Source organism: Nomascus leucogenys, chromosome 10, assembly GCF_006542625.1.
Source record: "Nomascus leucogenys isolate Asia chromosome 10, Asia_NLE_v1, whole genome shotgun sequence".
In the NCBI taxonomy this organism is placed as follows: Eukaryota; Metazoa; Chordata; class Mammalia; order Primates; family Hylobatidae; genus Nomascus; species Nomascus leucogenys.
In genome coordinates this window covers 99887342-99957595 of record NC_044390.1, presented here as the reverse complement: position 1 = coordinate 99957595, position 70254 = coordinate 99887342, and the positions used below count along the sequence as shown (strand labels likewise).

At 49.3% G+C, this 70254-nt stretch overlaps 1 protein-coding gene and 1 pseudogene across 9 annotated transcripts; one reads left to right on the top strand and one right to left on the bottom strand.

Moving 5' to 3' along the window:
- Window positions 1-11016: 11016 nt before the first annotated feature.
- Window positions 11017-11520, bottom strand: LOC100606646 (annotated as a pseudogene).
- Window positions 11521-23428: 11908 nt separating this feature from the next.
- Window positions 23429-69949, top strand: CHFR (checkpoint with forkhead and ring finger domains). 9 transcript variants are annotated; one of them, XR_004032103.1, is made up of 19 exons: window positions 23429-23505; window positions 23717-23861; window positions 33902-34001; window positions 38390-38499; window positions 40004-40063; window positions 40948-41163; window positions 47795-47962; window positions 50422-50581; window positions 52118-52272; window positions 52706-52868; window positions 56105-56247; window positions 57931-58050; window positions 60780-60863; window positions 61349-61419; window positions 62602-62689; window positions 65579-65686; window positions 66774-66846; window positions 68574-69510; window positions 69613-69949. XR_004032103.1 is itself a non-coding variant. In XM_030821750.1 (18 exons), exons 2-18 carry the CDS (start codon window positions 23729-23731, stop codon window positions 68614-68616), a joined length of 1959 nt encoding a protein of 652 aa, XP_030677610.1. In that variant the 5' UTR covers window positions 23429-23505; window positions 23717-23728; the 3' UTR covers window positions 68617-69947. The 9 variants fall into 9 exon arrangements, 6 of the variants coding, with proteins under 6 accessions (XP_030677610.1, XP_030677609.1, XP_030677607.1 ...); XR_004032102.1 differs by having other exon boundaries at window positions 68574-69561; XR_004032101.1 differs by having other exon boundaries at window positions 68574-69357; window positions 69409-69947.
- Window positions 69950-70254: the final 305 nt, after the last annotated feature.

The window sequence follows — 70254 nt, the reverse complement described above, 5'->3', positions numbered from 1 at the left end:
GAGGTAGAGAATTGCTTGAACCTGGAGGCCGAGGTTGCAGTGAGCCAAGATCACGCCATTGCACTCCAGCCTGGGCAACAGAGCGAGACTCAGTCTAAAAAAAAAAAAAAAATAGTGACACCATCAAATATTGAGGGTACATAGAAGCTGTATCACTAATACATTACCAGTGGGAGTGGAAAATGGTACAGCAATTCTAGAAAACAGTTTGGCAGTTTCTTATGAATTAAACATCAAATTACCATATAACCTAGCAATTGCATTTTTGGGGATTTATCCCAGATAAATATATTTTCTCACCAAAACCTGTACACAGATGTTAATATCAGTTTATTTGAACAGCCAAAAACTGAGAATAAGGTGAATGGTTAAATTGTGGCACAAACATATGGAATGCTATTCAGGAAAATAAATGGACTACTGATATAGACAACAACTTGGATTAATCTCTAGAGAAATACACCAAATGCAAGAAATCAGTCCCATAAGGTTGCATATTGTATTATTCCATTTATATAACATTTCTGAAATCATAACATTTTTAATGGAGGACAGATTCTTGTGTTGCCAAGGTTTAGGAATGGGGGTAGAATGGTGGGAAGGGGGTAACTGTTGTTATAAAAGATCTGTATGTTGAAAACGTCAAAACGCTTATGACAGATAAGGGAAATCCAAATCCTAAATAAATGGAAATACGTATCATATTTATGGTTTGGAACAATAAATACTAGAATGTCAGTTCTCTCTAGATTTACCTATAAATTTATTGCGATCCCAGTAGAAATTCCAGCAGGAGGTTTTGTAGACATTAACAAGTTAATCAAATTTATTTGGAAAAGCAGAAGAAACTAGAATAGCCAAAGCATCTTTTGTCAAAGAGGAACAAAGCTGGAAGACTCGCACTCCCTGACTTCGAAACTTACTGTAAAGATACAGCAATCTAAACGTTGTGTCAGAGAAAGGATAAACACATAGATCATGGACCATAATTGAGAACACATAAATAGACCCTCGTGTATATGGTCAATTGATTTTTGACAAAGTTGCGAGGGCAAATCAATGAAAATAGTGGTTTAAAAAAATGGTGCTGCAACAATTGAAAATCAATATACAAAACAAATGAACCTCAATCCATAACTCATCCCATATTCAAACTTAATAGATGAAGATTTAAATGTAAAACCTTCACTTAACAAAAAGTCTAGACATTGCACAACAGCAAAGATAGAGTTTATCACTAATAAACCCTCAATGAAGGAACTTCCAAAGATTGCCATCAGAGAAAATAGTGGGTGAAGCCAGCAGGTAATACATGTGAACCTAAACTAGTATTGGCTATGTAAACTAACAATAATAATGTTATGTTAGTGGTTATGCAACAAAAATAATGCAGAACTAAAACAGTGAGTAACATGGTATATGTTCAGGATGATCAGAGATAAAAATGTTGGGACGCTGGGTGCAGTGGCTCACGCCTGTAATCCCAGCACTTTGGGAGGCTGAGGCAGGTGGATTACAAGGTCAGGAGTTCAAGACCAGCCTGGCCAAGAGACCAGCCTGGCCAATATAGTGAAACCCCGTCTCTACTAAAAATACAAAAATTAGCTGGGCGTGGTGGCGGGTGCCTGTAGTCCCAGCTACTCGGGAGGCTGAGGCAGGGAATGGCGTGAACCCAGGAGGCGGAGCTTGCAGTGAGCCGAGATCGCGCCACTGCACTCCAGCCTGGGCGACAGAGCGAGACTCTGTCTCAAAAAAAAAAAAAAAAAAGGGATGGCGGAACTCCTTGTTCTTTCCAATTAATTTTTCTGTAAACCCAACACGCTCTAAACAAAAATAAAATATATTAATTTTTTTAATGCAACTAAACAAGGGCCATGAAAAAGAAAATATTGGGTGGGCGCAGTGGCTCATGCCTGTAATCCCAGCACTTTGGGAGGCTAAGGCAGGAGGCTCGCTTGAGACCAGTCTGGGCAATAGAGTGAGACCTCGTCTCTATAAAAAATTTAAAAATTAGCTGAGCGTGGTGACACGCACCTGTAGTCCCAGCTACTCGGGAGGCTGAAGTGGGAGGATTGCCTGAGCCCAGGAGGCAGAGGTTGCAATGAGATTGTGGCCCTGCACTCCAGCCTGGGTGACAGAAAGAGACCCTGTCTCCAAAAAAGAAAAAAAATTACAGGTTGGTCTTACTCACGGATATATATTTTTAAATCCTGGTGAAGGATAAGTGAGCTTTTCTCAGGGAAGCAGGTGGGAGAGAGGGGAATCACTTTGGGAGTGGCCTCCCACTAGTGACCTCACAGACCCCCTCACTGACCCGGCAGACCCCACATCACTGATACATAAGACCCCAGATGACGAGGCCTGCACATCTCCTGTGACGGACAGCTGAGACCCCGCACCACTGCCCGGACCCAGCCCTGGCCCAACGGGGCTCGCACCTCCAACGCCCCCGTCCGCATGTTCCGAGCCCGCCGTCCCATCGCAAACATCCGGGGGCCGCCACTGCGCCTAACGACCGCCCATCTCTGACGCCTCGGGTCGGCGTTTGAATTTTAACCCAAGAAAAGAGTAAAAGTGAAGCGGAAATCAACGCAGAAGTGGTGCTGCCGCCTCTGAGCTTCCTGACAGGCGTCAGAGCCGGGCTCCTCTCCCGCGGCAGCCGCCGGGCTCGCTTCGGTGCGCTCAGCTTCTCGCGGGGATAAGCGTCTGGGCGGGGACGGCCCGAGGCGGGGGTGTGGCGAGGCTGGAGAACGCTGAAAGCTGGTGGGCTTGGGAAGGCAAACGACGCTCCGAAATTTGGCTCCCAGGTAATACGTTCCCGCCCTTCACGGCGGCTCAGTCAGCGCTGCTGGGTTCCACCCCTCCTGTGCGATGCTCAGGGACAGGTTTCTTAGTGACAGCCCCCTCACTATTCCCATTGGCCAGGACGGCCAAGGCCCACACAGCCGTTGGCTAAAATTGTTGTCTGTTTCAGGCACGTTGGCGAATTCCCCGCCTCTACGTTGCCGGGAGATAGCATGTTGCCTAGCAGCGTGCGGCTGCCGTTGCCGTTGGACGCGCTCTCCGCCCCGCCCCGCCCCGCTGGGACCCGTCGGGGTCTGCGCCTCAGCTGGGCAGGGCGGGCTGCGGCCCGCAGTCTTCGGCGTGCGCCTGGGAGAAGGGGCCCTCGCGTGGGAGGAGCGCGTCTGCGAAGGAGGCGCCGGCGCGGGCGAGACCCGGAGCCGCGTAGTCGCTGCGCAGTGCGTCGTGTGGGGCGATCGACCCCGGCCCGGGCTTCCCTGCTCGTTTTCGTCCGGGCAGGCGTCTTGGTTCCCGTTCCAGGCCACCCCATCCTTGGTCGCTGCTTCATCCAGCGCTTGGGGCATTTGTGTCGTTGGCGTTGTTTTCCTCTTAACTACAAACTTTAAATGTGTTCATCGACTCGTGACGGCGAGTTTAGCAGACTTTCATTCCCAGAAGACGTGTCACACGATCTGTATATTTTTCATACAGAAATTGACGGACGTCGTTATTTCTAAATTTCCACAGGGGCTGGTTCATCCCGCGGCTTTACCTAGAGAAAAGCGTCTGAGGCCGGGCGCGGCGGCTCCCGCCTGTAATCCCAACACTTTGGGAGGCCGAGGCGGGCGGATCACGAGGTCAGGAGTTCGAGACCAGCCTGGCCAACATGATGAAACCTCGTCTCTACTAAAAATACAAAAAAATAGCCGGGGGTGGCGGCGCGTGCCTGTAATCCCAGCTACTCAGCAGGCTGAGGCAGGAGAATCGCTTGAATCCGAGATGGTGCCACTGCACTCCAGCGTGGGCCTTAAAGCGAGACTCCATCTCAAAAAATAATAATAAAAAACATGGACACTGGGAGGGGAACATCACACACCAGGGCCTGTCGGGGATGGGGGGCCAGGGGAGGGATAGCATCAGGAGAAATACGTAATGTAGATAACGGGTTGATGGGTGCAGCAAACCACCATGGCACGTGTATACCTATGTAACAAACCTGCACGTTCTGCACATGTACCCCAGAACTTAAAGTATAATTTAAAAAAGAAGCGTTTGAGCGTTTCTCAGGGACGGCGGGTGGCAGCCAGGACGGGCTGGGGCGGTGGAGAGCGGGGCGGGAAACGACGCGTGCGCCTCCTGCACTGGCTTCTGTGAAAGGAGGGACTGATTGGAGATCACTGCTGAAAAGCGGACTACGCGTCAGTGAATAATTAACTCAGTGAAATATGAGCGGCCGGGCGCGGTGGCTCACGCTTGTAATCCCAGCACTTTGGGAGGCCGAGGCGGGCGGATCACAAGGTCAGGAGATCGAGACCACGGTGAAACCCTGTCTCTACTAAAAATACAAAAAAAAATTAGCCGGGCGTGGTGGCGGGCGCCTGTAGTCCCAGCTACTTGGAGAGGCTGAGGCAGGAGAATGGCGTGAACCCGGGAGGCGGAGCTTGCAGTGAGCCGAGATCGCGCCACTGCACTCCAGCCTGGGCGACAGAGCGAGACTCCGTCTCAAAAAAAAAAAAAAAAAAAAAAAAAAGAAATATGAGCTTCTACATTCAAAACCATTTGTCTATGCTTTAAAGAAATTGTCTCACCATGGTGTCGTATTTCTCTGAATCCTATGTTGCTTTTGCTTTGTAATCTGAATTGTCTGTCACTGCCCCAGTCTCAGTTTTTTGTTTTGTTTAACTGTTTGATATTCATAGAAATGTCTCTACATGGGACCCTTTAACGGAGAGAGTAATCTGTTATAGCAAGTATTTCCTGAGTAGTTTTACTGATCCTACATTTTTAGCAGGTCAATGTTTTCCTGGTTAGTTTTATGATTTTATCTCAATTTTTACCAGTTTGTAACTAGAACTGGAGTATTAATGACAAGGTATATACTTGTAAGTAAATATTCTATTTATTAGAAGAATAAATCATCCTGACAGTCAACAAATAATCTTTTAAAAATTTTTCATTGATTTATTGATTTATTTATTAGAGGGAGAGTCTCTGTTGCCTCATCTGGAGTGCAGTGGTGCCATCATAGCTCACTTTAGCCTCGAACTCCTGGCCTCAAGTGGTCCTCCCGCCTTAGCCTCCCAAGTAGCTGAGACTACAGGCACGAGCCACTGCGTCAGGCTGATTTTTGTATTTTTATTAGAGATAAGGTCTGCCTAGGTTGCCCAGGCTGGTCTCAATCGCCTGGGTTCAAGCCATCCTCCTGCCTCAGCCTCCCAGAGTGCTGGGATTAGAGGCACGAGCCACCACACTCGGCAGTAATAACAATCTTTTTAATGGATCCACTCAAACAAAATAGAACCTACTCAATTAAAATTTCCTGTCTATCCTCAAATAATATTAAAAACCATCCTATCTTAATATGAATTACCCTAAAATCTATTATTGGCAAATATAAGTTTTCAGTACATCAGTGAATGCTGAAGTTTGGTATATTGGGGAAACTGGCTTTTGAAATATATTTTTTAATTGATTGTAGATAGCATTGTGTTTTCAGAAGCTGTGATGGAAGTGGTATTCTACACCAGACGACTGCTGATACAATACACATCTCTATAGAATCTACTTATTATAAGGACCACTTCATGTATTATCATTATGAAAATCACGATCTGCGAAAATAGGAAGCAAATTAAAGCTAGAAATGTATGTGATTTAATCTCTCTCTTTTGGCTGGCCTCAATTCTGCAGCTTCCTAACACGTTTGAAGCAGGGATCCTTGCCTGTGATTGTATTATTAATACATTCTATGTAAGCTTAGTTTAAATGATATTGTTCCAGCCAGGCGTGGTGGCACCTATAGTAACAGCTACTCGGGAGGCTGAGCTGGAAGGATCCCTTGATCCCAGGAATTCGAGGCTGCAGTGAGATATAATGGTGCCAGTGCACTCCAGCCTGGGTGATAGCAACACCCTGAAAAAAAATTAAAAATAAGATAAAATGATATTGTTCATGTGAAAGAATGCCCATTCTTTTGCAAAGATCGTTCTCTTTTGGTAGCTTTTAAAAGTTTTGGATTTGGAAGTTGAGTTCTTCAAGTTCATTATTATTCAGGGTTGTATTTACAATTCTAGGTTTAGAAACAGTTTGTCAACATCTACGAAATTAATTGTGGGATTTTTGTCGGAGCGGCACCAACTCTACAGTTGGGAAGAATTGACATCTTAGCAATATTGTGACTACAAGAATGAAAAAGGAGTATGCTCCGTTTATGTTTTCCTTTTTTTTTCTCTTTCTCTCTCTTTTCCGTCCCTCCTTTCCTTCCTTCCTTCCCTCCCTCCCTCCCTTAAGATAGCGTCTCCCTCTGTTCCCCCGGCTGGAGTGCAGTGGACCCATCATGGGTCACTGCAGCCTCCCTCTCCAGGGCTCAAGCCGTCCTTCCATCTCAGCCTCCCGAGTAGCTGGGACTACAGCCGCACACCACCAAGCCAGTCTAATTTTTGTATTTTTAGTAACGACAGGGCTTGGCCATATTTCCCAGGCTCCTCTGGACTCCTGACCTCAGGCGAGCCCTCTGTACTCCGGGCCTCCCAGAGTGCTGGGATTACAGGTGTGAGCCACTGCGCCGGCCTACGTTTTCTTTTAATAGTGTTTCATAGTTTTCTGGATACAGATGGTTTCATATTTTGTTAGATCAAGGATTTCTTGGATTTGTTGTATCCAAGGATTTCTTTTTGTTGTTTTATTGCGAATGGTAGTCTTTTAAAGTTTTCCAGTTTCAACTGACTTTAATATATTGGCTTTGTACTTTTGCTTCTTCTTACCTCCCCCACTCCTATCAAGCCACAGAAGAGGAGGCTCCCCCGCACTTTTGATCTCCAAAATTATGGTTTAGAAGAGATGGTTCAGAAAAGAGCGGGGAGGTGCGCTTCTTCCGCTGATGGGGAGGGCTGAGCTCCTGCGCTGCCCCTGGTGGCCGGCAGGGTACGCCCAACCCTACGATTGTGGCTCGTTGCGCGCATGCGCATTCCGCCCGCGGCGTCGCCACAGGGTGAGGGAGCCTGGCTTCCTCAGAAGCCACCCAGGAGCCCCTGCTTGGGTATGACTTGAGGCCGCGTCCTTGGTGAGGAAAAGCTTCCCAGAGGAACTCTGCCGGGGAATCTCTAGAGTCATTTTCCTTTTTAAAAAATGTTTTTATAGGCCGGGCGCCGTGGCTCTCGCCTGTAATCCCAGCACTTTGGGAGGCCGAGGTGGGTGGATCATGAGGTCAGGAGATCGAGACCATCTCGGCCAACAGGGTGAAACCCCGTCTCTACTAAAAATACAAAAATTAGCCAGGCGTGATGCTGCGTGCCTGTAGTACCAGCTACTCAGGAGGCTGAGGCAGGAGAATTGCATGAACCTGGGCGGCGGAGGTTGCAGTGAGCCGAGATCGCGCCACTGCACTCCAGCCTGGGCAACTTGAGCAAGACTCCATCTCTAAATAAATAGCGTTCTTTCGTTTTTTGTTTTTTGTTTTTTTTTTCCTGAGACGGAGTCTGTTTCTGTCGCCCAGGCTGGAGGTGGTTTCGGCTCACTGCAACCGCCGCCTCCTGGGTTCAAGCGATTCTCCTGCCTCAGCCTCCAGGGTAGCTGGGATTACAGGCTCCCGCCACCACGCCTGGCTAATTTTTGTATTTTTAGTAGAGATGGGGTTTCACCATCTTAGCCAGGCCGGTCTTGAACTCCTGACCTTGTGATCCATCCGCCTCGGCCTCCCAAAGTGCTCAGATTACAGGCGTGAGCCACCGCACCCCGCCATGTGCCGCATTTTCTTTTCTTTTCTTTTTTTTTGAGACGGAGTCTCGCTCTGTTGCCCAGGCTGGAGTGCAGTGGCGTGATCTCAGCTCACTGCAAGCTCTGCCTCCCGGGTCCACGCCATTCTCCTGCCTCAGCCTCCCGAGTAGCTAGGACTACAGGCACCCGCCACCACGCCCACCTAATTTTTTGTATTTTTAGTAGAGACGGGGTTTCACCATGTTAGCCAGGATGGTCTCGATCTCCTGACCTCGTGATCCGCCCACCTCGGCCTCCCAAAGTGCTGGGATTACAGGCGCCGCATTTTCTTATCCATTCATCTGTTGATGGACATTTAGGTTGCTTCCAAATCTTGGCTGTTGTGAACAGTGCTGCGGCAAACATGGCAGTGCAGACATCTCTTAGACATACTGATTCCCTTTCCGGTATCTAGCCATCAGGGATTGCTGGAGCTTGTGGTAGCTCAATTTTTAGTTTTTTGAGGAACCTCCAAACTGTTCTCCGTAGTGGTTGTACTAATTTACATTCCCTCCAACCATGTACGAGGGTTCCCTTTTCTCTACGTCCACCAGAGGCACTTTCCTTAAATTCGTAAGCAGAGATTCCCTCATGTTCTGGAATGTTCCCATGCGTTATTCTTTACTTTCTCTGGAAATCATTTAATGAGATCTGTTTTAGGCATTTCCCTTCACAGAGGAGTTGGCAGCGGGAAACAGAGAGCACCTGGTGTTTCCTTAACCAGGATCATTCTGGGAGGAAATCCATGTAAGTCCAGAGAAGGGCGTGGCCCAGGTGAGGCTTGCAGGGAACAGTGTTGGTGCCTACAGCTTGGGGAGTCTGGGAGAAGGAAAATGAGCACTCCTGAGGATATGCTTTATTCATTTCTTCATGTCTTATTTTCCCTACAGGGTTAAAGTAGTTGTAAAGAAGAAAGTTTTGCAAAGTACATGTATTAAAACTCAAAACATTAGGCCGGGTGCGGTGGCTCATGCCTGTAATCCCAGCATTTTGGGAGGCCGAGGTGGGCAGATCACAAGGTCATTAGATCGGGACCATCCTGGCTAACACGGTGAAACCCCGTCCCTACTAAAAATACAAAAATTAGCCGGGCCTGGTGGCACGCACCTGTAGTCCCAGCTACTCGGGAGGTTGAGGCAGGAGAATCGCTTGAACCCAGGAGGCAGAGGTTGCAGTCAGCCGAGATTGCGCCATTGCACTCCAGCCTGGGCAACAGAGCGAGACTGTCTCAAAATAAAATAAAATAAAATAAAAAATAAAACTCAAAACATTATTTCCACTTAAAATAGCTCATATCGGCTGGGTACAGTGGCTCATGCCAGTAATCCCAGCACTTTGGGAGGACAAGGCAGGCAGATCACCTGAGGTCAGGAGTTCAAGACCAGCCTGGCCAACATGGTGAAACCCAGTCTCTACTAAAAATACAGAAATTAGCCGGGTGTAGTGGTGCATGCCTGTAATCCCAGCTACTCAGGAGGCTGAGACAGGAGAGTTGCTTGAACCTGGGAGGCGGAGGAGGTTGCAGTGAGCCGAGATCACGCCACTGCACTCCAGCCTGGGCAACAGAGCAAGATTCCATCTCAAAAAAAAAAAAAAAAAAAAAAAAAAAGGGCTGGGCGTGGTGGCTCATGCCTGTAATCCCAGCACTTTGGGAGGCCAAGGCAGGCAGATCACCTGAGGTCAGGAGTTCAAGCCCAGCCTGGCCAACTTGGAGAAACCCTGTCTCTACTAAAAATATAAAATTAACTGGGTGTGGTGGCACATGCCTGTAATCTGAGCTACTGGGGATGCTAAGGCAGGAGAATTGCTTGAACCGGGGAGGCGGAGGTTGTGGTGAGCCGAGATCGAGCCACTGCACTCCAGCCTGGGCAACAATAGCAAAACTGTGCCTCAAAAAAAAAGGAAAGAAAATGTAAAATGTAATTTTACTTTTCTGGTTTTAATAGAAGCAAATTCCTCAGTAATCTTTTATTTACTTATTTTTTTTTTTTGAGACAGAGTCTCTCTCTCTGTACCCAGGCTGGAGTGCAGTGGCCGATCTCGGCTCACTGCAGCCTGCGCCTCCCGGGTTCGAGCAATTCTCCTGCTTCAGCCTCCCGAGTAGCTGGGACTACAGGGGCGCACTGCCACATCTGGCTAATTTTTGTATTTTTTAGTAGAGACAAGGTTTCATCAGGTCGGGCAGGATGGTCTTGATCTCCTGACCTTGTGATCTGCCCGTCTCAGCCTCCCAAAGTGCTGGGATTACAGGCATGAGCCACCGCGCCCAGCCCATCAGTAATCTTTTAAAAATGTACTTATTATCTCATCTCATTTTCACTTAAGAGAATTTCCATGTTTGATAATTTTTTATTACTCACTGACAATCTCAAAAGGTTTTTTGTGGCCAGGCGTGGTGGCTCACGCCTGTAATCCCAGCACTTTGGGAGGCCGAGACTAGCGGATCACCTGAGGTCGGGAGTTGGAGACCATCCTGGCCAAGATGGCAAAACCCCATCTCTACTAAATATACAAAAATTAGTCGGGCCTGGTGGCAGGTGCCTGTAATCTCAGGTACTCGGGAGGCTGAGGTGGGAGAATTGCTTGAACCCTGGAGGCAGAGGTTGCAGTGAGCCGAGATCGTGCCACTGCACTCCAGCCTAGGCGACAGAGTGAGACTCTGTCTCAAAAATAAATAAATACATACATACATACATACATAAAAGGGTTTTTTTGTTTGTTTTTTGAGACAGGGTCTCACTCTGTTGCCCAGGCTGGAGTCCAGTGGTGCGATCATGGCTCATTGCAGCCTCCACCTCCCGGGCTCAAGCAATCCTCCCACCTTAGCCTCCTACCTTAGCCTCCCCAGTACAGGTGTGCGTCACCATGCCCGGCTAGTTTTTTGTATTTTTGGTGGAGACAGGGTTTCACCATGTTGGCCAGGCTGGTCTTGAACTCCTGAGCTCAGGCAATCCACCTACCTTGGCTTCCCAAAGTGATGGGATGACAGGCTTGAACTCCCAGCCAGCTGCTAGTTTTGAGTGGGGCCCAGAACAAGTGAAGGCTCTGCAGCAGGTGCAGGCTGTTGTTCAAGCTGCTCTGCCACTTGGTCACATGACCCAGCAGATCCAATGGTGCTTGACATGTCAGTGGCAGAGAGCGATGCTGGGTGGTGCCTTGGCAGGCCCGCATAGGAGAATCACAATGTAGACTTTTAGGATTTTGGTGCAAAGCCCTGACATTGTCTGCAGATAATTACTCTTATTATTATTATTATTATTTGTACTAATGTTTTATAACAATAGAGAGTAGCTGAAAATACTACATGCTAACACAGACAATATGATACACAACCTCGGGGGACAAGTTGGCAGGGAGCACGTGGCAGAGGCCACAGGTTTAGACTAAGAGCCTTTTGATGGACTGCTGAATGGATTGGATCTGCTGTTTCAGCTGTGAGCCTTCTTTGATGGTGACAGAACATGCCATGACAGGCCTGGAGACCCCACAGGCTCTCCCCAGGGCCTGCTTGGAGTGCACAAATATGAAGGGCACGTGCTTGTCTTCACACAGCAGTGGAGGTGCAGAATGATCTCCAGTGGCTCGGTGTCTGCAGCCATCACGATGAACTCAGAGATGCCCCTGTTAAGGGTTTTGATGGCCTCGTTGGCTCTTTTCTGAAGCTGCTTGTAGTTACACCACTAGCGAACGAATTCCGGTGGTTTCTTGGTGAGGTGGAACATCGGCGAGGGGCTAGGCCTTCAGATTCACATTGGCCTCAGCCATGGCTGTGGTTCCATGGGCTCAGCACTCCTAGGGCAGCGCAGCCGAGGTCTGAGAAGCACTCAGCTCCACCCGTACTCTTCTTTTGACAACCAGCTTTTGGCTTGCTACTGGACGGTATTAGGGACTGAATAATTAACCATGGCCCACCAAATTACTGCATGACCTGAGCTGCTCATCACAAACTCAGTGTTATCTGACCCACCAAGCCATAAAGTGAGGCATACAGAGTAGTACTCCATCATCATGCAATGACGGTGCAAAACTCACAGAATGAGCGGACTCACAGAATGCCTTATTCACCATTGTGGTGTTAGAGAAACCTCTGTTTACCAGGCCTCTGGTTTAATAAAACATGACCAGAGTGACTCTATCTTAAGGTAAGTAGCTAGGCACTCACAAGACACCTGTAAGGTTTCTATGGTCTGAAAATAGCCACATTCTAAGCTGACCACCAGTTACAATTGCAGAAATATTTATGGTCATACAGGACATCTCCCACCAAGCCTGCAGAATGTCCAGATGTCCTAAGAGTGCAACCCACTTTACTCAGACCGAACCTTAATGAGCAGGCTTAGGTTGAAGGATTAATGGTCACTGATAGCAACAATAGCCCTACCTTTAGTGAGCACATCTGCACATTCCAGGTTTAATTGTAGCTCCTTGAGAGTTTCTTTTTTTTTTTTTTTTTTTTTTTTGAGACGGAGTCTCGCTCTGTCGCCCAGGCTGGAGTGCAGTGGTGCGATCTCGGCTCACTGCAAGCTCCACCTCCCGGGTTCACGCCATTCTCCTGCCTCAGCCTCTCCGAGTAGCTGGGACTACAGGCGCCCACCACCACGCCTGGCTAATTTTTTTGTATTTTTAGTAGAGACGGGGTTTCACCGTGGTCTCGATCTCCTGACCTCGTGATCCGCCCGCCTCGGCCTTCCAAAGTGCTGGGATTACAAGCGTGAGCCACTGCGCCCGGCGGAGAGTTTCTTGTACAGCGTCCCTCCTCCTGCTTTCTGAGGATGCCTTACTCTGTAACAGAATAGATTCTGATAAACTTGCTTCTTTCGCTGTGCTCAGTGACTCACCTCAAATTCTTTCCTGTGTAAGATCTAAGAACCCTTTCTTGGAGCCTCTTTTTCCTGTAACAATGGCATTGCTTCTGATCAAAGAACCCACTATACAGTAAATGAGGTATACCGTGGGCCCATGCTCATGGTATTCATCGGTCATGCTGTGTTCTCCGTCATCCTACTGATTTTGGTTCTGTTTTTCTGGTGGAACTCAGACTGAGACAAACATATAGTGAAAGGTAAGTCTTCATTACCCCCTTGACTTGAAGTCCATGTTTCAGAGGAAGCCACTGCCGTTTCCTTGTGTATCCTTCTAGAGATATTTTCATTTTCATAAACATATTTGCATGTACACGTTATCAATTAAGAGTCAAGCTCTACAAAATTTGAAGAGGTTTATTCTGAGCCAAAAGTGAGTGATCACGGCCCACGGCACAGTCCCAAGAGGTCTAAGACCCTGTGCCCATGGTGGTGGGGCTACAGCTTGGTTTTATACTTTTTTTTTTAAGACAGAGTCTCACTCTGTTACCCAGGCTGGAGTGCAGTGGCGCAATCTCGGCTCACTGCAACCTCTGCCTCCCGGGTTCAAGCAATTCTCTGCCTCAGCCTCCTGAGTAGCTGAGATTACAGGCACCTGCCAACACGCCCGACTAATTTTTTTTTGTATTTTTAGTAGAGAAGGGGTTTCACCATCTTGGCCAGGTTGGTCTTGAACTCCTGACCTCGTGATCTTTCACTCGCATCGGTGTGAAGAGAACACCAAACAGGCTTCGTGTGAGCAACAAAGCTTTTTAATCACCTGAGTGCAGGCGGGCTGAGTCTGAAAAGAGGGTAAGCAAAGGGGAGATGGGGTGGGGCTGTTTTATAGGATTTGAGTAAGTAAAGGAAAATTACAGTCAAAGGGAGTTGTTCTCTGGCAGGCAGGGGTGGGGGGTCACAAGGTGCTCAGTGGGGGAGCTTTTTGAGCCAGGATGAGCCAGGAGAAGGAATTTCACAAGACAATGTCATCAGTTAAGGCAAGGACTGGCCATTTTCACTTCTTTTGTAGTGGAATGTCATCAGTTAAGGCAGAAACAGGCCATTTTCACTTCTTTTGTGATTCTTCAGTTAATTCAGGTCATCTGGGCATATATGTGCAGGTCACAGGGGATGCGATGGCTTAGCTTGGACCCAGAGGCCTGACATTCCTGCCTTCTTATATTAATAAGAAAAATAACATAAAATGGTATTGAAGTGTTGGGGCAGCGAAAAAAATTTTTTTGGGGGGCGGTGGCACGGAGAGATAATGGGCGATGTTTCTCAGGGCTGCTTCCAGCGAGATTAGGGGTGGTGTGGGAACCTAGAATGTGAGAGGTCAGGTTGAAGGAGGATTTTGTGGTAAGGGGTGATATTGTGAGATTGTTAGAAGGAGCATTTGTCATATAGAATGATTGGTGATGGCCCGGATACGGTTTTGGATGAATTGAGAAACTAAACAGAAGATACAAAGTCTGAATAAAAGAAGGAGAAAAATAGGTATTAAAGGACTAAGAACTGGGAGGACCTAGGACATCCAATTAGAGAAGCCCAAGGGAGTTCAGCGTAATTACTTGCTTGGTTGGCAAGTTTTTGGGCTCTATCCTTGAGTTTTTTTATGTTGTCATACACCAGGCCAGATTAATTTAGGTAAAAACAACACTCTTCATTTAAAAATATACAGAGTCCTCCTTTTTCAGCTTTGAGTAAGTCAAGGCCTCAGAGGCTTTGGAGGACAGCTAAAGAGTCACCTTGAGCCTGGAGGACTGATAAAGTTTGTGATATGTCTGTGATGCTAGCAGAGAAGTCATTAGAGAGGCTACGGAAGGTCATGACAGAGGTTGAAATGCCTGCTATCCCAGTACTGAGAGCAATAGTGGTGGCAGAAAGTCTTTTTTTTTTTTTTTTTTTTGAGTCAGAGTCTGGCTCTGTCCCCCAGGCTGGAGTGCAGTGGCACCATCTCGGCTCACTGCAAGCTCCGCCTCCCGGGTTCACACCATTCTCCTGCCTCAGCCTCCCGAGTAGCTGGGACTACAGGCGCCCGCCACCACGCCCAGCTAACTTTTTTTGTATTTTTAGTAGAGATGGGGTTTCACTATGTTGGTCAGGATGGTCTCGAACTCCTGACCTCGTGATCCGCCCACCTCGGCCTCCCCAAGTGCTGGAATTACAGGCGTGAGGCACCGCGGCCGGCCGGAGGCAGAGTCTTAAACCGACCATCAAGGGAATTAGTGGAATAACTCTTTTTTGTCGTGTCGGTGTCATGAGGGGAACAAGGAGCTTTTTGGTCCTATTTGCAAATTGAATTTTGGGAGTAAGGAAAACTAATGTGCATGTGCCTGTCCAATTAGCAGGTAGACACATGTAGGTAGAGGATCCACAGAGGAAGAAGAGACCTTGTGCGAGGCAAAACTGGAGATGCAAAGTAAAAAGATGAGAAGGAGTGCTGAAAGGGGTGTCTTGTACCTAGACTCCTAGGGATCCAGCTAGGGCGGCAGCCATCAGAGGTTGTAATGGGGACTGGTGGGGTAACTGCATAAAGGGGGACATTCGATTTTCATGGTGTATGAGAAAACCTTGAGTGTCTACCAGCAACCTTTCATGATGGGGTAACTGCGTAGAGGGGGAGGTTCAATTTTCATGGTGTGTGAGAAAACATCGAGTGTCTACCAGCAACCTTTCACGATGGGGTCACTGCGTAGAGGGGGACATTCGATTTTCATGGTGTTTGAGAAAACATCGAGTGTCTACCAGCAACCTTTCATGATGGGGTCACTGCGTAGAGGGGGACGTTTGATTTTCATGGTGCATGAGAAAACATCGAGTATCTACCAGCAACCTTTCTTGATGGGTCACTGCATAGAGGGGGACGTTCGATTTTCATGGTGCATGAGAAAACATCGAGTGTCTACCAGCAACCTTTCATGATGGGTCACTGCATAGAGGGGGATGTTCGATTTTCATGGTGTATGAGAAAACATCGAGTGTCTACCAGTAACCTTTCATGATGGGGTCACTGCATAGAGGGGGACGTTCGATTTTCTTTTTCTTTTTTTTTTTTTTTGAGACAGAGTCTCACTCTTTCGCCCAGGCCGGAGTGCAGTGGCGCTATCTCTGCTCACTGCAAGCTTCTCCTCCTGAATTCACGCCATTCTCCTGCCTCAGCCTCCCGAGTAGCTGGGACTACAGGAGCCCGCCACCACGTCAGGCTAAATTTTTGTATTTTTAGTAGAGACGGGGTTTCACCATGTTAGCCAGGATGGTCTCAATCTCCTGACCTCGTGATCCGCCCGCCTCGGCCTCCCAAAGTGCTGGGATTACAGGCATGAGCCACCGCGCCCGGCCTGGGACGTTCGATTTTCATGGTGTATGAGAAAACATCAAGTGTCTACCAGCAACCTTTCATGATGGGGTCACTGAGTAGAGGGGGACGTTCGATTTTCATGGCGTGTGAGAAAACATCGAGTGTCTACGAGCAACCTTTCACTGTTATTTACGGGGCTGGTTATAAGTAAACAAGAAGAGGGCCTGGGAGGAGAGTCTGATGAGCAAAGGGAAGGTAGCCAAGGATGGAGAGAAATACAGGGTAAATGTCTTCTTAAGCAATAATTACTGCTAATATTTTTAAGTTTGTCAGTATTGATAGAGGGCTTATCTGTAATATGGAGCTGAAAGGCTTCAATTGTTTCAGTGATGTGTGTAGTTAGGCTTTGGAGATGAAGAGTAAAGGAACATCGAGAAGGTAAAGGTTACCTAGGGGAATTTCAGTGGGTCTTTGCTGAGAGATACATAAAGGAGCGGCCTTGAGCAGAGTTTTGATTAAAGAGGCATAATGATGGAGGACCTTTGCGTAGTGAGGAAACCTCTTTCAGCCTATATAACAACATGGTGGTGCAGAATATGGAAGGCATATCTGGGGTCAGTGTAAATATTGACATGTAGTCCTTTTGCAAGAGTGAGGCTGCCGGGCATGGTGGCTCACGCCTGTAATCCCAGCACTTTGGGAGGCTGAGACGGGCAGATCACCTGAGGTCGGGAGTTCAAGACCAGCCTGATCAACATGGAGAAACCCTGTCTCTACTAAAAATACAAAATTAGCCGGGCGTGGTGGTGCATATGCCTGCCATCCCAGCTACTCGGGAGGCTGAGGCAGGAGAATTGCTTGAACCCAGGAGGCAGAGGTTGCCATGAGCCGAGATTGTACCATTGCACTCCAGCCTGGGCAACAAGAGCGAAACTCTGTCTCAAAAAAAAAAAAAAAAAAAAAAAAAAAAGAGTGAGGGCCCGAATTAAGGCAACTAGTTCGGCTTGCTGAGAGGTAGTGGATGGGGGCAGAGCGGTAGCCTCAATGATAGATGTGGAAGATATTATAGCATACCCTGCCTTTGCTGATGAGTGGCAACTAGACCTGGTGGAATTGCCATCAATAAACCAAATGCAATCAGGGTGAAGAACAGGAAAGAAGGAAATATGGGGAAATGGGGTGAATGTCAGGTGGATCAGAGAGATACAGTCATGAGGGTCAGGTGTGGTATCCAGAATAATGTGGGAGGCCAGAATGAAGTCCGGGCCAGGAGCAATGGTAATTGTGGGAGACTAAACAAAGAGTGAGTATAGCTGAAGGAGCTGGGGAGCAGAAAGTATATGCATCAGGTGTGAGGAAGAAAATAGATTTTGGAAGTTATGTGAGCTGTACAGAGTGAGTTGAGCATAGTTTGTGATTTTTGAGGGCCTCTAAAAGTATTAGGGCGGCGGCAGCTGCTGCATGGAGACATGATGGCCAGCCCAAAACAGTAAAGTCAAGTTGTTTGGACAAAAAGGCTACAGGACACGATCCCAGTCTTTCTGTAAGAATTCTGACAGTGCAGCCCTACACTTCAGCTGTGTGTAATGAAAAGGGTTGGGATGAGTCAGGGAGAGCTAGTGGGGCAGTCTCTAAAGCTGTCTTTAAGCAAAGGAAAGGAGAGTGGGGAAAGGATTTAGGATCTATGGGGTCAGCTAGGTTTCCTTTTGTGAGTTTATATAATGATTTTGTTAGAATGGCAAAATCACGTATCCAAAGTTGAACGTATCTAACCATGCCTAGGAAGGAAAGGAGTTGTTGTTTTGTGGATGCTGTTGGGGTTTGAGATATCAGTTGGACACGATCAGCAGGGAGAGCATGCGTGTTTTTATGAAGAATTATGGCAAGGTAGGTAACAGATGAAGAAATTTGAGCTTTGGAGGGGGATACCTGATATCCTTTGGAGAATAAATGTTGAAGGAGCAGGAGGGTGTCTTGTTGAGAAGATTCAAAGGAGGTGCTACAAAGAAGAAGGTCATCAATATATTGAATAAGGTGAGAAGCAGAAGGGAGGAAAGAAAGTAAATCATGAGAAAGAGCTTGGCTGAAGTAATGAGGGCTGTCCCTGAAACCTTGTGGCAGCACAGCCCAGGTAAGCTGCCAGGACTGATGGGTGTCAGGGTCAGTCCAGGTAAAAGCAAAGAGAGGCTGGGACGAGGGGTGCAGCAGAATAGTGAAAAAAGCATCTTTAAGATCAAGAATGGAATAGTGAGTTGTAGAGGAAGGTATTGAGGACAAAAGAGTGTATGGGTTGGGCACCACGGGGTGGCTAGGCAAAAGAATTTGGTTGATAAGGCACAGATCCTGAACTAACCTGTAAGACTTGTCTGGTTTTTGGACAGGTAAAATGGGGGAATTGTAAGGAGAGTTTATAGGTTTTAGAAGCCCATGCTGTAGCAGGCGAGTGATAACAGACTTTAATCCTTTTAAAGTGTGCCGCGGGATGGGATATTGGCATTGAGCGGGGTAAGGGTGATTAGGTTTTAAGGGGATAGTAATGGGCATGTGATCGGTTGCCAGGGAGGGAGTAGTGGTGTCCTTTATTTGTGGGTTAAGGTAGGGGGATACAAGAGGAGGATGCAAAAGAGGCTTTGGGTTGGGAAGAAGGGCGGCAATGAGATGTGGCTATAGTCCAGGAATCGTCAGGAAAGCAGATAATTTGGTTAAAATGTCTCGGCCTAATAAGGGAACTGGGCAGGTGGGGATAACTAAAAAAGAGTGCATAAAAGAATGTTGTCCAAGTTGGCACCAGAGTGGGGGAGTTTTAAGGGGTTTTGAAGATTGGATGTCAATACCCACAACAGTTATGGAAGCAAGGGAAGCAGGCCCTTGAAAAGAACGTAATGTGGAGAGGGTAGCCCCCGTATCGATTAAACAGGCGATGGACTTACCCACCACTGTGAGAGTTACCCAAAGCTCGGTGTCCATGATGGTCCAGGGGGCTTCCAAGGCGATCAGGCAGCATCTAAGCCAAGCAGATCTGGGAAGGAGTCAGTCAGAGAGTCTTGGGCTAGAGCTTTAGGGGCTCTAGGAGTGGCTGCCAGGAGAGCTGGGCAGTCTGATTTCCAGTGGGTCCCTGCACAGATGGGACATGGCTTGGGAGGAATCCCAGGCTGTGGGCATTCCTTGGCTCAGTGGCCAGATTTCTGGCACTTGAAGCAAGATCCTGATGGAGGAAGTCTTGTAGGAATGCTTGACTGCTGCAACTTAGGCATGTGTGGCTTAGGCATTTTGAAGTTCTCGTGTGCTGGAGGTGCAGCTGGGTTTTGTCTCACAGCAGAGGCAAGTAATTGTAACTCAGAAATGCATTGCCATCTGGCTGCCTCCTCCCTATTATTGTACACCTTGAAGGTGAGGTTGATTCATTCCTGTTGTGGGGTTTGAGGGCCAGATTCTAATTTTTGAAGTTTTTTCCTAATGTTAGGAGCGGATTGGGTGATAAAATGCATATTAAGAATAAGGCGGCCTTCTGGCCCCTCTGGGTCTAGGGTGGTAAATCGTCTGAGGGTTGCCCTAAGCGGGCCATGAACTGGGCTGGGTTTTCGTCTTTACCTTGAGTAGTTTCTTTAAGCTTGTCATAATTAACAGCTTTGTAAGCTGCCTTTTTAAGCCCTTCAACTAGGCAGGAAATCATGTAATCTTGCCTAGCTATACCTGGGGAATCTGCCTGATAGTTCCATTGGGGATCCTCTTGGGGAACTGCTTTAATGCCCTCCTGGAGGTCTAGCTCGTGAAGCTGGCAGTTATTAGCGTGAGATAGGGCTAGAGAAAAAACTCTTTCCCGTTCATCTGGGGAGAGGGTAGAAGTCAGGATGACATTTAAGTCACTCCAGGTTAAACTGTAGGACAGAGTTAGATATTGGAATTCCTGTATATATTTAGTGGGGTCTGAAGAGAAACAGCCTAAATGCTGACTGATCTGAGAGAGGTCTGATAGAGAAAAAGGTACATGTATCCTGACTATGCCTTCAGCTCCAGCCACCTCTCTAAGAGTAAATTGTTGGGCAGGTGGGGAAGAGCTAGTCAAGGAACTAAACTGTAAGCTGGAATGGGTGTGAGGAGGGGAGGTGACAGAAAGATTATAGGGTGGAGGAGCAGAGGCTGAGGAAGAATTAGGACTTAGCTTGGCCTGGCGACGAGCAGCCTGGGGAGGAGGGGAAAGGTCAGATGTGTCTGTAGAAAAGGAAGACTGGAAAGACTCAGTGACACTTGGGGTTGGGACTGAGGGGACAGGTGGGAGGGAAAGAAGGAGGATTTGGGAGGAATTGCATTGGGAACAGAGACTAGGGAGGGAACGAAGTGTGGAAAAATGCCTGGATGTAAAGCCCCTCAGACCATTTGCCTATTTTTTGACAAAAATTATTTAGGTCTTATAGGATGGAGAAGTCGAAAGTGCCGTTTTCTGGCTATTTAGAGCCATTGTCAAGTTTGTTTTGGGGCCAAGCAGTGTTGCAGAAGAAAACAAGGTGTTTAGGTTTTAGGTCAGGTGTGAGTTGAAGACGTTTTAAGTTTTTGAGAACACAGGCTAACAGAGAAGAGGGAGGAATGGAGGGTGGAAGTTTGCCCATAGTGAAGGAGGCAAGCCCAGAGAAGAGAGAGTAGAGACATGTAGAGAAGGGGGTGGGGGGTGCTTGCCCCCCAGGAAAGTGGAGAAAGGGTAGAGACATGGAGAGAAGGGGTCGGGGGGTTCTTGCCCCCCCAAAAAACGTTACTTGCCACTAAGGGTGAAGGACAAAGGCAGGCGTCCCTGCGTGGTCAGACACCTCTGAAACATGGGTGAATAATCAGGCAGGTGTCCCTGTGCGTTTAAACACCAAGGGAAGACTGTCTTCCCGAGTCTGTGACTGGCGCTGGAGTTTTGGGTTCACAGATAAAATGCATCTCCTTTGTCTCTACCAGAAAAGGAAAGGAACTGAAATTAAGAGTAGGGAGAGATTGAAGTGTGGCACCAAGATTGAAAGGAGAAAGAGTTTGAGGGATAGTGAGAGAGGTTGGAGAAGAGAGTAAAGAGAGGCTGCTTACCGGATTTAAAATTGGTGAGATGTTCCTTGGGCTGGTTGGTCTGAGGACCTGAGGTTGTAGGTGGATCTTTCTCATGGAGCAAAGAGTAGGACAGGAGATTGATCTCCCAAGGGAGGTCCCCCGATCCGAGTCAGGGCACCAAATTTCACTCACGTCCGTGTGAAGAGACCACCAAACAGGCTTTGTGTGAGCAATAAAGCTTTTCAATCACCGGGGTGCAGGCGGGCTGAGTCCAAAAAGAGAGTCAGCAAAGGGGAGATAGGGGTGGGGGGGCCGTTTTATAAGATTTAAGTAAGTAAAGGAAAATTACAGTCAAAGGGGTGTTGTTCTCTGGCAGGCAGGGGTGGGGGTCATAAGGTGCTCAATGAGGGAGCTTTTTGAGCCAGGAGAAGGAATTTCACAAGGTAATGTCATCAGTTAAGGCAAGAACCGGCCATTTTCACTTTTTTTGTGGTGGAATGTCATCAGTTAAGGCAGGAACAGGCCATTTTCACTTCTTTTGTGATTCTTCGGTTACTTCAGGCCATCTAGGCATATATATACGTGCAGGTCACAGGGGATACGATGGCTTAGCTTAGGTTCAGACGCCTGACATGATCCACCTGCCTCAGTCTCCCAAACTGCTGGGATTACAGGCATGAGCCACTGCGCCTGGCCGATTTTACACATTTTAGGGAGAAAGTTCATGGATGGATTCAAAGATTTTCTGATTGGCACTTGGTTGAGTTATTATCTAAAGACCTGGAATCAATAGAAAGGAGTGTCTGGGTTAAGCTAAAGGAGACCAAGGTTCTATTTTGTTATTATTATTTTCGACAGGGTCTCTGTTGCCCAGGCTGGATTGCAGTGGCACAATCTGTGGTTTCCCGCAGCCTTGTCCTCCTGGGCTCAAGCAATCTGCCCACCTCAGCCTCCTGAGTAGCTGGGACTATAGGTATGTACTGTCATCCCGCCCAGCTAAGACAGGGTCTCTGCAAGTTGCCCAGGATGGTCTGGAACTCCTGGGCTCAAGCAATCCACCCACCTGGGCCTCCCAAAGTGCTGGGATTACAGGTTTGAGCACCACCACCCTGGCCATTCTTATGCAGATGTAGCTCCAGGCAGCACGCTTCAGAGAATAGATGGTAAACGTTTCTTATCAGAGTTAAAAAGGTGTCAGACTCTTACATTCTCTCCCGGATCAGGAAAAGATGTGGAAAAGGAAGGAGATTCTCTACAAAATAGATTTCCCCCAAGAGACAGTTTTGCAGGGCTATGTAAAACTATGTTAAATAAATACATGTCAGGGTAAAATACTTCTTTTTCTTCCAGGGCCTGCTATTTGTCATGTGATGTATCTTAATGCTACAGTCTGGTCAGCCTTAAGGTGTGTTTTAATGTCGACGCTGGTCAATTATACCTGAATTCCAAAGGGAGGACAGTATAATGGGACATGTCCAAACCCTGCTTCCCATCAGGGACTGAACTGGTTTTTCAGGTTAACTTTGGCATTGAGAGAATCAGTTCATTCAGTTGGTTGGGGGGGCTTACAATTTTATTTTTGGTGTGCAAGATGTAGATAACTATGCCTATACCTATATATACAAGTGTTTATATATGTATATTTGTGTGTATATATGGTTTGTTTTACACAAATGGATGCCTACTTTATTTATTTTGGTAGCGATGAGGTCTCAGTCTAATCTCGAACTCCTGGGCTCAAGAGATCCTCCTGCCTAGGCCTCCCAAAGCACTTAGATTACATGCGTAAATCACTGCGCCCGGCCCTGCTTCACCCTCTTAAAGCCGCACTTGGGGGCTCCCCATCAGTGCAGACAGTGGCGCGTTCCTCCAAACCGCACAGACTCCCCCTGCGTGGACGCGTCTCGCCTCTTTACTCCACTTCCGCGGACCTTTCACTTTCAGGGAATACCCTCTGGCGCCGTTCTCTGCAGCACACACGTGAACGCCGCGGGATTCCAAGAAGTGGGATACTGAGGTAAAAGGTACGCGCGTTCAGAACAGGAAGACCCCGCAAAACGCCCGCCAAGACGTGGCCCCGCGTCCGCCCCGCCCACAACGCAGCCGCTCCCACTCGCGGAGCGCGCCTTGTGCCTCAGACTTCGGGTCTGTGTGATCCGCTGTGTACAACTGTACCCGAAAGGGTCCCCACGTGCACTATCTCGTGACAACTAAGGTGGACCGTCTTCTACTCCTAGGAGTCATCCCCAGGTTAGCGGGGCTTTCCGAATCCCTGGGGCTTCCAATCCGGAAGTTCCGCGTCCCTTCTGCCCCAACATAACATGGCGCCGACCGCAGCCACTTCCGTGATCCGCAGGCGACGAAGTCGCCCGGCCAGGATCAAAGATGGCCGAGCGCCCCCCACGCGCCCACTCTCGCTGGCCACTCCCGGCTCCGCTCTAGCTGCCGCTCTTAGTGAGCGCCGCGGCCAGCCAATCGCGGGGCGCAGAGGCCTCTGGCCCCGCCCCGCGGATCAGCTGAGGCAGTCGCAATGTCTCTTGACAGCGGCGGCGGCGCAGCCGGTTCCGGGTTCGACGCGGGGCGGGGGTAAGCGCGGCTGGCGAAAGCGCGGCTGGCGAAGGGGCTGCGGCGGGCGGCGAAGGGGGACCTGGTTGCGGCCGTGGGAGGGGACGTCCGGGCCGGGCCGCGGGGCTGCGTAGGCGCAGGCGGCCGGGCCGGGGCCCGCGGGGTGGGGCGGGCGCCGAGTCTCGGCCTCTGAGGTCGGGAGTCTCCACGGGCGTTTCCGGGGTCTCCGCAGATGTGAATCCCGATGGAGCGGCCTGAGGAAGGCAAGCAGTCGCCGCCGCCGCAGCCCTGGGGACGGCTCCTGCGTCTGGGCGCGGAGGAGGGCGAGCCGCACGTCCTCCTGAGGAAGCGGGAGTGGACCATCGGGCGGAGACGAGGTGCGGGGCTGAGGCCGGGGCCGGGGGCCGGGGGCCTGGGGCCGGGGCCGGGCAGAGCCACCGGGTTGCGGGCGGGCCACAGGGGCGGCGGTGCAGTGTGCGCTCCAGATTTTTCCGTGGAGTGAAATCTCATGTAAGAACTGGTATTTATTCCACTCTTGCACATGATTCATGCACATCATTTAGCCCTCGTTACAACTTTATAAATTAGTTGTGTTAATATACTCTCCAGAATGCAATATTGTCACGTTCGTTGCCGTACAGAGTATCTTTTCCGACTGTAATGGAACAAAATTAAAAATAATAGAAGGAAAAGTGGAAAATTCACAGATATGTGGACATTAAACACCACACTCTTAAAGCAACCGGTGGGTCAAATAAGTCTTTACAAGGTGAACTTTAAAAATGTTTTGAGACAAATGAAACAAAAATAGAATACACCAAAAGGTATTTAGGATGCAGCCAAGACAGTACTCAGAGGGAAATTTATAGCTGTAGTGCTTAGATTAAAAAAGATCTCAAGTCCCAGCCCCTAGAATATTTATTTATTTATTTAATAAACCTGGAAAGGTAAGAACTTGACCAAAGTCATACAACTGGTGAGAAGAAGTTCCCTCAGCCTCCACATTCACTGCCTCCAGTCTCCCAAGTGACCATCTGGTAGTTTGATTTCCCCTGAAGCCTTTGTATGGGGAGAGAAATGCACTGGTCCTGTCAACAAAAATGTTTAGTTTGTCTGAAAATTAATAAATTAGCTCAGCCGTTATACTCTAAAAAGGAGCGAGGATGGGAAATAGTTGCTGTTTGGAAGCAAATTTTTTTTTGGTTAGTTTCACCCCTTATAATGTGCTTGCACCTGTTTTTTTGTCTTTTTGGTTGTTTTTTTGAGGTAGAGGCTTGCTCTGTGGCCCAGGCTGGGGTGCAGTGGTGTGATCTCAGCTCACTGCACCCTCTGCCTCCAGGTTCAAGTGATTCTCCCGCCTCAGCCTCTGGAGTAGCTGGGACTACAGGCATGCGCCACCATGCCTGGCTAATTTTTGTATTTTTAGTAGAGACGAGCTTTTGCCATATTGCCCAGGCTGGTCTTGAACAACTGAGCTAAAGTGATTCACCTGCTTCGGCCTGCGAAAGTGCTGGGATTACAGGTGTGACTGTGTCTGACCTGGTTTTGTTTTTTGGGGTGTTTTGGTAGTCTTACATTCCAGTATCAAGTCCAAGTTTATTTTACAACTTTGAAAGTATTTAGATATCATTATAACATATCAAAATTATTCCTTTAAGACAAGAGAAAGTATTTGAAGTTTTTTCCCTTTGTCTTTACTTGATAGACTAGGAGGTTTGGTGAAGAGCAGAGGCCCTAGAGACAAATTATGTGGGTTCCCAACCTGTCAACACATAACTCTGGGCTAACAACATCTTTCTGCACCTATGTACCTACTTCACAGAGTTGCTCTGAGGAATTAATGAGATCATACGCAAACTGCTTAGAAGGAACTTCAGAGTTAGCACTTAGCATTAGCCATTGTTATTGTAACATGTTATACATGTTATTACATGTTAGGACATTACATGTTAAGACAAGGAGCGAAAATATGTCACTGAGTTTATCTTTTAATGGGAATGATTTTAGTGAATTTATAAATAATAATGTTGCCAGCAAAAACTTTAGGATTATTGTATTAGTTTGTTCATACTACCATAGCAAAATACTACATTCTGGGTGGCTTAAGCAACAGAAATTTATTTATTTACTTATTTTTTGAGATGGAGTCTCACTCTGTCGCCCAGGCTGGAGTGCAGTGGTGCGATCTCTGCCCACTGCAAGCTCCACCTCCCAGGTTCTCGCCATTCTCCTGCCTCAGCCTCCCGAGTAGCTGGGACTACTACCGCCCGCCACCACGCCCCGCTAATCTTTTGTATTTTTTTTTTTTTTTTTTTTGAGACGGAGTCTCGCTCTGTCACCCAGGCTGGAGTGCAGTGGCGCGATCTCGGCTCACTGCAAGTTCCGCCTCCTGGGTTCACGCCATTCTCCTGCCTCAGCCTCTCCGACTAGCTGGGACTACAGGCGCCCGCCAGCACGCCCGGCTAATTTTTTGTATTTTTTAGTAGAGACGGGGTTTCACCGTGGTCTCGATCTCCTGACCTCGTGATCCGCCCGCCTCGGCCTCCGAAAGTGCTGGGATTACAAGCGTGAGCCACCGCGCCCAGCCATCTTTTGTATTTTTAGTAGAGATGGGGTTTCACCATGTTAGCCAGGATGGTCTCAATCTCCTGACCTCGTGATCTGCCTGCCTCAGCCTCCCAAAGTGCTGGGATTACAGGCGTGAGCTATCGCACCCGGCCAGAAATTTATTTATTTTATTTTATTTATTTATTTATTTATTTTTTTTTGAGACGGAGTCTCGCTCTGTCACCCAGGCTGGAGTGCGGTGGCGCAATATCAGCTCAATGCAAGCTCTGCCTCCCGGGTTCACGCCATTCTCCTGCCTCAGCCTCCCGAGTAGCTGGGACTACAGGCATGTACCACCTCACCTGGCTTATTTTTTTCTATTTTAGTAGAGATGGGGTTTCACTGTGTTGCCCAGGCTGGTCTCGAACTCCTGAGCTCCAGCAATCTGTCTGCCTTGACCTCCCAAAGTGCTAGGATTACAGGCGTGAGCCACTGTGCCTGGCCAGAAATTTATTTTCATGGTTTGGGAGGCTGGGAAGTCCAAGATCAAGGTGTTGGCAGATTGGGTTCCTGGTGAGGGCTCTCTTCTTGGCTTGCAGGTGGCCACTTTCTTGCTGTGTCCTCACATGGCAGAGAGGGAGGACTCTGTTCTCTCTCTGCCTCCTCTTAAGAGGGCACCAGCCCTGTGACATCTGATTCCCACCCAGTGACCTCATTTAACATTTATCAGCTCACAGGCCCGATTTCCAAATATAGTCACATTGGGGATTAGGACTTAAATATATGAATTTTAGGGGGGTACAGACACTCAGTTACAAACAGTTCCTAACAGTTGTAGAACTTGATTATCTTATTTATTTTATATATATGTATATATATATTTTTTGAGACAGAGTTTTGCTCTTACTGCCCAGGCTGTAGTGCAGTGGCACCATCTTGGCTCAACCTCCACCTCCCGGGTTCAAGCAGTTCTCCTGCCTCAACCTCCTGAGTAGCTGGGATTACAAGTATGTGCCACCACTCTCAGCTAATTTTTGTATTTTTAGTAGAGACGGGGTTTCTCCATGTTCGTCAGGCTGGTCTTGAACTCCTGACCTCAGGTGATCCACCCGCCTCGGCCTCCCAAAGTGCTGGGATTACAGGCGTGAGCCACTGTGCCCGGCCTGATTTATTTATTTTTTGAGACAGAGTCTTACTCTGTCTCCCAGGCTGGAGTGCAGTGGTGTGATCTTGGCTCACTACAACCTGCATCTTCCAGGTTAAAGTGATTCTCCTGCCTGAGCCTCCAGACTAGCTGAGATTACAGGCGTGTGCCACCACACCTGGCTAGTTTTTTTTTGGTATTTTTAGTAGAGATGAGGTTTCACCATGTTGGTCAGGCTGGTCTTGAACTCCTGGCCTCAAATCAAATGATCCACCTGCCTTGGCCTCCCAAAGTGTTGGGATTACGGGCATGAGCCACCTCGCCCAGCCAGAACTTCATTATTTTAAAGTAATGATGTGCCTGCCATATACAAGGCATTATTTGGGGGAAAAGGGAAAGCCTAAGTAACGTGTAGGAAGGGGTGCAACAACCTTGTCTTCCCAAAGAGCTCTTTATCCTTTTTTTTTTTTTTTTTTTTTTTTGAGACGCAGTCTTGCTCTGTCGCCCAGGGTGGAGTGCAGTGGCCCGATCTCGGCTCACTGCAAGCTCTGCCTCTTGGGTTCATACCATTCTCCTGCCTCAACCTCCTGAGTAGCTGGGACTACAGGCGCCTGCCACCACGCCCGACTAATTTTTTTTGTATTTTTAGTAGAGACAGGGTTTCACCATGTTAGCCAGGATGGTCTTGATCTCCTGACCTCATGATCCACCTGCCTGGCCTCCCAAAGTGCTGGGATTACAGGCGTGAGCCACCACGCCCAGCCTTGTTTTTTTTTTGAGACGGAGTTTTGCTCTTGTTTCCCAGGCTGGAGTGCGATGACGTGATCTCAGCTCACTGCGACCTCCGTCTCCTGGGTTCAAGTGATTCTCCTGCCTCAGCATCCGGAGTAGCTGGGATTACAGGCACTCGCTACCACGCCTGGCTAATTTTTGTATCTTGTAGAGACAGGGTTTCATCATGTTGGCTCGGCTAGTCTCGAACTCCTGACCTCAGGTGGTCCTCCTGCCTGGGCCTCCCAAAGTGCTGGGATTACAGGCGTCATCCACCACGCCCAGCCAAGAGCTCTTTATTGTAAGAAAGTGGCAGAAATGTACATCAACTGCTTGAAAGATTTAACCCACCAAGTGTCAAGCACAGCAAATGCTGTGAATAGAACTTTAGCACAAAGCATCTTGGTTCCAGATTAGAATACTGATACTCAGGCCAGGCACGGTGGCTCATGCCTGTAATCCCAGCAGTTTGGGAGGCCAAAGCAGGAGGATCTCTTGACCCTATGAGTTTGAGACCAGCCAGGGCAACATAGACCCTGTATCTACAAAAAATTTAAAAATTAGCTGAGCGTGGTGGCGCATATTGGTAGTGTCAGCTACTCAGGAGGCTGAAGTGGGAGGATCACTTGAGCCTGGGAGTTCAAGGCTGCAATGAGCTGTGATTGCTCCACTGTACCACAGCTGGGGTAACTGAGCAAGACCTTGTCTCAAAGAAAAAAAAAAACCTGATGTTCTGGCATGGAGAAACCTCTGTTACAAACCGGCTCTGGCGACATCGTGCCTTGCACTGGTTTTGGGGCTTGAAGGAGACTATCCTGGCAGTTACGCTCAATGGAATGGGAAGAGCTTGACCACAGCTGATATTTGCCTTGGATACAGTACTTCCAATAGTCTAGAATGTTTGCACATATAAGATTTTTAATATCCGGTTTCATGGCAGTATCATTTACTTGTAGTAAAATTCACCTTTTTTGGAGTTCAGTGTTCCATGAGTTTTGGGAAATGTACTCACCAGTGCAGTCAAGATGTAGAACATGTTCGTTACCCTGAAAGGTCCCCCTGAGTCCTGGCTCCTGGCAGCCACTGATCTGGTTTCTTTGCCTTCTGCTGCTTCCAGCATGTCGTGACATGGGGTCACAGGGTGTCTGCCGTCATCTTCTGCGCCTGGCTTCTTTCCCTGGCACGCACCTTGTTGCATGGATCAGCAGTTTGCTCCTTTCTGTTACCGGGTAGTATTCTGTGGTTTGGATGCACCACGGTTTGTTAGTTTACAACCAGTGGATGGACATTTATACTGCTTCCTGTTTTTGTAAGAAAGCTAATATAAACATAAGTGTGCAGTCTTTGTAGGGACGTACATTTTTCTGTTAGCTAAATAACTATGAATGGAATTGCTGGGCCACGCGGCCAGTGTCTGTTTAACTTGGTGAGAAACTGCTGCATTGTTTCCCATGTGCTTGTCCATTTTGCAGTCCCACAGCAGAGTACGAGAGTTCCAGGTTTTCCACTTCCCCTTTGGCCACTCCTAGGTGGTCAGTCTTTTTTTTTTTTTTGAGACAGAGTCTCGCCCTGTCGCCAGGCTGGATTTGCAGTGGCGTGATCTCAGCTCACTGCACCCTCCGCCTCCCAGGTTCAAGCCATTCTCCTGCCTCAGCCTCCTGAGTAGCTGGGACTACAGGCACGTGCCACCATGCCTGGCTAATTTTTTTGTATCTTCAGTAGAGACGAGGTTTCACCGTGTTGGCCAGTATGGTCTCGATCTCTTGACTGTGTGATCCGCCCGCCTCGGCCTCCCAAAGTGCTGGGATTACAGGCGTGAGCCACCGTGTCTGGCCCGTGGTCAGTCTTTATTTTCAGCCAATTCTTATTTGATGTGTAGTGGTATTTCATGGTTTTAATTTGCATTTCTCTGAAGATTAATGATGTTGAGCATTTTGTCATGTGCTTAATTTGCCATCCATATCTCTTCTTTGATAAAGTGTTTAAATTGTTTTAAGTTGCATTGTTTACTTTCTATTTATTGAGTTATCAGAGTTCTCTATACATTCTGGATATAAGATCTTTGTCAGATACGTATTTTACAAATATTTCCACCAGTCCATAGCTTGTCTTTTCATCTTTTTAAACAGTATCTTTTGAAGAACAGATTTTTACTTTTTTTTTTTTTTTTTGAGATGGAGTCTTGCTCTGTCGCCAGGCTGGAGTGCAGTGGCGCGATCTCAGCTCACTGCAACCTCCGCCTCCCATGTTCAAGCGATTCTCCCACTTCAGCCTCTCAAGTAGCTGGGATTACAGGTGCATGCTACCATGCCCAGCTATTTTTTTCTATTTTTAGTCGAGATGGGGTCTCATCATGTTGGCCAGGCCGATCTTGAACTCCTGGTCTGAAGTGATCCACCCGCCTTGGCCTCCCAAAGTGATGAGATTACAGGTGTGAGCCACTGCCCTCAGCCTTACTTTTTTTTTTTGAGCCAGAGTCTCGCTCTGTCACCCAGGCTGGAGTGCAGTGGCGTGATCTCGGCTCACTGTAACCTTCGCCTCCTGGGTACCCGCCATTCTCCTGCCTCAGCCTCCCATGTAGCTGGGATTATAGGCGCCTGCCACCATGCCTGGCTAATTTTTGTATTTTTAGTAGAGACTGGGTTTCACCATGTTGGTCAGGCTGGTCTTGAACTCCTGACCTTGTGATCCGCCCGCCTTGGCCTCCCAAAGTGCTGAGATTACAGGTGTGAGCCACCACACCTGGCCCAGAATGACTTTTTTTTTGTTTTTTTTTGAGTTGGAGTCTTGCGCTGTCGCCCAGGCTGGAGTGCAGTGGCACCATCTCGGCTCGCTGCAAGCTCTGCCTCCCGGGTTCACGCCATTCTCCTGCCTCAGCCTCCCGAGTAGCTGGGACTACAGGCGCCCACCATCATGCCCAGCTAATTTTTTGTAGTTTTGGTAGAGATGGGGTTTCACCATGTTAGCCAGGATGGTCTCGATCTCCTGACCTTGTGATCCGCCCCCCTCGGCCTCCCAAAGTGCTGAGATTACAGGCATGAGCCACGGTGCCTGGCCCAGATTTTACTTTTGACGAACCTCAGCTTATTATTATTATTTTTTCCTGGTTTGTGCTTTTTGTGTCCTTTCTGTGAAGTCCATGCAAGACCCAACGGCACTAAGATTTTTGCCTGTCTTTTCCACTGGAAGTTTCATAGTTTTAGATTTTACATTTGTCTCTGGCCATCCTTACACGGCCACAATACTGTATTGATTACTATAGCATGATGGTAAGTCAGTTAAGTAACATGAGTCTTCCAGCTTCATTCTTTTTCAAAATTGCTTTGGTTTTCCTTCAGTTTTTTTCTGTGAACTTTAGAATCAGCTTGTCAGTGTCTACAAGCCCTCTGGGATTTTGACTGGAATTGCATTGAATGTATGAAACAATCTGGAGGACAGCTGGCATTTTAACAATATAGAGTCTTCTCTATAGATTCACACACCCATAGGTCAGTGATGGGAGCAAGGCTCAGGCTAAAGCAGATTCAGGGTGTCTTTCTATGTGGAACATTTAGGAAAAGTACATTTGCATGGCCACTGTCTCCTGACCAAACCCTTTGCTTTTTTGTCTTATAGTATCTTTATGTATCTTTATAGATTATTATAGACAGTAATGATTAATGATAAGATATTAAAAAGCCTTTGTTCTTTTGATTTAAGGAGAGGGCAAGTATTGAGGATTTTCCCTCTTGCATTTAATGAAGATAGAATTATTGTATTCAGGGCCGGGCGGTGGTGGCTCACGCCTGTAATCCCAGCACTTTGGGAAGCTGAGGTGGGCACATCACGAGGTCAAGAGATCGAGACCATCCTGGCCAACATTGTGAAACCTCATCTCTACTAAAAATACAAAAATTAACTGGCCCTGGTGGTGTGCACCTGTAATCCCAGCTACTCAGGAGGCTGAGGCAGGAGAATCACTTGAACCCGGGAGGCAGAGGTTGCAGTGAGCCGAGATCGCGCCACTGCACTCCAGCCTGGGCGACAGAGAGAGACTCCATCTCAAAAAAAAATAAAAGAAAGAAAACCCCAAAGTGTCAGAATTATTGTATTCAGCTATAGATGCATCCCTGTATATAAGATGCAGTTTCTTATACGTGTACAAATGCTTATCGCAGGCCAGGCGTGGTGGCTCACGCCTGTAATCCCAGCACTTTGGGAGGCCAAGGCAGGCTGATTATGAGGTCAGGAGTTCAAGACCAGCATGGTGAAACCCTGTCTGTACTAAAAATACAAAAAATTAGCTGGGCATGGTGGCGCATGCCTGTAGTCCCAGCTGCTCAGGAGGCTGAGGCAGGAGAATGGCTTGAACTCGGGAGGTGGAGGTTGCCGTGAGCCAAGATGGTGCCACTGCACTCCAGCCTGGGCGACAGTGCGAGACTCCATCTCAAAAAAAAAAAACAAAACAGACAAACAAAAAAAACCCAAATGCCTATGGCAGTTGGCTCAGTCACTTTTTCTGTGACTGTCGCTTCAATTTTATGTTGATTTATGAAACCTAAGTTTACACAGAAAATAAATTAAGGACTAAATTAAGATACTGAAGAATTACTTAAGCCCCTGAGTTTTTTTTCTTTCTTTCTTTTTTTTTTTTTTTTTTTTTTTGAGACAGAGTCTTGCTCTGTCGCCCAGGCTGGAGTGCAGTGGCGCGATATCGGCTCACTGCAAGCTCCGCCTCCCGGGCTCTTGCCATTCTCCTGCCTCAGCCTCCTGAGTAGCTAGGATTACAGGCACCTGCCACCACGCCCGGCTAATTTTTTGTATTTTTAGTAGAGACAGGGTTTCACCATGTTAGCCAGGATGGTCTCAATCTCCTGACCTCATGATCTGCCTGCCTCAGCCTCCCAAAGTGCTAGGATTACAGGCATGAGTCACCGCACCTGGCCCCACACCTGGCTAATTTTTTGTATTTTTAGTAGAGATGGGGTTTCACTGTGTTAGCCGGATGGTCTCGATCTCCTGACCTCGTGATCCACCCGCCTTGGTGTGAGCCACCTGGCCTAGCCAAGCCCCTGAGTTTTTTTAAAGTTCTAATAATACTCATCAGGTTAGCTGTGTATGCAAGCATATTGTAAAATTGCTTTTTTTTTTTCCAGTTGGAGTCTAGCTCTGTCGCCAAGACTGGAGTGCAGTGGCGTGATCTCGGCTCACTGCAACCTCTGCCTCCTGGGTTCATGCGATTCTTCTGCCTCAGCCTCCCAAGTAGCTGGGATTACAGACAACCGCCACCACACCCAGCTAATTTTTGTATATTTAGTAGATATGGGGTTTCACTGTGTTGGGCAGGCTGGTCTCGAACTCCTGACCTCGTGATCCATTCACCTCAGCCTCCCAAAGTGCTGGGATTACAAGCCTGAGCCACTGCACCCGGGTGTAAAATTGCCATTTAAGACGCTGTGCGTAACTGGAGGTATTGATGGGTGTCTTTGAGAAGATGGGGATTCAGAAAGGTTCAGGACGGGCCGGGCGCAGTGGCTCACGCCTGTAATCCCAGCACTTTGGGAGGCCAAGGTGGGCAGATCACAAGGTCAAAAGATCGAGACCATCCTGGCTAACATGGTGAAACCCCATATCTACTAAAAATACAAAAAATTAGCCAGGCATGGTAGCAGGCACCTGTAGTCCCAGCTACTCAGGAGGCTGAGGCAGGAGAATGGCGTGAACCTGGGAGGTGGAGCTTGCAGTGAGCCGAGATGGTGCCACTGCCCTCCAGCCTGGGCGACAGAGCGAGACTCCATCTCAAAAAAAAAAAAAAAAAAAAAAAAAATTTCTTTATGTCTTTCTTGGTTAAGTGTTTTTTTTACATATGTACAGTGGGGATCCTGAGTTGGAACCACATAGTTTGGTAAACAAAGGGCAGTAGTGTTCACAGTTACCACGATCATATCCTGTGTCGTCCCACCCTCTCTTTTTTAGGTTGCGACCTTTCATTCCCCAGCAATAAACTGGTCTCTGGAGATCACTGTAGAATTATAGTGGATGAAAAATCAGGTCAGGTGACACTGGAAGATACCAGGTGAGTACGTTCTGAGCTTCTTTTGGTGTTTCTTCTTGTAGCTTAAGAAGCCTGACTTCGTGCTATGTGCTGTGTGCCATGGCTGAGGAGGAGAAGAAATGCTGTCTTTAGTGTGATAACAGCGGCTCATTTTTATAACAGCACAGTCATGTGTCCCTTAGCAACAGGAATCCAGTCTGAGAAATGTGTCGTTAGACAATTTGATCATCTTGCAAACATCATGGAGTATACTTAAACAAACCTAGATGGTGTAGCCTACTGCATACCTAGGCTATATGGTATAGCCGATTGCTCCTAGGCTATCAACCTATACAGCGTGCTACTGTACTGAATGCTATAGGCAGTTGTAACACGATGGTAAGAGTATTTATCGAAACACAGAAAAGGTGCAGTAAAAATATGATATTTTAATTATTTTAATCTCATGGGACTACTATCGTATATGCGTCTGTTGAAAAAATCATTATTATCAGGCCGGGCACGATGGCTCACACCTGTAATCCCAGCACTTTGGGAGGCTGAGGCAGGTGGATCACCTGAGGTCAGGAGCTCAAGCCCGGCCTGGCCAACATGGAGAAACCCCGTCTCTATTAAAAATATAAAAATTAGCCAGGCGTGGTGGCGTGCGCCTGTAATCCCAGCTACTCGGGAGGCTGAGACAGGAGAATCACTTGAACCCGGGAGTTGGAGTTTGCGGTGAGCTGAGATGGCGCCACTGCACTCCAGCCTGGAAAATGAGTGAAACTCCGTCTCAAAACAAAACAGAGCAAAAGTTACTATCTGGGGCATGACTGTAGTTAATTAGGCTCCCAAGGTATTAGAAGATGTATTTCCTGGTTTCCAGGATGGGACCCTTAGTGACACTTTGGTGTCTGTGACCCTTCTTGAGTGTATTCAAATTAAGTATGTCTCAGAAATAAGACTTAAAAGATGCTGGTAATTTTTGGTTCTTGCAAGCCTATTCAAGTTTGATTTCTTTCCCTCAAATCAAAAAATCATTTTTTAAAACTAATAAATTCTCATTCTTGTACAACTTAAGTACAGATTGAGTATCTGAAATGATTGAGACTAGACTGTTTAGATTTTGGATTGTTTCAGATTTTAGAATATTTTCATTATACTTACCAGTTGAGCATGTCTGATTCAAAATTCTGAAATGCTCCAGTGAGTATTTTTTTGAGTGTCTTGTTGGTGCTCAAAAAGTTTTGGATTTCACATTTCTGATTAGGGACATTCAGCTTAGGGATATTCAACTTAGAAAGTGGAAAGCTTTCCAAAATCCTATTCATACATTAAAAATGCATATGTTGGTATATATATTTTGCATAAATGCAATTACGCTACACATACTGTTGTAGCATCAGCTTTTTTCTTTCTTTCTTTTTTTTTTGAGATGGAGTTTCGCTCTGTTGCAGGCTGAAGTACAGTGGTGTGATCTTGGCTCACTGCAACCTCCGACTCCCAGGTTCCAGCGATTCTCCTGCCCCAGCCTCCCATGTAGCCGGCATCGTAGGCACACACTACCAAGCCCAACTATTCTTTTGTATTTTTAGTAGACACGGGATTTCACCATGTTGGCCAGGCTGGTCTCGAACTCCTGATCTCAGGTGATCCGCCTGCCTCAACCTCCCAAAGTGCTGGGATTACAGGCGTGAGCCACCACGCCCGGCCAGCTTTTTTCACTTATGGTGTTTTATGGAGCGCTTCACATGTCACTGTGTCTACATCCAGCACATCTTTTCGTTATCTTAAGATAGTTTCTTTGTCACTTCCCTTATTGGTGGACATTTATTGTTTTGACTTTTTCTTACTATAAATAACACTGCAGTGACTCTTTCCCAAACTCTGCCTTCATGTCTGTTTTCTTGGGATGATTTCTCGGAAGGGAAGTCTGTGTCAGTGTTACTGAGAATGTGCCTATTCCTTTTTTTCTCTTTTTTGAGACGGAGTCTCGCTCTGTGGCTCAGGCTGAAGTGCTGTTGGTGCGATCTCAGCTCACTGCAACCTCCACCACCCGGGTTCAAGCGATTCTCCTGCCTCAGCCTCCTGAGTTGCTGGGATTACAGGTGCCCGCCACCACGCCCAGCTCAGATGGGGTTTCACAATGCTGGCCAGGCTGGACTTGAGCTCCTGGTCTCAGGTGATCCACCTGCCTCAGCCTCCCCAAGTGCTGGGATTGCAAGTGTGAGCCCCTGCACCCAGCCAGAATGTGCGTCTTTTAAATCTGCTGCAAGTGGCAGGTGGTCTTCTAGCAGTATGTTGAGTGTGTGCTGTTCTCACCGCAGGATTTTTTTTTGTTTGGTAAAGATCAGGCTCTGTGAGATTCTTTGGTAACTGATAGTTTCAGGGATAGAAGACTAGGAAGTAGGTTTTAATAGGAAGAACTGATGCCCCTTTTCCTGGTCTAATAGGTATCAGATTAAGTTCTCTATTTCTTGGCACAATGGGAAAGGCAGGGTGCTGGTCCCTAGCTGTCCCGCTTGTTCGGGGGCCTGGCTTCCCCATGCTGGGTGCTGGTCCCGGGCCTTCCCTCCTGTTCCAGGGCCTGGCTTCCCCGTGCTGGGTGCTGGTCCCGGGCCTTCCCGCCTACATCAGGGCCTGGCTTCCTCACGCTGGGTGCTGGTCCTGGGCCTCCCTGCCTGTTCCAGGGCCTGGCTTCCCTGTGCTGGGTGCTGGTCCTGGGCCTCCCTGCCTGCTTCAGGGCCTGGCTTCCCTGTGCTGACTGTGTGGTGGTGTTACTTTCTTATGGCTGTTGTAATTTACCACAAGCTTAATGGATTTAAAAAACACAAATTTGCTGTCTTACTATAGTTATGGAGGTCCAAAGTCCAGTATGGGTCTGATGGGGCTAAAATCCAGGTCTGAACAGGGCTGATTTCTTCTGGAGGCTCCAGGGGAGAATTTGTTCTCTGCCTTTTCCAGGTTCCAGAGGTGCCACGTTCCCTGGCAGAGGTGGGCTGGAGGGGAGGGGGGCTCAGGCAGAAGGAACCACGTGTGTAGGGGCCCCCGAGCATGAGCAGGGCCGTGTGGTCGGAGCGTGTGGTGAGCGGCAAAGTCACACAAGGGAGCTTGGGCTTTAGCCTGAGAGCAGTGAGGAGTCATCAAACGGGTGTAAGCAGAGGAGTGAAATAATCGGATTTTTGTTTGGAAAGAGCAGGAGGATGAGTGATGACTGCAGTCGCCCCTCGGCATCTGGGGGGACTGGCTCCAGCGCCCCTGCATGCACCCAAGTCTGTGCACACCCCAGCCCCGTAGCCAGCCCTGCGGAGCAGGAGGACACAGAAAGTCAGTCCAGCATATGTGTGGGGTTCACTCCCTCTCATTGAGAAAAACCCGTGTATAAGTGCATCTGCGCAGCTCAAAACCGCATCTTCCAGGGTCAGCTCTGTGTTGTAACAGCAGAACTGAGGCACACACAGCCACTGCCTGGTTTCGGAGGTTTTACGGGGAGACGGCCGTGGCAGTTCATTTGCTTACTGTCTGCATTTGCCTTCCTGCCACAGACGGCAGAGCTGAACAGTGACAGTGGTGACCGCAAAACCTACACTGTTTACCCTCTGTTTACTGAAATTGTTTGCCACTCCCATACCTCAGCAAACCGTGGTGGTCACTCAGATGTGAGTTCTGTCCACTGCTGGGCCCTCGGGAGTGAAGCTGCAGAGCTGAGGCCTGTGTGGTTTCAGTTGTTTTGCTCGGTTGCCATTTTGTGTGTCAGGTATGCTGTGCTCTTGGATCTTCGTCACCTGACCAACGCCTGATTTGCTGTCAAGTCTGTGCTCAGAAGTCCCCAGGAGGCACTTCCTGCCCCATCAACTTAGCCTTCTCCTGTCTGTCCCTGGGTCAGCAGCATCTGCATTGGCCTCTCCCCGGGCAGAGTGCCTCAAGGGGCTTGGCAGCCAGACCACAGGCTCTGAGTGCAGGGCCCAGCATTTAGTCTGCTTCTGCCCAGAGCCAGGCTCTTGGGAGGGATCAGTACTCATTGGAGGCATGAGCTCACCGGGGTTGTGATGGCTGCAGGGAACGGAACTGTGGATAGCTCAAGTCCAGCTCAGGGGAGGCTGGAGGTGGAAGCACCACGCTGCAGACGAGGCCTCCGGGTCCACTAGGAGGCAAACGGGAGAGAACCCAGCCCTGCAGCAGCAGAGCTGCCAAGCACGTGAGGAGGTGTGGTGGCTGGTTAGGCTGTCAGTCAGGGAGAATTGGGCGAGCCATTTCTCGAGAGAATGGTGAGGGGTGCGTGGATGTGTGCATCGTTACATATTTACACTGTTCCTATGAGTATTTCCAGAATGGTCATATTGAGCTGCTTTGCTAATGGTGCTAGAAAAAAAATTTTGTAACTCCAAGTTATTTTAAGTAGAATAAATTGTGTTTTTGTTTTTTTACAGCACCAATGGAACAGTGATTAACAAGCTGAAAGTTGTTAAGAAGCAGACATGCCCTTTACAGACTGGGGATGTCATCTACTTGGTGTACAGGAAGAATGAACCGGAACACAGTAAGAGAGAGGAAGGCTTGCCAGGGTCAGACCTACACGGGGGTGCACGTGAGGGCGCGCTCTGAACGTTCCTCCTGGCTACATCCCTTCCCATAGGAATGTTCCTCCTGGCCACACCCCCTTTCTTGCTCACATGGGTTCCTGCTGTGAATAGTGTCTGTTGAGGAGTGGGAGTGTCGACTTTGCAGCCTGAGCCCAGCCATTCCTCAGGAATACTACCATGGCCATGAGCAGCCAGTCCCAAAATGGCAACCAAGGAGAAACTAATGGGGATGGTTTGGGTTCTACAGGAGAAGAACTTGAGTTATGGGGAATAAAACCTAGGACCAGTGGTCTGGAGGCCATTGATGTTTCTGCTTTTGGAGACCTTACAAGAAACATCAAAGGTTAGACTGGATTCCAGTAAGTTTTTTCAGCTCCAGAAGTCTGCGTTTTTGTTTTGTAGAAGAACGGTATAGGACAAGGAAAGTTATGGGAGTCCTTTGAAGGTCACCCCTGAAATATTTTTTTTTTTTTTTTTTTTGAGATGGAGTTTCACTCTTGTGTCCAGGCTGAAGTGTAATGGCGCAGTCTCAGCTCACCGTGATCTCCACCTGCTGGGTTCAAGCTATTCTGCCCCAGCCTCCCGAGTAGCTGGGATTATAGGCGCCCACCATCACGCCCGGCTCATTTTTGTATTTTTAGTAGAGATGGGGTTTTGCCATGCTGGACAGGCTGGTCTCAAACTCCCGACCTCAGGTGATCCACCCACCTCAGCCTCCCAAAGTGCTGGGATTACAGGCATGAGCCAGTGCACCTGGCCAATACTTACTTATTTAATATTTTTTTTGAGACAGAGTCTTACTCTGCTCTGTTGCCTAGGCTGGAGTGCAGTGGTGTGATCTCAGCTCACTGCAACCTCCACCTCCTGGTTTCAAGCGATTCTCCTGCCTCAGCCTCCCAGGTAGCTGGGATTACAGATGCATGCCACCACACCCAGCTTAATTTTTGTATTTTTAGTAGAGACAGGGTTTCGCCATGTTGGCCAGGCTGGTCTCGAACTCGGGACCTCAGGTAATCCGCCCACCTTGGCCTCCCAGAGTGCTGGGATTACAGGCAAGAGCCACTGCACCTGGTCACCCCTGAAATACCTAAAGACCATAGTGGTGAGGGAGAATGGGGCAAATATGTCTTAGGCATCTTCAGCATAAACTTAACCAGCCCCTGGCCACACAGAAGGATCTCGTATCTGCTCCTTTGTGTAGTTTGAAATTATAAGTGAGGCATAGATTCTTCACCTTCTTCTGCCTCCTGATGCCATTTTTTGCCGAGGCTTATTTCTTTTCAGTTGGTAGAGATGTTTTAGATGACTTGTTTTGAAATCTCTTAAACTGATGAATTTGTTATTAGCTGATGAGTCAAAATAATCAACAAAAAACAAATGGACTGGAGAACAGAAGAGAAAAATGAGTTCTCAATTTGCACAGAGGCCACCGCTTTTCTGATTTGATTGATTTTCTTTTAGACGTGGCATACCTCTATGAATCTTTAAATGAAAAGCAAGGCATGACACAAGAATCCTTTGGTAAGTAAGAGTATAGCAAAGAAGTGGATGCATATTAGGAGCTGTAGCATTCCTTTTTTTTTTTTTTTTTTTTTTTTTTGAGATGGAGTCTTGCTCTGTTGCCCAGGCTGGAGTGCAGTGGTGCGATCTCAGCTCACTGCAGCCTCAGCCTCCCGGGTTCAAGCAGTTCCCCTGCCTCAGCCTCCCGTTTTTTTTTTTTTGAGACAGAGTTTTGCTCTTGTTGCTCAGCCTGGAGCGCAGTGGCGCGATCTCGGCTCACTGCAACCTCCACCTGCCGGGTTCGAGAGATTCTCCTGCCTCAGCCTCCCAAGTAGCTGGGATTACAGGTTGCACCATCATGCCTGGCTAATTTTTTTTTTTTTTTTTTTTTTGAGATGGAGTTGTGCTCTGTCGCCCAGGCTGGAGTGCAGTGGCGTGATCTCGGCTCACTGCAACCTCCGCCTCCCGGGTGCACGCCATTCTCCTGCCTCAGCCTCCCAAGTAGCTGGGACTACAGGCAGTTGCTACCATGCCCGGCTAATTTTTTGTATTTTTAGTAGAGATGGGGTTTCACCGTGTTAGCCAGGTTGGCCTCGATCTTCTGGCCTTGTGATCCACCTGCCTCAGCCTCCCAAAGTGCTGGGATTACAGGCATGAGCCACTGCGCCCGGCATGCCTGGCTAATTTTTATATTTTTAGCAGAGACGGGGTTTCACCATGTTGGTCAGGCTGGTCTCGAACTCCTGACCTCAGGTAATACACCTGCCTCGGCTTCCCAAAGTGCTGGGATTACAGGCCTGAACCACCGTGCCTGGCCTTGGGGCTGTTGCATTCTTAAGAGCGTTTCAGTCCCTAGAGTGCTTGAGCCTGGGTGTGTGCTGCTTCTGCTCCTTTTTGGGTTACAGAAGCTAACAAGGAAAATGTGTTCCATGGAACCAAAGATACCTCAGGTGCAGGTGCAGGGCGAGGGGCCAATCCCTGGGTCCCTCCGTCGTCGCCCGCCACTCAGGTGTGCTTTGAGGAACCACAGCCATCAACGTCGACGTCAGACGTCTTCCCCACAGCCTCGGCCTCTTCCACGGAGCCTCCTCCTGCAGGGCGAGAGCGTTCCTCCAGTTGTGGTGAGGTCATATCTCATGAGGTCTTGGTGCTGGTTGCATAGTTTTTGTTCACTGCTCTTTACCTGTGTTGTTACAGAGACAGATAAACGACCGAGGACTGACATGAGGTTCTCAGTAAGATTTCTGTAGGAGTCAATATCGAGTATGTTGTTCCCTTCACTTCCCAAGAGAAGTGAAGATCAGGGACTCTAGTACCATGGTGTATTTTGCAGTTTCATTGAGATTATAATTCACATACCATAAAAGTCATCCAGCTAAAGTGTACATTTCAGTCGATTTTAGTACATCACAAGGTGTGGGACCATCACCACTTATTAACACCAAAAGGAAACTGGTGCCCACCAGCAGTCACTCCGCATGTCCCCTTCCCCTCGGCCCCACCAGCAGTCACTCCCCATGTCCCCTTCCCCTCAGCCCCACCAGCGGTCACTCCCCATGTCCCCTTCCCCTCAGCCCCACCAGCAGTCACTCCGTGTGTCCCCTTCCCCTCGGCCCCACCAGCGGTCACTCCCCATGTCCCCTTCCCCTCGGCCCCACCAGCAGCCACTCCCCATGTCCCCTTCCCCTCGGTCCCACCAGCGGTCACTCCCCATGTCCCCTTCCCCTCGGCCCCACCAGTGGTCACTCCCCATGTCCCCTTCCCCTCGGCCCCAGCAGTCACTCCCCATGTCCCCTTCCCCTCAGCCCCACCAGCAGTCACTCCCCATGTCCCCTTCCCCTCGGCCCCAGCAGTCACTCCCCATGTCCCCTTCCCCTCAGCCCCACCAGCGGTCACTCCCCATGTCCCCTTCCCCTCGGCCCCACCAGCGGTCACTCCCCATGTCCCCTTCCCCTCGGCCCCAGCAGTCACTCCCCATGTCCCCTTCCCTCGGCCCCACCAGCGGTCACTCCCCATGTCCCCTTCCCCTCGGCCCCACCAGCGGTCACTCCCCATGTCCCCTTCCCCTCGGCCCCACCAGCAGTCACTCCCCATGTCCCCTTCCCCCCAGCCCCTGGCAGCTGCGTGTGCTTTTGGCCTCTGGATTTTTCTGTTCTAGACACTTCACAGACGGAATCATGCGTGCTCTTGTGACAGGGCTCTTTTTTGTTGTTGTTGAGACGGAGTCTCGCTCTGTCACCCGGGCTGGAGTGCAGTGGTGCGATCTCGGCTCACTGCAAGCTCCGCCTCCCAGGTTCACGCCATTCTCCTGCCTCAGCCTCTCGAGTTGCTCTCCCAGAAGACTGCTCCCTCCCTCTCATGGGCCAGCCTGGCTGCTCTGCTATAGGCTCCTTTGGAAGAGCCCAGCTCCTCAGCAGCAGAGTGCTCTTTGTTTTCTGTTTTTTTGAGACAGAGTCTTGCTCTGTTGCCCAGGCTGGAGTGCAGTGGCGCAATCTCGGCTCACTGCAACCTCCGCCTTCAGGGTTCAAGTGATTCTCCTGCCTCAGCCTCCTGAGTAGCTGGGATCACAGGCGCGTGTCACGACGCCCAGAAAATTTTTGTATTTTTAGTAGAGACGTTGTTGGCCAGACTGGTCACCAGCAGCAGTGTTCTAAAAGCATACCTCAGTCTGATGGATGACATCCCAGCCATCTGAAGAGTAACATCCAGATGTATTGTAACATTCCAGTGTGTTGTAACATTCTGGTGTGTTGTAACATTCCGTCGTGTTGTAACATTTGGTGTTACACAGTGTGTCGGTATGTTGTAACATTGTGGTGTGTTGTAACATTCCCGGTGTGTTGTAACGTTCCAGTGTGTTATTCCAGTGTGTTATAACATTCCAGCGTGTTGGTGTGTTGTAACATTCCCGGTGTGTTGTAACGTTCCTGTGTGTTATAACATTCGGTGTGTTGTAACATTCTGGTGTGTTGTAACATTTGGTGTGTTGTAACATTCCGGTGTGTTAACATCCCGGTGTGTTGTCACATTTGGTGTGTGGTAACATTCCGATGTGATTTCAGGACTTACCTGGGGGGACTTCTCAGGTGCTAATTGGGGACACTAAGTTGCAGGCAAGACTGTGGAGAGTCAGTGCTATGTAGTTTCCACCTGTTACTTCTGGAGATAAGAGGAACAGCGGAGACCAAACCCGTGACAGACAGTTTCTACTAGCCTGTCTCCTATAGACTAAAAACCCCGGCGTCTCAAAGCCTGTTTGATTTACCTTTGTTTTAACATCATAACCTTAAATTTATGAGTGAAGGAAAATAACACTTCAAGATGGAAACATCTCAGCACTGGACACGGTGGGTCACGCCTGTAATCCCAGCACTTTGGGAGGCTAAGGTGGGCAGATCCCTTGAGCCCAGGAGTTCGAGACCAGCTTGGGTAACATGGTGAAACCCTATCTTTACAAAAAATACAATACAAAAATACAAAAATTAGCCGGGTGTGGTGGTGCATGCCTGTAATCCCAGCTACTTGGAAGGCTGAGGAGGGAGGATTGCTTGAGCCTGGGAGGCGGAGGTTACAATGAGCTGAGATTGCACCACTGCACTCCAGCCTTGGCAACAAAGCCAGAGCCCATCTCAAAAAAAAAAAAAAGACCTGTAATCCCAGCACTTTGGGAAGCCAAGACAGGCGAATCACTTGAGGTCAGGAGCTTGAGACCAGCCTGGCCAACATGGTGAAACCCCGTCTCTACTGAAAATACAAAAATAATCCGGGCATGGTGGCAGGCGCCTGTAGTCCCAGCTACTCGGGAAGCTGAGACAGGAGGTTCACCTGACACAGGAGGATCACCTGAGGCTGGGAGGCGGAGGTTGCAGTGAGCTGAGATCGTGTCACTGCACTCCAGCCTGGGCGACAGTTAGACCAGGTCTCAAAAAAAAAAAAGAAAAAAGAAAAGAAAACATGCCAGATTTGAATAGCCACCTGAATGTTGGAGTTTTACCAGCTCTCTTGGCCTGTGTACCCTTCATCGTATCTTCCAGGTTCCTTAAAACCTGCCCTTGGGCACAGCCGGGATGTGCACTGGCTCTTCGCAGCTAGATCCAGCATGCACTGACTCTCCCTGTGCAGGGATAGCCCCAGAGGAATAGAGGTGGTGTTCCAGCCACTCCAGTGTGGCCCACAGAGTTTCAAGTGCAGCAAGCACAGATAAGATGCAGGGTTACTAGTATTTTAGATTGAGTGCAGATTTTGAACTGTCTGCCTAGATGAACTATATCATGTCCCTAGGGCCAAGTCCCATGTGCATTTTGTGGATATTAGACCCTCTTCAGAAATGAAACACAAAACAGCTCTGGCCTGTAAAGAAAACAAACTTCACCAGTAAAATTGTTTCCTGTTCCTATCCGCCAATGTGCATAGTACAGTGTGTAGTCTGGGTAATAAGGTTTTCATAATTTTTTGATAATGTCCTACTCAAAAAGGGCACCGTATTTATATATTACTTATGTAATTAAAAAAAAAAAATTCTTCTGGCCGGGTGTGGTGGCTCATGCCTGTAATCCCAGCACTTTGGGAGGCCAGGGTGGGTGGATCGCCTGAGGTCGGGAGTTCAAGACGAGCCTGGCCAACATGGAAAAACCCCATCTCTACTAAAAATACAAAAAGTAGCTCAGTGTGGTAGCGGGCACCTGTAATCCCAGCTACTTGGGAGGCTGAGGCGTGAGAATCTCTTGAACCCAGGAGGTGGAGGTTGCAGTGAGCCAAGATCCTGCCACCGCACTCCAGCCTGGGTAACAGCGCAAGACTCTGTCTCAAAAAGAAAATAAAAATAATAATAAATAAAAATTCTTCTATCTCTATGCCTAAGTGTATGCATACTAACAAAATAATTATAGTTACTGCTTATTGAGCAGCTACTAAATGTGAGGCAGTGTGCCAGGTACATTTTGTAAGTGATAAGATGGTGCTCCTCTCCACGTTGGGGGGTGTCACAGATGCGCCATTGTTACCCCTTCATTCCGGGGATGAGATGCCTGTCTGAGCACGGGGCCCTGGAGATGATGACGTGGGTGAGTGCCAGCTGGGGGCCAGCTCACAGGCTGCCTCTTTCCTTCTGTTCTTATATGAGGTGGTTTGTCCCCAAAACTATTCTGTTTTCTTTCAGCTGCTGTAAGCCAGTTTCTTGTTTTTTGTTTTTTTTTTTCAAATAATAACACTTACATTTGAATACTGTAAGCTAGATATGTATTATGCTGTAATATGATAAACTAAGTCTTTAGTAAGATATAGGTTATTCACACCTGTAATCCTTATTCACACATGTAATTCCAGCACTTGGGGAGGCCGAGGTGGGTGGATTGTTTGGGCTCAAGAGTTTGAGACCAGCCTGGGTAAAATGGCAAGACCCTGTCTCCACCAAAAATACAAAAAAAAATTTAGCTGCGCATGGTGGTGCACACCTGTAGTCCCAGATACTAAGGAGGCAGAGGTGGGAGGATCGCTTAAGCCCAGGAGGCAGAGGTTGCAGTGAGTGGCAATCTCGCCACTGCATTCCAGCCTGGGTGAAGAGTGAGACCCCCTCTCAAAAAAAAGATAGAGGTGATTAGAAAGTCTGCCTGTTTTTCTGCCAGGGTCATTCCTGTTGTTACGACTCTGGCTTCTTGCTCCTGGAGGTAGCGCTCTCCCTACAAGTCACTGCGCTGTCTCCTTCCCATTATCACACCTCTTGTAAAATAGTTCACACGCAGCACCATCTCCACCCGTTGGAAGCTGTGCATCCCTCCACTGAAGCATCTGTGCTTTACACAGACCTCTGTTTTATTTGTTTGTTTGTTTTGTTTTATTTTTTTTTTTTGAGACAGAGTTTTGCTCTTACTGCCCAGGCTGGAGTGCTGCAATGGCGCGAACTTCGCTCACTGCAACCTTTGCCTCTTGGCTTCAAGCAATTCTCCTGCCTCAGCCTCCCGAGTAGCTGGGTTACAGGCATGTGCCACCACACCCGGCCAATTTTGTATTTTTAGTAGAAATGGGGTTTCACTATGTTGGTCAGGCTGGTCTTGAACTCCCGACCTCAGATGATCCACCCACCTTGGCCTCCTGAAGTGCTGGGATTACAGGCATGAGCCACTGCGCCTGGCATTTTTTTTTTTTTTTTTTAAGAAATGAGGTCAGGCTGGGCACGGTGGCTCATGCCTGTAATCCCAGCACTTTGGGAGGCTGAGGCGGGTGGATCATGAGGTCAGGAGATCAAGACCATCCTGGCTAACATGGTGAAACCCCGTCTCTACTAAAAATACAAAAAATTAGCTGGGTGTGGTGGCAAGCGCCTATAGTCCCAGCTACTCAGGAGGCTGAGGCAGGAGAATGGCGTGAACCAGGGAGGCAGAGCTTGCAGTGAGCCGAGATCAAGCCACTGCACTCTAGCCTGGGTGACAGAGCAAGACTCCGTCTCAAAAAAAAAAAAAGAAAAGAAAAAGAAAACAAAAGAAATGAGGTCTTGGCCAGGTGCGGTGGCTCACGCCTTTAATCCCAGCACTTTGGGAGGCTGAGGCAGGCGGATCATGAGGTCAGGAGATCGAGACCATCCTGGCTAACATGGTGAAACCCCGTCTCTACTAAAAATACAAAAAAATTAGCCAGGTGTGGTGGCGGCGCCTGTAGTCCCAGCTACTCGGGCGGCTGAGGCAGGAGAATGGCGTGAACCCAGGAGGCGGAGCTTGCAGTGAGCCGAGATCATGCCACTGCACTCCAGCCTGGGCGACAGAACAAGAATCCGTCTCAAAAAAAAAAAAAAAAAAAAAATGAGGTCTTGCTCTGTTGCGCAGGTTGGGAGAGTGGTGTGGTCATAGCTCACTAGCTTCGAACCCCTGGGCTCAAGTGATCCACCCACCTCAGCCTCCTGAGTAGCTGGGACCATACGCTCGTACTGTCACGCCTAGTTAATTTTTTTTTCTTTTTTGTATTTTTTGTAGAGATGGGGTCTTGCTGTGTTGCCCAGGCTGGTCTAAAACTCTTGGGATCAAGTGATCCTCCCACCTTGGCCTCCCAAAGTATTGTGATTACAGGCGTGAGCCCCATACCTGGCCTCAGACTTCTATTTTTTATTTTTATTTTTTTTTCCCCAGAGGGAGTTTCGCTCTTGTTGCCCATGCTAGAGTGCAGTGGCATGATCTTGGCTCACTGCAGCCTCCGCCTCCCGGGTTCAAGCAATTTTTCTGCCTCAGCGTCTTGGGTAGCTGCGACTACATGCGCTCGCCACCACGCCTAATTTTTTTGTATTTTTAGTAGAGATGGGGTTTCACCATGTTGGCCAGGCTGGTCTCGACCTCCTGACCTCAGGTGATCCACTTGCTTCGGCCTCCCAAAGTGCTGGGATTATGGGTGTGAGCCACCGCACCCAGCCCTAAGCTCTATTTTAACAAGTTTATGACACGGTGTGTATCATATGACCACAGGTATGTGGATTTGCCCTGCGTTAGACTTGGTGCTCGAGGGCTAGGCCTGGTCACAGACATCTCCGCATTTATTTCTCTGCGAATGCGCTTCTTGCCCCCAGCTCCACCCCACATAGAGATGGGCACAAATAGAGTTAAGATGTGAGTTGAGTGAGTACACACTCCTGGTAAGCCACTTGTCATTCCTAGACTGTGACGTCTCAGGTTGCCAGCTGCACTGGGCTCCAGTCAGTGACGCCTTACAGGCATGGTTCTCTCCTGAGCTGGATGGATCAGCACCTGTCTTGTTTGATTCCTCTCACAGGGTCTGGGGGTGGTGGCATCTCCCCTAAAGGAAGTGGTCCCTCTGTGGCAAGTGATGAAGTCTCCAGCTTTGCCTCAGCTCTCCCAGACAGAAAGACTGCATCCTTTTCGTCATTGGAACCCCAGGATCGGGAGGATTTGGAGCCCGTGAAGAAGAAAATGAGAGGAGGTTAGTATCTGGTTGTGTGCATCCTCTGTCCTCTTGTGTGCTCCTGCGAAGTGCGGGGGCCGCTGCCACGCTCCGTGCTGTGGGGTATTGCTTCCTGCAGGGGCACGTGGACCCTGCCTCAGGTTGATGCCTGTAACACCTCCGGCATTTTCATTCGGAAAACCTGGGCCTGTTTTTTTTCCGTTTGCATAATCCGGATAGAACTGTGGTTTACTACAGGCTGTTCTTGGTCTGGAAACAGTGCATTCTGAATTGCAGAATTAATCTCAAAATCCTCCTTCCTGGCCAGGTGTAGTAGTTCATACCTGTAATCCTAACATTGGGAGGCCAAGGCAGGAGAATCACTTGAGGTCAGGCGTTCGAGACCAGCCTGGGTGACAGAGCAAGACTTTATCTCTAAAAGTAAAAATCAAGCCTGACACCGTGGCTTCCGCCTGTAATCCCAGCACTTTGGGAGGCCAAGGTGGATGGATTATCTGAGGTTCAAGACCAGCCTGGCCAACATGGTGAAACTCCGTCTCTACTAAAAATGCAAAAATTAGTTGGGTGTGGTGGTGCATGCCTGTAATCCCAGCTACTTGGAAGGCTGAGGCAGGAGAATTGCTTGAACCTGGCAGGTGGAGGTCGCAGTGAGCCAAGACTGTGCCATTGCACTGCAGCCGGGGCAACAAGAGCAAAACTCCATCTGAAAAAAAAAAAATCTAAAAGCCCTCTGTCCTGGTAGGACAATAATTTCTAAAAATGTAGCTTAAATCATCACACTGAAGATGATTTAGGGAGAAGTCTGCACTTGGAAAGCCAAAGTTAAGATTATTAGAAAACATTTGGGAATGTTATGGTAGAAGGATTGCTGTGTGGCAGTCCAGAGAGCAACCAGCCACTGGGGCACTGTGACAGGAAGGCTCTAGGAGGGGTCCCCAGGGAAAGAAATCAGGTTATCTGACACATGGAGTTGATCGGTGTGGGGAAGGTGTGGAAAGAATCAGCAACAGTTACACAGGAAAAATAAGCACAGGAATGAGGAAATTTTAATTCTAGCAAACATGAAAAATTGTGTAAGTCACACAACTTAATCTAGTAAACTACTTGGCTCAGCAGTGAATACTTGCATAAGCATAATAATACAAATACAGTATCATGAACTAACGTAATCTGTTAATTTAATGTTGGCAGGGATGTCTCAGGTCAGAGTTTTTCTCTACCGTAATAGATGTCAGGGATGATGTCTAAAATTGATAAATCAAATGTACCATGATAACTTAGAAACGCAGAGGTAAATTCCAGAAGAAACAGCTCAAAGACATGAAAATAGTTTTCCTCCGAGGAGGGAAATTGGGTGAGGAGCGGCTGAGGCAGAGGGTGACTGCCTTTGTTTTCTTCTAAATATATTATGTATACATTTTTTTTTTTTTCGAGACGGAGTCTGGCTCTGTCGCCCAGGCTGGAGTGCAATGGCGCAATGTCGGCTCACTGCAAGCTCCGCCTCCCGGGTTCACACCATTTTCCTGCCTCAGCCTCCCGAATAGCTGGGACTACAGGCGCCTGCCACCGCACCCGGCTAATGTTTTTATATTTTTAGTAGAGACAGGGTTTCACTGTGTTAGCCAGGATGGTCTCGATATCCTGACCTCGTGATCCGCCCGCCTCGGCCTCCCAAAGTGTTGGGATTACAGGTGTGAGCCACTGCGCCCAGCTGTATACATTTTTTTAAGAGACAGGATCTTGCTTTGTCATCCAGGCCAGAGCACTGGCCTGGTGGTGCAGTCTTGGCTCACTGCAGCCTCCACCTCCTGGGCTCAGAGAGTCCTCCCACCTCAGCCTTCCGAGTAGCTGGGACCACAGGTGCACGCTACCATAGCCGGCTAATTTTTTTTTTCCATTTTTTTAGAGATGGGGTTTCATCATATTGCCCAGACTGGTCTTGAACTCCTGGGCTCAAGCGATCTGCCCGCCTCAGCCTCCCAAAGTGCTGGGATTACAGGCGTGAGCCACTGCACCTGGCTTCTTCTGAATACTTGGCTTTTTAAATTGTGTGCAGTTTCTTTAATTAAAAATAAAAATTAATTGATGATTACCAACATCTGAGCATTATAGAAAAATAAAAACACCAGAAGAGGGTGGGGCGCGGTAGCTCACGCCTGTTACCCCAGTACTTTGGGAGGCCAGGCGGGTGGATCACGAGGTCAGGAGATCGAGACCATCCTGGCTAACATGGTGAAACCCCATCTCTACTAAAAATACAAAAAATTAGCCGGGCGTGGTCGTGGGCGCCTGTAGTCTCAGCTACTCAGGAGGCTGAGGCAGGAGAATGGTGTGAACCCAGGAGGCGGAGCTTGCAGTGAGCCGAGATCGCGCCACTGCACTCCAGCCTGGGCAACAGAGCGAGACTCCGTCTCAAAAAAAAAGACTGCATGTATTTCCTTCTTGGTTACGACAGAACACATCCCTTTCTCCTGTAGATGGGGACCTTGACCTGAACGGGCAGTTGTTGGTCGCACAACCGCGTAGAAATGCCCAAACTGTCCACGAGGACGTCACAGCTGCAGCTGGGAAGCCAGACAAGATGGAGGAGACGCTGACATGCATCATCTGCCAGGACCTGCTGCACGACTGCGTGAGGTGTGACCGTGTTCACCCTTGGCTCACGGAACATGGCACTGCAGGTTCTTCGTCCAGTGTGGGGCAGGGCTGGGCGTGAAACAAGCCTCCAGGTCCCGTTTGGCCTGGCATCTGCTGAGGTTACCATTTTCTTTTTCTTTTTTTAGACAAGGTCTGGCTCTGTCACCCAGATAAGAGTGGGTGGAGCTTTCTCAGCCCACTGCAACCTCTCCCTCCCAGGCTCGAGCGGTTCTCTGACCTCAGCCTCCTGAGTTGCTGGGACTACAGGTGCACACCACTGTGCCTGGCTGACTTTTTTTTTCTTTTTTTAAATGTTCTGATTTTATTGTTACTTATTTTTTATTCCTTTTTTTTTTTTTTTTTTTTTTTTTTTTTTAGATAGAGTCTCGCTCTGTCACCAGGCTCGAGTGCAGTGGCACAATCTTGGCTTACTGCAACCTCAGCCTCCCGAGTTCAGACGATTCTCCTACCTCAGCCTCCTGAGCAGCTGGGACTGCAGGCGTGTGCCACCATGCCCAGCTAAGTTTTTTGTATTTTTTAGTAGAGACAGGGTTTCACCATGTTGGCCAGGCTGGTCTTGAGCTCCTAACTTCAGGTGATCTGCCCACCTTTGCCTCCCAAAGTGCTGGGATTATAGGCTTGAGCCACTGCTCCCAGCCACCCCGCTGATTTTTGTGTTTTTTGTAGAGACGGTTTTGCCATGTAGCCCAGGCTGGTTTTTTGTTTTTGTTTTTTGGAGTTAGAGTCTCACTCTGTCACCCAGGCTGGAGTGCAGTGGTGTGATCTTGGCTCACTGCAACCTCCACCTCCCGGGTTCAAGTGGTTCTCCTGCCTCAGCCTCCCAAGTAGCTGGGACTACAGGCATGCGTCACCACGGCTGGCTAATTTTTTTGTATTTTTAGTAGAGACGAGAGTTTCACCATATTAGCCAGGCTGGTCTCGAACTCCTGAACTCAGGTAATCTGCCCACCTTGGCCTCCCAAAGTGTTGGGATTACAGACGTGAGCCACCGCGCATGGCCACCACTTTCATTTCACTTGTGGCGCCAACAAGGAGGAAACCTGGAACCCAGAGCCGGAGGCTGTAGACCCCACAAGTTTTGGGTGTGTGGGTCGTGTGTGACCCAGTGAACTCTGCAGACAGATGAAAGGAACTATGCACATTTTAAATGCTCCTTAGCTGGGAAGGTGTATTTAGCACAGAATGAACGCAGGAGCAGCTGAGGAAGGGCCTCCTTGCTTTTCCGTGGAAACTCAAGAGTGACAACCTTCCAACTTCTGGGCCAGAAACGCTTGGTGTCTCTGCTGTTTGTGTTCCTGAAGTCATAATCTACTCTCCTCTGTCTCTCCTGAAAACACAGAGGCCGTGTGGCCTCTGATTTCTTTTCATTAACCAAGACTGACTTAAAGGGTTTTTAGGTTGAGCGATGGCTGGGCCCCTGTAGGCCCTTCCGTGGTGGGGCTGCTGCGGACCTTGGCCGAGGGTCGCGGTTGCATCTGTGGGACTGTCTGGACACTGCTCCTCTCACACTTTCAGTTTGCAGCCCTGCATGCACACGTTCTGCGCGGCTTGCTACTCGGGCTGGATGGAGCGCTCGTCCCTGTGTCCCACCTGCCGCTGTCCCGTGGAGCGGATCTGTAAAAACCACATCCTCAACAACCTCGTGGAAGCATACCTCATCCAGCACCCAGGCAAGTGAGGGCATCCACACACCAGCACATGGGCACGTGAGGGCATCCACACACCAGCACCCGGGCAAGCGAGGGCGGTCCCTCCACCAGCACCCAGGCAAGTGAGGGCATCCACACACCAGCACATGGGCAAGTGAGGGCATCCACACCAGCACCCGGGCACGTGAGGGCGGTCCCTCCACCAGCACCCAGGCACATGAGGGCATCCACACCAGCAACCGGGCAGGCGAGGGCGGTCCCTCCACCAGCACCTGGGCACGTGAGGGCTGTCCCTCCACCAGCACCCGGGCACATGAGGGCGGTCCGCCCAGACCCCTCCTTCCACGGCACTGCGCACGTGAGCTCCCAGCAGTGTGAGCTCCCAGCAGTGTGAGCTGTGTCTGCCTGTCATGTCTCGCTGCCAGCGAATGGCGCTGTGTCCTTTCAATTCTAGACAAGAGTCGCAGTGAAGAAGATGTGAAAAGTATGGATGCCAGGAATAAAATCACTCAAGACATGCTGCAGCCCAAAGTCAGGCGGTCTTTTTCTGATGAAGAAGGGAGTTCAGAGGACCTGCTGGAGCTGTCAGACGTTGACAGTGAATCCTCAGACATTAGGTAAATCATGCCCCTGGCTCAGAGCAGAGTGTGGGAGCCAGAGAAGCATCAGAACCGTGACCGAGAGCTCACTACTGGGTGGACAGCACGGGTCCTGAGTTCTAGTTCTGCCCCTGAGCAGCCAAGCTCTTAAATGGCTTGAGCTTGTTTTCTAATACTGGATAGTATTAGCACCTCCGCTGAGAGGCGTGGCAGGAACTGGGTGAACACTTAGCGAGGTAGCCAGGGAGTAGCCAGCAGAGCATCAGCTGCAGGCGACTGCTGTAGACATTTGCACCCTTGGCTGACACCCTTCCCTTTGCTTCGACTCGTCATGGGTCTGGCATCTCTGGCTGTGACAGAGGGACGTCATTCCATATGTTATTTTTTCCCACATAAGCACATGTATTCTTTGTAGTTGATCTAGTGACTATTAAGTCCTGTAGTATAAATTGCAACGTTTATCATTTGTCAGGATGTTGTTACAGAAGAGGCACCATCACCAGGCTGAGACAATCCCAGCCTCAGAGACCTTATTTATCTGCTGACATGTTGAGGTTTCCTAATGCACAAGACCGGGGTCTGAATGTTGAGTTGAGTCCATGATATTTAAAAAGACAATGAACAACAGAAAAAAAAAACCTGAAACTTTTATCTTTGTTTCCTTTCGCCAAGTTTAGCATGTGACTTAAGCAAAAAGAAGGAAACCAAAACCACTTTAGCATTAAGATTTTGCTGTATCTACCCAGCCATTCATACATGTGTCATAATCGTTAACAAAATAAAATGTAATATACTAACAAATTTTCTTTTTTTTGAGATGGAGTTTCGCTCTTGTTGCCCAGGCTGAAGTGCAATAGCACGATTTTTTTTTTTTTTTTTTGAGACTCTGCTGCCAGGCTGGAGTGCAGTGACGCGATCTCAGCTCACTGAAATCACCACCTCCTGGGTTCAAGCGATTCTCCTGCCTCAGCCTCAAGAAGTAGCTGGGACTACAGGCGCACGCCACCACACACAGCTAATTTTTTTGTATTTTTAGTAGAGACGGGGTTTTACCACGTTGGCCGGGATGGCCTTGATCTCCTGACCTCGTGATCCGCCGGCCTCGACCTCCCAAAGTGCTGGGATTACAGGCGTGAGCCACTGCACCTTGCCAATGGCACGATCTTGGCTCATTGCAACCTCTGCCTCCCAGGTTCAAGTGATTCTCCTGCCTCAGCCTCCCAAATAGCTGAGATTACAGGCATGCACCACCAAACTTGGCTAATTTTTTTTTTCTTTTTTTTTTTTTTTGAGACAGTCTTGCTGTGTCGCCCAGGCTGGAGTGCAGTGGCATGACCTTAGCCCACTGCAACATTCATCTCCTGGGTTCAAGTGATTCTCCTGCGTTATCCTCCCAAGGGGCTGGGATTACGGGCATACACCACCACACCCAGCTAATTTTTGTATTTTTAGTAAAGACAGGGTTTCACCATGTTGGCCAGAGTGGTCTCAAAATCCTGACCTCAAGTGATCCATCTGCATTGGCCTCTCAAAGTGCTGGGATTATAGGTGTGAGCCACTGTGCCCAGCCACTAATTTTGTATTTTTAGTAGAGACGGGGTTTCACCATGTTGGCCAGGCTGGTCTTGAACTCCTGACCTCAGGTGATCAGCCCGCCTCGGCCTCCCCAAGTGCTGGGATTACAGGCGTGAGAAACAAATTTTTTGTTTGTTTGTTTGTTTTTTGAGAAGGAGTCTCGCTCTGTTGTCCAGGCTGGAGTGGCTTGATCTTGGCTCACTGCAAGCTCCGCCTCCCGAGTTCACGCTATTTTCCTGCCTCAGCCTCCCGAGTAGCTGGGACTACAGGCACCCGCCACCATGCCTGGCTAATTTTTTGTATTTTTAGTAGAGACAGGGTTTCACCGTGTTAGGATGGTCTCGAACTACTGACCTCGTGATCCACCCGCCTTGGCCTCCCAAAGTGCTGGGATTACAGGCATGAGAAACAAATATTTTTATGAAGCTGGGATTCCGCTGCACGTACAGCTCGGTAATGTCCCCAGCGTTTGAATTGGGAAACAGTTGCTGCTGTGCATTTCTTACATCCATATTTGTGCTCATGTGCAGTGACATCAATGTTTAGACGTGAAGCAGTCAAGTCACAGTGTGTGACTGGGAATTAGACCTTGATAGACGTTTGATAAGTTTGTTATCCAGACACCGATGGGAAAGGGTGCACCTAATGCACTCTACAAGGCCTGCATGAGGGGCCCTTTTTGCCAGTTTAGTAGGAGAAATAGGTAATCTCATTTTCATTTACATTTTTTCCTTACGAAAAAATACGTGTCTTTTCACCGTGCTTTGTTTTTTATCTGGTCGGGTCTTACCCATTGGCCTTATTGGCGCCTGGCCTTGGTGTCAGGCGCAGAAAAGCCTTTCAGATGGAGAGGAGAGCCTCGTGTATTTTTTCCTACAGATTCTTTTTTTACAGTTGACATTTTTGTCTGCTCGTTTTTGGAAGTACAAGGGAAGTGTAGAAAAGACAAGTGATTCAGGGCTTTGCAGGCACCTGGTGTGGCTCCCAGCACCTTGTACACCTCGCTTTGCTTTTTTTGTTTGTTTGTTTGAGACGGAGTCTCGCTGTAGCCCAGGTTGGAGTGCAATGGGTGCAATCTCGGCTCACTGCAAGCTCTGCCTCCCGGGTTCCTGCCATTCTCCTGCCTCAGCCTCCCGAGTAGCTGGGACTACAGGTGCCCACCACCACGCCTGGCTAAGTTTTTGTATTTTTAGTAGAGGTGGGATTTCACCGTGTTAGCCAGGATGGTCTCGATCTCCTGACCTTGTGATCTGCCCGCCTTGGCCTCCCAAAGTGCTGAGATTACAGGCGTGAGCCACTGTGCCCCGCCACGCGCTCTGCTTTTAACAGGCATCCTGAGGAGCACGGGGTGTGCGGGCACGTGCTGGCCCTTGCCCTGCGCTGGCGTCGTCTCCTGGGAGCACACGTCAGTGGGGACCAAGTGACCCCGGGGATGGGGCTCCAAAGCGTGGGGGCTCAGCTGGGGATGCAGAGCGGCGTGTCCTTGCCCTTTGACTTGTTCTGGTCCCTCTCCTCTTAACACTGGGGTGCTGTACAGGAAGGGGGCCCGGCCCTTCACCTCACACCAAGCAGCGGAGCAACGGTGGAGCTGAGCTGTGATGGCTGCGGACCCGCGTTGCACCGGCCCTGCCTGAGAGGCTGGGGGCCTGCACACAGCTCGGCCCTGTGCTTCCTTGCAGCCAGCCATACGTTGTGTGCCGGCAGTGTCCTGAGTACAGAAGGCAGGTGGTGCAGCCTCCCCACTGCCCAGCACCCGAGGGCGAGCCAGGAGCCCCACAGGCCCTGGGGGATGCACCCTCCACGTCCGTCAGCCTGACGACAGGTGAGCCGCGCCGCCCTCAGCCCTCAGCCTTCCCGTGAGTCACTTTGTGGCTGTGCCCGGTGCTGACGTGCACGTGGCCGCGCTCTGCCCGCCTCCTCTCTGCACCGCTCGCCCCCTTTGGGCCCTGGCCTCAGTGGTCTCCCTGCACTCACAGTTGGTTACTTTTCGTGACTGATTTTGGGTTGGGAAGTCAGATAAGTAACTGTTCATTAGTAGCCCCTCCTGAACACTCCTGGGAATTAACAACTCTGACCTTAATACTTGGCCTCTCCCCAGCCGCTGCCTCAGGGCAGCTGATGTGCCCCAGTGGGTTTGCCAGACCCAAAGTGATGATTGCATATCTGTCCCTCAAGTAAGAGGCGGGCTTCTCCCCAGCAGGTGATGTCGCCAGAAGCTGCCCTGTGTCTCCAGAGTTGGCTTAATGCGAAATGTTTTCCCGTCAGGTGCCTTTTTCCAGCAAGGGGCCCCAGGTGCCATCCAGGAAGTCAGAGGAGAACTAGGCAGGGGGTATGGAGGCTTCACTTCTCCACCCTCCTCACTCCAGACTCATAGAATGGGAAGATGGCCCTCAGGGGTCCTGGCTTCCTGGCCATGGGTGGGGGCTGAGCACATCACAAGGCCACTGGCCTGGGATGGATGCAGAGCCACATCCTTGTGCTGCATTCTCAGTGGCTTCTTGTAGAACCCGTGGACGGAACGGACAAAGCAGTGCTTGGCGTTGGTGTGGATGCCTGTCCACCAGCCTGGGTTTGCCTCTGCCACTCAGCAGCTCTGTCTGGGTCACTGGACAAGCTCCTTCCTTTGCATGGTGGGACCAGCGCCTCCCTCTGGGGTCCTGGGTCCCTCAGTGGACGCTCATGAACCTGGGTGGTGAAATTGCCATCCTTATGGCCGGCATGTTGACCTCACAGGGTCTTTCCTGTGTGGGTGGCGAGTGTCCAGGGAACTTGGCTGGGTGGGCTCAGACTTCCTGCTGCTGCATCGATGGGTCTTGTGCACCGTGCCTGTCCTTTGTTTATTTGAGAGATGGCTGTTCTCTCACCTGAGCGGAAATTGAACACACAGCTTGTTTTATTTTGTATCATAGGCTCTATGGGCCTGTCCTCCCTTTATAGGAAATAATAGAAAACCTTCAATAGATCGGCTGGGCACGGTGGCTCACGCCTGTATTCCCAGCACTTTGGGAGGCCGAGGCGGGCAGATCACGAAGGCAGGAGATCGAGACCATCCCGGCTAACACAGTGAAACCCTGTCTCTACTAAAAATACAAAAAAATTAGCCGGGCGTGGTGGCAGGCACCTGTAGTCCCAGCTACTCCCGAGGCTGAGGCAGGAGAATGGCGTGAACCCGGGAGGCGGAGCTTGCAGTGAGCCGAGGTCGTGCCACTGCCCTCCAGCCTGGGCGACAGAGCGAGACTCCGTCTCAAAAAAAAGAGAACCTGCAACAGATCTTTGAAATCTTGCTCCAGCTGCTAAACCAAAGATCATTTTTGGTTATCGTTAATCCGTTTTGACTCCCTGAGTTTGGGTGGCAGAAGGTCCCTGGTGGTTTAGCAGGCAGGTCTGCGTCTTCCCAGGCTGTCTCAGCTGCACCTCTCCTTGCTGTGCTTCCCGGCGGCCTCTCTAACCTGCTGTCTTTCTGCCCTGGGTCCCATGTGCTCCGGCGAATGTGCCTGTGCTTCAGCAGTCCAGGATTACGTGTGCCCTCTGCAAGGAAGCCACGCCCTGTGCACCTGCTGCTTCCAGCCCATGCCTGACCGGAGAGCGGAGCGCGAGCAGGACCCGCGTGTCGCCCCTCAGCAGTGTGAGTGCCTGCGCCACCGCATGCAGGCGGGTTCCTATCTTTCCTTCGGGGCTCAGGTTTCAAAGTGGTGTCAGCCTTAGGGTAACCTGTGAAGTAAGGATGCCGTTTCTTTTTTTTCATCTGTGTGATCATTTGTCCCCACGTGACCATATTGAATAATCTATCTTTTCCCACCATCTAGTAACACTGCCCCTTCACAGGCTACATCTCCATCCACCGGGGGCTCGGCTTGGATCTGTGTCCATCCCCTGCCAGCACTGTGGTTGCTTTATAATGTGTCACTGTTAAACCTCCTAGATGAATGTTGATGCTTTAGTATACAACTCTGGCCAGGCACAGTGGCTCACGTCTGTAATCCCAGCACTTTGGGAGGCCAAGGTAGGTGGATCTTCTGTGTCCAGGAGTTTCAGACCAGCCTGGGCAACATGGTGAAACCCTATCTCTACAAAAAATACAAACATTAGCCAGACATGATGGTGTACACCTGTAATCCCAGCTACTCGGGAGGCTGAGGCCAGAGGATGGCTTGAGTCCGAGAGGAGGAGGTTGCAGTGAGCTGAGATCATGCCACTGTACTCCAGCCTTGGCAACAGAGGGAAATCCTGTCTCAAAACAAAACAAAACGTGTGTGTGTGTGTGTGTGTGTGTGTGTGCGCGCACACATATATATATGCACACACATACAGTTCTTACTAAAAATGGAGCTTGTCCTTTATTTCATGGCTGTTGTAATTTATTCCTGCAGAAATGTCTGTTTGTGTCCTTTGCCTTTTTTTATGACTTCCTAATTTGTCAGAGCTCCTTATATGTGAAAGTGTTAGGCGAAGAAAGCCCTAGCCCTGTTGAGCATCACAGTTGGCTCCTGCCACACACGTCGGTGCTGCTCTGTGCACTGAGCCCTGTGTGAGCAGCACACAGGGCCACAGCACTGGTTCTGTCTGGAATGGTTTAAAAATGTTCTGGGCACTCAGGAAACCAAACAGGTTACTTCTGGGGTCTGTACCCTGAGACTGGGCTTGGCAGGGGTGGGGCCTGGCCTGCAGTGTTGGGACACACTGCCGTGGGACACACCCGGTGACCTGGGCAGTCGCTGCCTCAGGGGTCGTCCACGGCAAGCACTGGCCACTGCTGATACTGCACGCGGGAGGACAGGTGAGAAGCCGCAGAGAACAGCTTGTCCTGTGCCTAACACACGCGGTGGTCAGCAGATGGCAGCTTGGCCCAGTTTTTCCCCAGGAATCCAAACTCTTGACTCTAATTTCATAGAGAATGCTTTGTATACAGAGGCATTGGTGAAGTGGCCGTAGGCGTTATAAGACTTAAGGACTCAATCCTGTGAGAATTTTAGTGAGGGTTTACCTAATATTATATTTTAGGGATTTCCATTGTATAGAATATCAGACAATTAAAAATAATTTCCTTTGGGAGGCTGAGGTGGGCGGATCACAAGGTCAGGAGATCGAGACCATCCTGGCTAACATGGTGAAATCCTGTCTCTACTAAAATTACAAAAAATTAGCCGGGCGTGGTGGCGGGTGACTGTAGTCCCAGCTACTTGGGAGGCTGAGGCAGGAGAACCGCTTCAACCCAGGAGGCAGAGGTTGCAGTGAGCTGAGATTGCACCAGTGCACTCCAGCCTGGGTGACAGAGCAAGACTCTGTCTCAAAAAAAAAAAAAAAAAAAAAAAAAAGAACGTCTACAAAGCCAAGGTGACAACATGGAAACATACCTAGGTAGAAAAAGGCCACCTAGGCTGGGCACAGGGGCTCACGCCTGTAATCCCAGCACTTTGGGAGGCCGAGGCAGGCGGATGACCTGAGGTCAGGAGTTTGAGACCAGCTTGACCAACACGGTGAGACCCCATCTCTACTAAAAGTGCAAAAAGTAGCCAGTTGTGGTGGGCGCCTGTAATCCCAGCTACTGGGGAGGCTGAGGCAGGAGAATTGCTTGAACCCAGGAGGCGGAGGTTGCAGTGAGCCGAGATTGCTCCACTGTACTCCAGCCTAGGCCACAGAGCAAGACTGTCTCAAAAAAAAAAAAAAAAAGCCACCTAAATATGTGCAGCTGGGGGCAAGCGTGTTGCATGTTCAGAGCTAGAATGAAGCCCATCGAAGCTGTGTTAGGGTGATGGAGCAGGTGAGATTTCTTTCTTTTGTGGCTCTCACTGTTTTCCTGGGATGAGCATGTGGTGTTCAGTGTAAGAAACGATATGGGTCTGGGGCCGGGTGCAGTGCCTCATGCCTGTAATCCCAGCACTTTGAGAGGCTGAGGTGGGAGGATCACTTGAAGCCAGGAGTTTGAAACCATCCTGGGCAACATAGTGAGACCCTGTCTCTACAAAAATAAAAAATACATTAGCCGGGCATGGTGGCGTGCACCTGTAGTCCTAGGGGAGGCTAAGGTGGGTAGATCCCTTGAACCCAGGAGGCGGAGTTTGCAGTGAGCTGTGATTGTTCCACTGTGCTCTGGGCGACAGAGCAAAACTCCATCTCTAGAAAATAAAAAACCAGAAAATGTGAGCCTGGCCTTTTTTCAGGGCTACAACTCCTCGTCATCACGGTCCATCACAACCTGGGTGACGTTAGCTGGATGTGGCCCCGCCCCGATTGCCATGAGACGACTCTTGAACAATGTTTCCAGAGAGAGTTGAGCTGAGCCTGGTGCTGATGAACTGTGTTGGAGACAGCCCTCAGCGCTGAGTGCGCGTAACAAGTGTCCTCTCTCCACAGGTGCGGTCTGCCTGCAGCCTTTCTGCCACCTGTACTGGGGCTGCCCCCGGACCGGCTGCTTCGGCTGCCTGGCCCCGTTCTGTGGTAATACCGGCTCTTCAGGCCCCAGTTGCTTTGACCTTTGCATGTTCTCTTGGTGAACTTGAGGGCAGGGGATGGTGGGGTCCATAGCTTGATGTTGATAGGGATGAGGCCACTGTTGTCATCAAATGATGACCTATTCCGGCTGAACTGCAGAGGTGTGTGTCAAATTCATGTTAGCTCAAAATCAAGCCTTAACAGAAGGATCAGGGGAAATACTGCCAGGACAGAATCCTTGCTGTGGGGTTCTGCTGTCAAGATACCAGACCAGGTGCTGGGAAGACTCGGAGAGCTGATCTTTTTAAGGAGGGAGTGGAATGGAAATCATTTCTACTTGTCCTCTGTTTAAAATTGAGTTTTATCATTGAACTTCTTATTCTTTCTAGAATCTGTAATGAAAAGAAATATGTTTATCCTCAGTGTCGGGCAGACAGTGCTTTCCTGCGACATCATTATAAACAGGTAACATTGCCCCTTCATCTCGGCAGAGCTCAACCTGGGTGACAAGTGTCTGGACGGCGTGCTGAACAACAACAGCTACGAGTCAGACATCCTGAAGGTACCGACTCGCTGTGGGCTGGGGAGCCGGGAGCCACATTTTCTCACTAGTGCAGCCAGCTGATTCTCTGCATGCCATTGGTGTTTGTCTGTTTTTCCGTATTCCAAAAATAGGTATTTCCTTGTGCCTCCTGCCATGAATCCGTAGGAGCCGCTTCCCGCAGCTCTTGTTCCCCCAGCTCTTGTTCCCATAGCTCTCGGAGAGGGCTTCTTGAAGGTGCCGCCCTTTAGCAAGACCAAGGCCTTTTCTCTGGTCCCTTTCTCTTCCGGCCATTTGCCTTCCCACGTCTAGGAAGCTACCTCAGTTTCTAGGATTTTTTTTTTTTATTTTTTACTTTTTTTATTTTTTTTTTTTGAGACAGAGTCTCGCTGTTGCCCAGGCTGGAGTGCAATGGCGCGATCTCACCTCACTGCAGGCTCCGCCCCCCGGGGTTCACGCCATTCTTCCGCCTCAGCCTCCCAAGTAGCTGGGACTATAGGCGCCCTCCACCTCGCCTGGCTAAGTTTTTGTATTTTTAGTAGAGACGGGGTTTCACTGTGTTAGCCAGGATGGTCTTGATCTCCTGACCTCGTGATCCGCCCGCCTCGGCCTCCCAAAGTGCTGGGATTACAGGTGTGAGCCACTGCGCCCGGCCGTAGGATTTATATATGTTTAACGTGCGCATCTGCCCTCTTGCCGAGCACTTTGCTGACAGCACACACAATGGTGGGGCCTTGACACTTGCCACAGACACACCTGGCAGGCACCTGCTCAGCCCCACACTCTGCTTTGATGCCCACAGAAGGAGCTCAACAGCTTTTGCGTGTTTGAAGGGCACAGAGAACAGATGCCAAGTCCTCAGCTTTTCTTGTCAAACAGCCTGGGCTCGTTGCCGGGCTGTGTGCACTGTGGCCAGGCTTTCGTGTCTCATTCACACCTGGGCTGTGTGGGTCTTGGCAGAACTTTTGAGAGCCTCTGGTAACTCTTCACTGGAACCTTTTGGGACTTCCAGGAGGCTCTTGGACAAGATTTCTCGTGCCGCAGGCCGTGAATGTGCAGCCCTCCGCAAAGGCCACTCGTAAGGGTCTGAGCTTTGGCTTTCCGCACCTTCAGGGGCCTTTTATGAAATGTTTCCTCTCTCGTTATTTCAGTGTTTCTTCCTCTAAACGAATATTTCTTATTCCTCTTTTCTTTGCGTCACAGAATTACCTGGCAACCAGAGGGTTGACGTGGAAAAGTGTGTTGACCGAGAGCCTCGTGGCTCTCCAGCGGGGAGTGTTTCTGCTGTCTGGTGAGTTCGTCTGTTGCCTCCCGCTCTAGGGCGCATGTGAGTTTCCAGGGCTGCGCCTGCCTGTCTGCTCTCCCAGTGACAACTCCGACCTTCACCCACCCTGGAAGAGAAGAAAAAGATCCTGATGCTTTCAGGTTGTTTTTGTTTGTCTGTTTGTTTTTTGAGATGGAGTCTCGCTCTTATTGCCCAGACTGGAGTGCAGTGGCATGATCTCAGCTCACTGCCACCTCTGCCTCCTGGGTTCGAGCGTTTCTCCTGCATCAACCTCCTGAGTAGCTGGGATTACAGGCATGTGCCACCACACCTGGCTAATTTTGTATTTTTAGTAAAGATGGGGTTTCTCCAAGTTGGCCAGCCTGGTCTTGAACTTCTGACTTCAGGTGATCCACCTGCCTCAGCCTCCCAAAGTGCTGGAATTACAGGCGTGAGCCACCGCGCCCAGCCTTCAGGTTGTTTTTTGAAAGTTGAGCATGGGCTGGGTGTGGTGGCTCACGCCTGTAATTCCAGCACTTTGGGAGGCTGAGGCAGGCAGATCATGAGGTCAAGAGATCGAGACCATCCTGGCTAACACGGTAAAACCCTGTCTCTACTAAAAAAAGAAAAATACAAAAAATTAGCCGGGCATGGTGGTGGGCGCCTGTAGTCCCAGCTACTTGGGAGGCTGAGGAAGGAGAATGGCGTGAACCTGGGAGGCGGAGCTTGCAGTGAGCAGAGATCGCGCCACTGCACTCCAGCCTGGGTGACAGAGTGAGACTCCGTCTCAAAAAAAAAAAAAAGAAAGTTGAGCATGAACCTGCATGAGATATTCCAGCAGCTTCTATCCTTGTAGGGGAGGGTGGGTGTGGCCGACTGCCACTGCTGCTACTTGAGACCGTCATTACAGCAGTTACTACTGTTACTGCTTGAGACCGTCATTACAAGACTGAACAAAGGGAGAAACGTAGAAATGAAAACAAAAAGACAAACTGTTTTAAGGAAAGGCAACATGGGGAAGAAGACGAGAGCTCCCTGCTTCTAGTGAGCAAAGGCCGCCCCTGAGCTTCTAGAGCCCTTCATATTTATTGGGTGACAAGAGCAAGGAGGAGGTAACAATTCATAGGTTCATATTATTACAGGCTTCAATTATGCCTAATCATAAGAAACATTTGTGTGGCCTCCAACAGGTGGGGCCAGCTTGGAGGGTCTCAACCACTTGTCTATCCAGAGGTCCTGGGGTCAGTTGTCCTGGGACCCTCAGGGACTTGGTGTATCTCTTGTTTGATGTGTCAGTCACTTGATGAGGGTCACCCCTCTCCAGGGGGGGCACATGATGCCTTGTGGAGTATGATAATTTATCACTAAGGGAGGCTGTAGAAACATATACATGAAACAGGTTCTTGCTCTAATGCCCAGGCTGGAGTGCAGGGGCGTGATCAGAGCTCACTGCAGCCTTGACCTCCTGGGCTCAAGCGATCCTCTCACCTCAGCCTCCCAAGTAGCTGGGACCACAAGCGTGTGCTACCATGCCTGGCTACTCTTAGTTGTTTTTTTTTTTTTTTTTTTTGAGACGGAGTCTTTCTGTGTCACCCAGACTGGAGTGCAATGGCACAATCTCGGCTCACTACAAGCTCCACATCTCAGGTTCAACGAATCTCCTGCCTCAGCCCTCCTGAGTAGCTGGGATTACAGGCGTCCGCCAACATGCCCAGCTAATTTTTTTCTTTTTTTGTATTTTTAGTAGAGACGAGGTTTCACCATGTTGGTCAGGCTGGTCTCGAACTCCTGACCTTGTGATCCGCCTGCCTTGGCCTCCCAAAGTGCTGGGATTACAGGCATGAGCCACCGTGCCTGGCTGATACCTTTGTTAATTAAGGGTATAGCACATTTTCATCTGTGTTGCAAATGCTTCCACTATAGTAGTAGTTCGCTTTGGTTGTATTTATTTTCATTTTGATGTTTAAATTGTAGATAGTCAGATGTACAAATCCTTTCCTCTGTGCAATTTGGTTTTCAAGACATACTTAGAAATAGCTAATTTTCTCATTTTCTTCTTAGTAATTTTTTTGGGAATTTTAATATTTAAATTTTATATCCATGTGGGGCTGGGCGCTGAGGCTCACGCCTGTAATCCCAGCATTTTAGGAGGCCGAGGCGGGCGGATCATCTGAGAACAGGAGTTTGAGACCAGCCTGGCCAACAGGGTGAAACTCCATCTCTACTAAAAAAGTATAAACATTAGACAGGCGCGGTGGCACACACCTGTAGTCCCAGTTACTCCGGAGGCTGAGACAGGAGAATCAGTCGAACGCAGGAGGCGGAAGTTGCAGTGAGCTGAGACTGCGCCACTGCACTCTAGCCTGGGCGACAGAGCGAGACTTGGTCTCAAAAAATAAAATAAATGTTATATCCATGTGGGACTGTTTTGCTGTAAGAAAATAAATTGGTGGCCAGGCGCAGTGGCTCATGCCTGTAATCCCAGCACTTTGGGAGGCTGAAGTGGGTGGATCACGAGGTCAGGAGATCGAGACCATCCTGGCTAGCACAGTGAAACCCCATCTCTACTAAAAATACAAAAAATTAGCCAGGTGTGGGGGCGGGCGCCTGTAGTCCCAGCTACTCGGGAGGCTGAGGCAGGAGAATGGTGTGAATCCGGGAGGCGGAGCTTGCAGTGAGCCGAGATCTCGCCACTGCACTCCAGCCTGGGCGATACAGCGAGACTCTGTCTCAAAAAAAAAAAAAAGAAAATAAAATAAATTGGTATCTAGATTGGCTTTGTTCTTGTTTTCCAAATGTGTCACCCGTTGTCTTCACCCCATTTATGGTCAGTGCGTTAGTCTCCCGCTGCTGTGAAGTCCGTGCACTGCTGTTGGGAAGATGGCGTTGCTGGGTAACTGGCTGTGTTTCTGCCAGATTACAGAGTCACGGGAGACACCGTGCTGTGTTACTGCTGTGGCCTGCGCAGCTTCCGCGAGCTGACCTATCAGTATCGGCAGAACATTCCTGCTTCCGAGTTGCCAGGTAAGGAGCCCCCGACCCCCTCACGGCTCTAGTTCTTCTGTCTGGGTTGGCTTCTTGGCTTCTACCTCTTTTTTTTTTTTTAAAGACAGTTTTGCTGTTTTTGCCCAGGCTGGAGTGTAGTGGCACAAGCTCGGCTCACTGCAACCTCTGCCTCCTGATTTCAAGCAATTCTTCTGCCTTAGCCTCCTGAGTAACTGGGATTACAGGCAGCCGCCACCACACCTGGCTAATTTTTTGTGTTTTAGTAGAGTTGGGGTTTCTCCATGTTGGCCAGGCTGGTCTTGAACTCTTGATCTCGGCCTCCCAAAGTGCTGGGATTGCAGGCATGAGCCTCCACACCCGGCCAGCACTCTTTTCTTAGCAGACACCCTGTTTGCACTTTGCTCTGTGTTCTAAGCAGAATTTGGCCTCTGTCAGGAGCCAGCAGGACAGGCAGGCCATACAGGGCCGTGGTTGTCTTAGGCCCTGGGTCTGTTTGCAGTTACTCATGAGTGTGAAGTGGGTTTCTAAAACAGATTCGTAAAGACATCCAATAGTCAACTGGGGTAATTTTATTTCCTCAATTGGGTTTTTATTTTTTAATTTGTATTTATTTTATTTATTTATTTTTGAGACAGAGTCTTACTCTGTCGCCCAGGCTGAAGTGCAGTGGCGTGATCTTGGCTCACTGCAACCTCCCTCTCCCCAGTTCAAGCGATTCTCCTGCCTCAGCCTCCCAAGTAGCTGGGATTACAGGCGCCCACCACCACACCTGGCAAATTTTTGTATTTTCAGTAGAGACAGGGTTTCACCATGTTGATCAGGCTGGTCTCAAACTCCTGACCTCAGTTTATCCACCTGCCTCTGCCTCCCAAAGTGCTGGGATTACAGGCATGAACCACCGCACCTGACCCTCAGTTGGGTTTTTAGTTAAACATGTGTTTCCTTTCCTGAAATCTCAGAACAGTCCAAGGAAACTAGTTATGGAGGGACCAGAGGCCCTGAGTTTCTGCCACAGCGTCTGTCTTTGGGTCTCTGCTGAGATTCAGGTAGCTGAGTGGTTGCGTGCGATACATCTAATAGATGCGTAACCCTTCTCTTTTTCCAGTGGCCGTAACATCCCGTCCTGACTGCTACTGGGGCCGTAACTGCCGCACTCAGGTGAAAGCTCACCACGCCATGTGAGTGCAGTTGGGGGCACAGGCGTCAGCTGCAGGGTGATGAATGAGTTAACCGCCTGCTTATAAATAGGCTGATTATGGTCATTATGCTTCTCTCAGGTTGCATCCTTTAGGAACCGGTATCTTCATTTAGAAATCCTGCTCTTCCTTTACCCCTTCGTCTCATGCAGTTTTATCACCGTCTTCCACCTCTGTGTCTTCCTGGCTGGAGTTGCTTTATCTGTTGTCTGAGGCACCCGGGGCACACCCCATCGTTTCAGGCTTAGCCGTTTCTTTTTTTTTTTTTTTTTTTTTTTGAGACGGAGTCTCGCTCTGTCTCCCAGGCTGGAGTGCAGTGGCACCATCACAGCTCACTGCAAGCTCCGCCTCCCGGGTTCACGCCATTCTCCTGCCTCAGCCTCTCCCGAGTAGCTGGGACTACAGGCGCCCGCCACCACGCCCGGCTAATTTTTTTGTATTTTTAGTAGAGACGGGGTTTCACCGTGGTCTCGATCTCCTGACCTCGTGATCCGCCCGCCTCGGCCTCCCAAAGTGCTGGGATTACAAGCGTGAGCCACCGCGCCGGGCACGAGGCTTAGCCGTTTCTAAATCAGAGGCTGCAGTCACCGAGGGCCTCAGGCCCCCCTCGCAAAGCACTGCACAGCTGGGTTCTCGTCCGTACCCTGAGCAGGCATTTGTGATTGCTGTCACATTGTCACCCTCACGTGGTGTCTTTCCTGTGCTCCTTAAAGGAGGTTCACAGCGCCATCTGCATTGCCCTGGGAGGTGTAGGTCAGGAGGCATCTCTTAGGTTAGGTGATCACATAAATCACTCCTGTGGCCCAGGGAGTTCAGATTAAAGTGATGGAAACAGTGCCCTCAGGACAAGCTGTGAGGACTCAGAGAAAGGCGCCTCCCTCACAGGGATTTTGTGGAATAAAAACCTTGCTCTGTGCTTGAACACAAACAGCACATGGAAGAGACCATGTTGTTACAAAAAGAGATTTCACTGTTGACTGGCAGACAGTTTTCAGTAGAAATGTGCATCAGGAGAGCAGAGCCATGCTGATCATCCTTGCCCATGGTCTGTGGAAAGGGAAGGTGGCCACAGGCCATCCAGCTTGGCGTGTCTGCCTCAGCCCTGTCAGCAGATGCCATGGGCATGCCCGAGGAGGTACAGTTTTTATTCTCTTCTCTAAAAAAATTATCTTAAGATGTTTGCACTTCTTTTTTTTTGAGATGAAGTCTCACTCTGTCTCCCAGGCTGGAGTATAGAGGTGTGATCTCAGCTGATTGTAACCCCACCTCCCAGGTTCAAGTGATTCTCCTGCCTCAGCCTCCCGAGTAGCTGGGACTACAGACGCTCGCCACCATGTCAGGCTAATTTTTTTTGTATTTTTAGTAGAGAACGGGGGTTTCACTGTGTTGGCCAGGCTGTTCTCGAACTCCTGATCTAGTGATCTACCCACCTTGGCCTCCCAAAGTGCTAGATTACAGACATTAGCCACTGTGTGTGGCCAGATGTTTGCACTTCTGTTTCTAAATTTTAAAAGGGAAAAAGAAGTTTACCTTTGGAGGTCAGTTTCTTTGATTTTGTAAGAAGCACACACACTCTTTCTCAGGTAGCTCTTTCTGTGTATGGTTTCAGAATGGGTTTATTTGAATGCCTCTCTGATGCTCTCTTGTGTAATTTATTTGAATGCCTCTCTGATGCTCTCTTGTGTAATTTGGCCGTTTTCTCCCTGCAGGAAATTCAATCATATCTGTGAACAGACAAGGTTTAAAAACTAAGCATCCAGAGGCCCCGAGCAGCTTTCAGCACTGGAGGCGAAGAGAGCGTGTTTTTAAAATACAGAAGCAAACACATCAAGGCGTTTTCATGGCCCCCTGAGGGAAGGGACGCCGGGTCTCCAACAGGTGCTCTGGGGTGATTCTTCTGTGGAGCTTTACCCTCCGAGACCCTCCCCAGAGCCCTGGGGGCCACAGCGCCCCCTCCTGGTGAGCGCTGGGTGGGGCTCGTGATGGCATCAGCAGCAGAGACGAAGCCTTTCCGTGACACGCGGCCGTCCCGCCGAGAGGGGCAGCTTTGCTCTTTTGTACGTTTTCCGTAACTACAGTTAAAGCAGAAGTCTGTTTTCAGGAAAAGTTTCAAAGGAGAAAGGGGAAAATTTATCAAAAGCATTGTTTCAGGAGAAGGGGGCATAAGTTTACAGCCTACAGGATGTACACAATATTCTGCTGTTGGGAAAACCACAGCATTTTATATATTTTTTATTTTAATAGGTTTGGTGCTTATCTTTTAAGATTTAAATATCACAAACTGTAGCACAAATAATATAATTTATAATTTACAAATTGACTAAAATTGGGTATAGTATGGTATTTGAAAGAATAAGCATATGCTTCTGTTTTTTTAAAAAAAAAAAACCTTCCAATGTCCAAAACTGCTAACCCTCGACATGGCCACCAAGTTAGTCGCTCCTTGCTAACCGGTGAGTGACCCCACGGCCCCGAGCCTGGGGCTGGACGCAGGTCTCAGGACACGCTGCTCCCTTCACGGCCCCAAGCCAGGGCTGGACGCAGGTCCCAGGACACGCTGCTCCCTTCACGGCCCCAAGCCAGGGCTGGACGCAGGTCCCAGGACACACTGCTCCCTTCACGGCCCCAAGCCAGGGCTGGACGCAGGTCCCAGGACACGCTGCTCCCTTCACGGCCCCAAGCCAGGGCTGGACGCAGGTCCCAGGACATGCTGCTCCCTTCACGGCCCCAAGCCAGGGCTGGACGCAGGTCCCAGGACGCGCCACTCCCTCATGCTGCCTGGGCCCTTCCTCCAAGGCCCTACAGAGCCTGAGGGGCACCTTGGCTCCCGCCTGTGCTAGGTTTGCCATGTCATCTGGAATAATACTTGAAATTTTGATTTTTGGAAAAAAAAGTTTTTTATCTTTTGTTGAAATCACCTGTTATCCTTGTTTGCAAACTGATAACTTTTTTGCTTCTTCTCAGGAATACAGTTTTCAACTGTTGTCTTGCTCTTGATAGAAACTGAGAAGCAGCACTCTGTATTTGTGGAGGAAAGTCCTCTCTTTTGCATATTCTAATAAATGAGCTGCATTTGCTCCTCCGCTCTCGTGTTGGGCTCATGTCTGGGGCTGCCTCACTTCCCCATGCGAGGGAGGCAGGCCCCATGCAGAGTGAGCTCTGAGCACCTCACTGCTAGTGATGGTCACTCTGTTGCCTGCTGTCCCTCAGTGACTCTGTGGAGTCACGCCTGACTTGAGGTTGGGGCCTGAAGTCCGAGCATCCTGTGAAACCCGCTCAGGTCTCTTCATTCTGCCAATGCTGGGAAGCCACAACCTGTTCATCCAGTGTGGAGGCTTTGTCTTCAGCTGAGCACCAGAAGAAGCCGAAATGCAGAGACCCCCGAGTTTG

Bases quoted from the DNA above. Each gene is read 5' to 3' on its own strand.
- CHFR (XM_030821747.1), top strand. From the start codon at position 23,729: ATGGAGCGGCCTGAGGAAGGCAAGCAGTCGCCGCCGCCGCAGCCCTGG. The intron at 34,002-38,389 runs GTGAGTACGTTC...GTTTTTTTACAG, and splicing joins GTGACACTGGAAGATACCAG to CACCAATGGAACAGTGATTA. The intron at 60,864-61,348 runs GTAATACCGGCT...TCATCTCGGCAG, and splicing joins CTGCCTGGCCCCGTTCTGTG to AGCTCAACCTGGGTGACAAG.